Raw genomic sequence first — 70,357 nt, forward strand, 5'->3', positions numbered from 1 at the left:
TCAACCCTGAACATTGTAGCTGGTGGAGCTGGACTTCCAATAAAAAAAAAATTAAGCTGCAAAGAGTAAAGATATCCAGAAAGTTATGAGGCAGAAAGCAATCCTGAGCCTCGCCTTTATGGGCGCTCATTCTAGACATGTTCATTACATGCCAAAGCCTGGGGGTGGCAAATATGGAATTAGAAAGACACCATCTGTCGTGTGATGTTCCAAATTATCAACTTAACCCTTCGCTCCCCCCCACCTGCCGCTGCGCCTTCTCCAGCCAGGTGAGGAGGGGAAGGGTTAGCACACAACTGCACAGGCTTGGCAGGGTCGGCCTGTGCTCGGGGGACACTGTGAGGAGCCCAGCACTCCAACCTGTATATTTTCTCCAGGAAAAATCTCCTGTTCTGTTTACTCTGAAAACAAACACACACACAGTGGCTGCCATGAGAGGCAGCAAGCCACAGTCGCCTGTGATTTTTGCATCGTTTAAAGTCCCTGGGTGCTTTGAAAGCCAAATCAGAGGTTTTTAGGAACCTTTCAAATCTGTGAAATGAAAAGCAGAGTAATTCCTCAAATAAAGAAGGGTTTCTTTTAAAAATATATTAAAAAGTCTTTACGACAGAAGGACACGGGAGTGTGCAGCCCAAATCAAACACATCTGCTTAAATGCTGAAAGGCAGCAGGTGACAGGTCCTTGAAAATGCCACGTTTCCTCACTTGTGGGTCTGAAATATTTTCGTTCTTAAAACACATTTAACAAAGGCAACACGGCTCGTTCAGGGTTGATTTGAGTTCACAAAATAATTTTATTATATGTAAGAAAGCATACAGGCAGCAGAGTCGAGGAAACATTCACAATGCGTACCTTACACAGACCCCGCAGGAGATCACGCCAGCAGCTCCCCTCCCGGGCACCCGCTCCCTCTGCCCACAAGGAAGCCCTGCCACCGCCGCAGGGAAACCCTCTCGAAACGCCCCGCAGGGACTAGTATCTCGCATGAATGATGGGGATGCTCGGGGACCGGGAAGGCGACTGAGAGCACAGAGGGAGGGCTCGCGTTGGTCAGAAGAGATGCTGATGGCTCGGGGATGCTCAGCACACCCAGAGGCAGGGTCGCCTGCTTTCCCCAGCAGGAGGGGCTGGCTGGGGGATGGGCATGAGGCACTATTTGTTCGAATACCGTTAACATTTAGACTGTTAGAAAAGCAATTCTAACTTCAGGTTAAAGCGCTACAGAAAGCAGGCCTTGACCTGGTGAGATGGGGGTGCAGGACTCGACCTCTGTCCCTCGGTGAGCCTGTCGTGACAGCTGAGCTAACACATGGACCCGGGACACAGCCACTGTTTGGTTCAGAAAAGCTATCCGACAGGTGGGATGAGAAAAGAGGGAGAGGGCCGGTTATTTTACATAGATACAAAGTGGCATGGACTTTTCGTTACCACCTAAGATGATACATTTCAAGTTGGCTTCTTAAGCTGGGTTTGTTTTTTTTTAAGATATTTACAGAACTGCAAATCGTTCTCTCAGGAAAGTCTTGGTCACTTAAAAAATTCTGAGGAGTACAACAGCAGCTATGCTTTTTTTCAAAATGTTTTTTTGGGGGGATTGTTCACAGCATTTGTGAACGTTCACCTTGTCTTTATTTATGCTGATGAATTTTAAGGAGTCCCCACAAGCTCACTTCCTATCAGTCTTCTCTGTGTTTCTGGGAGTTAGATTTAGGATCTCAGGGAGTCCGTGGGTTTGTTTCATTGGCTTATATAAAGTGCAAGTTAAATGGACAAAAATGTTACTGGAAGATCTCAGATAACTCATCAGTGTATCCTATTAAATATGATAAATATAGATTTATTATAATAAATTAAAAATACCCATATAATACAATAAATAAATAAAACCAATATCCACAAAGCATCTCTCGGTTCTGAAAAGAACAATCCCACTCGCACTGTAAGGCTCGATTGTTTTTGAGAAGTAATTCAGGAAGGCGAGCACCTACCTTTACAACCTGACAGCTTTGCTCGGACCAGTGTTAGCACCTGTTTGTACACAGCAAACGCAACCCTTCTCACCTCCTTCCCAGAAAGGTTTCATTTTTAAGTGAAGCTGTTCACTGTTGAGTCTGTGCCCTATTTTTTAAGTCCTAAGATAAGAACCGGGTTCTAAAAATAATTTTGGAGCCAAAGACACGTCCCTTGTGAGCACTCTCCTCACATGTGTGGCTCTTTGATTCACCATGAAGAACACAGAAAACACACTGGGGTGTATTTTTAAATCGAGTTAGTGGTTGAAGGAGCAGCAGCAGAGGAGAGCCCGCCTGACACCTCCGAGTCTCACCGCACCTTAGTTTCTTAACAGCAAGCCCCGGGGAGACCTCCCCCCCTGTGGGGATGAGCGCGGCTGGCAGGATTCACCGCGGAGTTCAGGTGGGGTGCTGTCCATTCTGTGTGATGGGCTGGATCTTTCCTAGAGAGACATCGGTGTCGTAGTCCAAAATGACAGAGAGGGCCGGGGACAGCTTCTCCGAGGGTCTGGCTACTCCCCCTGCCTCCTGCCTCTTCGGGTCCTCGGAGGAGCCCACGGCATGAGGGATCAGGTACACCAGGTTGCAGTCCTTGGAGATGGAGCCTCGTGGCTCGTGGTGGCTGGAGAAGACCACGGCCCCGTTGTTGTTGATGCTGACCGTCTCTATGGCGTTACCGGTCGTCGGGCAGAGCCTGTAGCATCCCAAGAGGGTTGAAAATGCCTTCCGGAAATCAGCATTGAAGGCATAAATGATGGGGTTCAAGGAGGAATTAGCCCACCCAAACCACACAAACACGTCGAAGGTGATGGAATCAATGCAGAAGGGCTGGGTCTCCCCCGACCCGCAGAAGGGCACCATGCAGTTCAGGATGAAGAAGGGAAGCCAGCAGCACACAAACACGCCCATGATCACCGACAGCGTCTTCAGGACCTTGGTCTCCCTTTTGAAGGACATCTTAAAGGAGCTCTCCGGCTGTGCGCACTCCGCGGGGTTTCCGTTCCCCGTCGTGGTCTGGCAGTTCTTGGCGTGGACGGCCGCCCTCTCCAGGGCCGAGATGCGCCGTATCTGTTTCTGAGCGATCCTGTAGATCCTGGTGTAGGTGACGATCATGATGGCCACGGGGATGTAAAAGCTGATGAGAGAGGATGAGATGGCATACGTCCTGCTCAGGCTGGAGTCACAGTTGTCCGCGGGCTCGCCCAGGGAAGTGGCGTTCCCGTCGGAGGGGCTCGCGGGTTTCGCCTTGTGCCAGCTGAGCTGCACGGGAATGAAGGAAATGAGCACGGACAAGGTCCACGCCACGCTGATCAGAACGAAGGCTGCCTTGGGTGTCATCTTCCTCTCGTACCGGAAGGGGCTGGAGATGGCCCAGTACCTGTCCACGCTGATCACGCAGAGGTTGAGGATGGACGCCGTGGAGCACATGATGTCAAAGGCCACCCAGATGTTACAGAAGGACCCAAAGGGCCAGAAGCCGGCGATCTCGGCCACCGCCTTCCAGGGCATGACCAAGACAGCCACCAGGAGGTCAGACACGGCCAAGGAGATGACGAAGAAGTTGGTCACCTTGGACCGCAGGTGCCGGAACCTGATGACGGCGGCGCAGACCAGAGTGTTCCCCAGGAGCGTGGACAGGATGAGCAGGCACAGGAAACAGGCTGTGAGGATGCGGACGGAGAAGTCCCTCTCCACCGCCAGCCCGGGCCTGTCCATGGCGGAGGTGTTCAGGGTCCTCATGGTGCTGGGGGACAGCGCCTGCCCGGGGCTCCGAGAGCCCTCAAGTTCCTAAGCAGGGGCGAGGGGTCAGGCAGAGCCGCAGGAGTCCCCGCTCACAGGGCAGCCCCTTGCACAGTGCCACTTGCTCCCGGGGGTGTGGACCTCACGGGCACCCCATCAGAGGGCTGCAGCGACGGCGAGCGGGAGCCTGCCCCCGGCAGTCCTGGTCATCCCCTTGGAAGGTCCCTCTTGCTTCCTACAACTGTCTTCTGGCTCCCTTGCTCCAGGTCACTGTCACTGCAACCAGCCGGCCCTTCAATTCCCCATGGAAAGCACCGGCCTTTTAGCATATTCTAAGCTATCGATCCAGAGACTGGAGGCCTCTGCCGAGCTAGTCAACTGTAGTCACATTTTGGGGCTGAGGCGCAGCTGAAAATACAAGCCTCGCTCCTCCAAACCCCTGGCTCTCGCAGCGGCTCCCCAAACGCCCTAAAAAGCAAAGAGAAAGCAAAGACGGCCAAGACTTGAGCAGATCGCACCTTTACTCGGGTCAAGCCCAGTCCAGCTGCATCCTGAGCCACCTACCTTGCCTTGGGGTTGTCTCTCCCAAAGCCCCAGGAGCTCAGAGAGCACAGCCGCGCGCGCCCAGGAGATGCGCCCGAGTCTTTCCTGCCGGGCGCGCGCACTCGGGGTTCGGCTCCCGGTGCAAAAACCATCGGGAGGGTTTAGAGAAAGGATCCCGGGCCAGGCCCCCAGAGAGCTGGCGCTGCCCCGCGGCCCCGAACGGCTAGAGATGGTTCAAGGCGGCGGCGATCTGGGAAGAGGGCTCCGGGGAGCTCGGCAGCGCCTTGGGAAAGGGCATCTCCAGGATTAGTCACTTGGGCAGCCTCTTTCCTTTGCTTCTTTCCCCCCCGGGAGCAGAACGCGGGGTGCCCCTTGGGCGACCCCTGGCCCCGCGGGGCAGGGCCCTGCACCTCCCGCGGCGCTGGCCACTGCCTCCCAGGCGCCCGTGGGAATGCGCGGCTGAGAGCGCAGAGCTGGCACCCAGCCCTGGCGGGCGCCCGGACCCGCTGGTTCCCGCGGGGCGCAGCGCCCCGCCCCCGCGCCCCCGCCCCTGCCCTGGGGGCGGGCTCCGCTTGACAGGCAGAGTTGCGGGCAACAGCTGCACGTGGTTCCCCTGGATGGAGCTGCGGGTGGAAGGAGTGAGGGAAGCTCCGGTGAGCGGTCGCCCGCCCTGGGCCACCCCACCCCCAACCCCAGGACCCCCAGACCCTCCGACAACACCAACACCTGACAGGCCCTTCGAGACAAATCCCGACGTTAGAAATTCAAGTCAATCCGAGTGGCTTGAAAAGCAAAGCTTGGCGGACACCCAGAGCCTCTTGGGGTTGACCCCAAAGCCTTCCCAAAGACCAACGCGAGCAGGGACCCCGCCCTCCTTTCCACGCACAGCAACCCCCAGACCAGCCCGCGCCCACCCGACTGCGCTGCCTCCAGGTGCCCCGACCAGGGTGAGAAGCCGCCGCGGCTCCGGTACTCACGGCCTGCCCGCAGGGCGCAGCGCGCCGGCACCCCTGGCCCGTGCGCGCCGCGGCGCCCCGAGTGTGCTCACTTCGCGGGGCGCCCGGCCGCCAGCGCATCTAGGGCGGCGGTCAGCGCCGGACTGCAGCCTGAGCCCCGCGCCCCGCGCGCGCCCCTATCCCAGCTGGGGAGCTGAGCGGGCCCGCGGCGCCCTCTGTCGGCGGCTGCGGATGGCGACCCCCGCTGCGCCCGGGCAGGTAGAGACCCCCCCGCCCCCCCCAGGCACGGACCTCACCCCGCAGGCACCCCGCTCTTCCCCGCCCATGACTGCCCGAGCCTGGGACAGGGGACTCCTCTGCTTAAAATACCCTTAAAAACGCACAGGGGTGAAAAACTCGTGTTCCAAGAGCAGGGGCGCCGGGGTGAGCAAGAGGCTGCCTTACCCTCAGAGGCCAGAGAGAACCGGCGCGTGCTGAGCGGCCTCTGTGCCAGGCACGCCTTCTGTCATTTACCCCTTGGAACAGCCCCTGTCGCAGGCCTGCTCGTCTCCACTTGGCCAAGCAGAACGGTGCTCAGAGTAACAGGGCCCAGGAGGGAGCTGGCTGCGGGACCCCCGGTGTTCTTTCACTTACAGGGGACAGGCGACTGGAGCTCCAGGGCTGGCGGGGAACTAAACAGTTACCCACAGGGCTGAAACAGGGGAAGGGCAAGATGGGTGCCAGCGGGCCCTGAGCCCTCCCCAGCTGCCCGCAGTGCCTCCCAGGTCAGACCTGGCACTAAGTGTGCCTCCCTGTGCCGTCCTGAGGCGCGGAGGGAGAAGCAAGGGGTTTCCGTGTGAGTCTGCCTGGCTCCTGTTCCCGGCCCACTGCCCTGCCCTCTCTCCTCTAAGCTGGGTTCCTGCTCTGTGAAATGGTGACAATGTAACAAGGTTGTTGTAAGTGTTAAATGAGATGGTGTTTGCAGAGGGCTCGGCACAGAGAGAAGGGCCCGGCCAGCCCTCCAGGGGTGGGAGCCTGAGGGCTCATGAAACCCCCACAAATTTATCTCCATGAGAACCTTGCACCACGCTGCAAGCTCCTGGTTTCTCTGCAAAACCCTGCACCTAAATAATACTTCTAGCCGATCACCCGCTACCAGCTGCACCCAGGGCTGCGTGACCGACACCGACCCTCCTGTGCCTGCCCCCAGCTCTGGCCTCCCCCCTCGGCCTCGGCATCACACGCGGTGACACCGTGAGTCCTGGTCACAGACGCAATTTTTGCCACACACACACCTAAAGAACCAGTGTCGTAGAGCCGTAAGCCGTGCTCAACATACCCTTCCGGTCCCCGGGCCTCTTCATTGTCTCTCTCCCTCTTCCGAACCAGCATAAACGGAAACACGTGCTTCTGGTGCGGGACGGCCCGGGGGCCTGAACGCCCAACTCCCCGCCTTCTACCCACCGCACCCTGAGATGTTTCCACTGCAATCACCCGCAAGCACACAGGGAGCGGGAAATCAGCATCAGCGGGGGGCAGGAGGGGGCGAGGTCCTTTTCCCCATGTTAAAGGGGGGATGGGTTTAGACTGGAGGAGAGAGGACTCCCCTGGGATTTTCTATATGGGAAGAAACCCCCAAAGGAGCACGCTGCCAAGAGTGAGGTCACAGGGGCTGGCGGTCAGGAGGAAGCCACTCTGAGGGGTAAAGTTTCTGTCCGGTGACTGCCGTGGCAAGTGCCCCCCACAGTCCTCCCAGAGCCCGTAACCCTGGCAGTGCCCACTGCCCCTTAAATTAAAACAAGGACCCCAACCCCGGCCAGAACCCCAGCCTCAGGGGTCCCGTCTGTATAAAGCCCAGTGGCAACTGGTCTGGTCTCAGGTGCCATGCATTCAATAAACCAGTTCAACAGCCAAAAAAATATTTGATATGAATTTTAAATATTAACCAAAACCTTGCTGGAAACAAATGGCATTCGCAGCATATGTCTTCACATCTTTCTCTCAAGCTCCGCAGCCGCTCCAAGGGAGCCTCTCTTCTGTTGCTTGAAAATTTTCCTCCCGAAATTCTTCCCAGACTAACCCTCACTGACCTGAGTCTCCTCTCAACTCGCTCCCCTGACGGGTGCAGGCGACCAATTCACCGCGTGTCACTTTCCGAGGGGCTGGGAGGTAGTTCGCGCTTGCCAGTGAGTTTCGGCCCTTGTCACTGTCACAGCATCAGTCTTGTCCTCTCTGGAAACTCACAAAGGCTGGGGGCCCAGGAGGGGAGCACCTGTGAGCACCTAAAGCGGGACTTTGTTTCCTGTCGCCAGGAAACCAGGAGAGCGGACCAATCCTCCTGATTCTCAGACAGACCCCTGAGAGCCGTTTCCAGCGGACGGAGGTCGCTGATTCCTGAGCATCGTTGCTGGGGGGACGGGGGAGGAGTAAAATGTCGCCTCCATCTCGGGGTGTTTTCACTTTGCACGGAGTGAGTTTCAGGGGGCCCAGCAGGTTGGCCAGAGGGCTGGGTTCCTTCCCGGTCTTTCTCTCTTGAGGCCGAGGTGAAAGGAAGGCTTCGGTTTTCTGTTCTATAAAAATGCCGCCCGCCCCACATATGATCGCGACTGTAAACGCAGGCAGGTATCGGAATTAGAGCCGCTGGGAACGGAAACCCAAGCACAAAGCACCTTTGTCTCCCAGAGCCGCACGTCTTTTAAGCTGTGACATACGCGCTGCAGGGAGGGGAGTTAAAATGATGCTTTCAACGTATTTTTGTTTGGCGCTTGGAAAGGTAAATGAGTACCGAGGGCTCGCTGCAGGGCGGGGTGGGGTGGGGGTGCGGCTTCACCTCGGAATAAGTTCAACAACTGAACAGTCACGTGTACCAGATGCCGTACGTTTGGGAGGCTTTGGCGTGGTTAAAGCCCATCTGATACCAAAACAACTGCTGCTGATGTCGCTGAAAAGAGAGAAAGCCTGGCTAACCCTAAGTAGCCAGGATGCTTGTCTCAGGCCGTAGGCATGGCCTCTCTGAAATTCCCGGTCCCACCCGCCTGTCCTTCCCGTCGTTGCTGTGCCGCTCAAAGTCGGAGCCGCGCCTCCTGGCGCACGGGACGGCAGCCCGGCCACCGAGCCCCTGGCCGGGCCGGAACGCGCCTCCCACTGTCACGTCTGTTCCCGGTTCCCTTTCCCTCGCCGGTCCTCTTGGTCTGTCTCCTGCGGGCTTACCCGAGCCGTTCTCTATAACTTTATGTTCTGTTATTTCCATGGTTGCGTTGGGGTTCACCTCACATGTTTGGTAAGATGTAGAATACAGATATAGATCTTGTATTTGTACCTTATACACAGATATGTGAGATATTACATATAGTCAGATACAGATGCCTCTTATATCTACCTCTTTCACATTTTTCACGGCCCACCTCAAGGGCTATGGCACCGTTTAGGGACCTTGCAAAGCTGTTCTCCTGTGTCTTCCCTCCCAATCTTTATGCTCTTGTCACACATTTTACTTCTACATGTGACATAAGTCCTGCAACACGTCGCTATGATGTTTCTTTAATCAGTCAATTATCCTGTAAAAAAGATTGAAACAGTAAGTGCCATCGTGACTTTGATAAATACATATTGAGGGCCCGTGGCTGGCCAGGTGCTTTTCTAGGCGGCGGGAACTCATCACTGAACACAGCCAGCACCCCGTCCTCGCGGGGTTTCTATTCCAGTGCGGAGCGGCACACGTCCCTCACACAGCACCAGGCAGAACTGACACGAGCGGCAGCTCTGCTGGGAAAATACGGGAGAACGCTCGTACTGGCAAGCTCGTGACCGAGCTGAGACGAAAGACCGGCTGACTCACGGAAAGCGTGTCTGCTGCGTAACTGCGGAATCTAAGCCACCCCGGAGAGCCGTCTCCGGGCCTCTGGCAGAAACCACGACGCCCCGGGGAGAGGTTTGCTGAGAGAACGCTCACGGAGGCCCTTGAGGCTGCGAGCCAAATTCTGCGGAGAAACAAAGCTGCTCACCTGTCTGTCGGGCCCGTGAGACCATCCATGATGGGAGGAGGCCAGAGCGTGGCCTGAGATTCGCAGAAACATCCCTGAGCCGCCCGCTCCCCAGCCCGCCTCTGCCGCTGGCTGAGTTATGTGCGTCCCCACAGCATGGTCACCGGTCACTCTCACCCCTGCTGGAGGAGGCGTGGGGAGGGGGCGACCACTGGCTGACCCGTGAGCTGGCCCTGGGCGATTGGAAGCTTCTGGGCCCCGTCCCTGGAATGCACGTTCTGCTAGTTTCAAGGACACCGCCTTGCGAGGGCAGTGAGCCCATCAGGACTGAGGCTGGGGCTGAACCCACTCAGCAACTCTGTGTAAACTTCTAGGATCCCAGCAGGTGGGGGTGAAGATCTGTTCATCTTGAGGCCCCCAAGATAGGCCTCCCGTGTAAGCTCCCCAGCTTATTCAGTCTGCCACCTGCCCGCGGGAGCAGCCGGCCTTTCCCTCGCTTCGGCCCCACCCCTCCAGGCTCAAAGCCGCACCCTCCCGCTGTTCGGAGACTCTGGCGGCATCTGTCCTTTCCCTTTAGTCTCACAACTCCTGTTCCAACCGGGGTCTCAACGCCTGCCGCCGGCCTCCCTCCCACCGTCATCCCAGCACGAGCGGGTGGCCACATGGCTGTCAGGGCCACGCGTCTCTGACCTGCAGAAACACCTTGTAAAGGGGGATTCCAGAGGCGGGCAGCACTTTTAATTGCTCCCCCTCGGTTCCTACCTGAGGCTACTGGGTACTGTAGCAAATATTATATGCCGCTGGCCCTTTCTTTAAAACCTGTTACTGCCATATGTGTGTGTGTGTGTGTGTGTGTGTGTATTTTATTAAGTCTTAGATGTTTTTAGATATCACTCTTTTGGATTCAATTCTAGCAAAAGGAGTCCTAGCTGCATCCAGGCAAAGGAACAAAAACAGCTGGTGCGGCTGTAATTGGAGATGAAATCCGAAACAGCAGAGTCTTTTGGGGAGAAAGTTTAGATAAAGTTGGAGGCAGGAAACAGTACCAAGAATAAACTCAGTTCTCTGTTTAGAAACCATGCCAGAGACCTTGGCGTCCATAAACGTCTCTTTAAAGACAGATGCCCTGCTCAGGGTCTTCCCGGTGGGATGTGCCCCTAACCTCTTACAACCCCCCGTAGTGGTTGGCCGGCACCGCAATGGTGTTCAGATGGCACCTCTCGCTCCTGGAAGATCGCAAACGCGGCCAGTCTTCCCTGCCTTCCTGAAGGAGGAGACTCGGCATCCGCGCTTTCACAAACGAGTGCATCTGCTAGATTCCTCATCTTCGGATAGTGACTGCTCCTAACCATGGCCTGTCGCTGGCTGCGCCGGGTGCCTCTGGGTTGTTCACCTGCCTGTCACGGCTCTCGACGCCCCTGACCACACGGGACGAACCTGAGGCCCGCGCTGCCCCGGGCGGACTGTGCCTCGGGCGTCTGAAGCGAGTGGAGACACAGAGGGGCAGACAGGGGATCGGAGTTTCTTTTCAGCAAGTGTTGTTGGGAAATCTGGATATTTACATGCAAAAGGATAAAGTTGGACGCTTACTTAATGCCATACATAAAAATTAATTCAAAAATGGCTCAAGACCTAAAACTGTAAAACTCTTAGAAGGAATTACAGCGGGCAAGACTCATGCCACCGGATGGGCAATGGTTTCTTGGGTAGGACACCGAGAGCACAGGCAACGGAAGAAATAGATAAATTCGCCATCGAAGTTAAAAATTTTGCGTAGCGGCAACCCACAGAATGGGAGCGAGTATGCGCAAGTCACATATCCGACGAGGGGTCCATATCTGGAATCCATGAAGAGCTCCTACGACTCACACACAAGGATTAAGTAATGGACAAAGGCCCCGCCGGTGCGGCTCAGCGGCTGAGCGTCGCCCGAGGACCCAGGAATCACGGTTCGGTCCCCGGTCAGGGCACGTGCCCGGCTTGTGGGCTCCATCCCCGGGGGCGCGCAGGAGGCAGCCGGTCAGTGACTCTCTCGTCATTGATGTTTCTCTCTCTCTCTCCCTCTCCCTTCCCCTCTCTGAAATCAATAAAGACTTTTTTTTTTAAATGGACAAAGGACTAGACTAGACATTTCTCCAAAGAAGATTTACAGATGGCTGATGCACGCAGGAAAAGAAGCCCATCACGAATCTTTAGGGGAGCGTAAATGAACCCCACATGACCCTGACGGCCAAGTCCTCTTTTGGCCTAAGTCAGCCGGGGGAGGTTTCTTCTGGAGAACATTAACTGGAACGCCAGCGCCCTCCAGAAAGCAGGGGCCGCTCTCCGCGGGCGGCATCCCCGGCTTCCTCTGCGCGACAGGACCTGCATTCGGGAGCAGCTGCCACGTGCCGTTTCCCTGTGCCCCAGGGTCGCCCGGACACCAGGCTCCTCGGGCTGACGTTTTCTCTGACAGCGCACTCGTGGTTTTGTCTTCGTTTCTCTCCGATATTCTTTCCCGCCCTTCACCTCCCTAGGCGACTTGCCCCACAGCCCATGTACCAGAAAAAGCGACTCACCTGAACTGCTTATTCCTGGACGTGACGCTGGGGACCGGGGCGGGGAGTGGGGGGTGCAGAGTTTACCATCCCGACACAGGCCTCTTTGGGATACTGACTATTTTAAGCTGGTTATTTTTAAAAAAACCTTTGACTCCTAACTGCCTAAAAGCATTTAGACGGGGGACCGGCTCCGGGAAGGGCGCTGTCACCATAGATGCCTGCGGTTGAACATGAACCGGGCGTGAGGGACAGGGAGGAGCCCAGCGAGGCCCCTTTGATCAAAGTCCCCTGTGTCCCCCGTTGGTACAGATGGCCGGCAAGCATTTATTTACCAAACATTTGCTTTTCCACGGCCATGCGAATGGCCCTTTGCAGCCCCAAACCTCACCCCCCACCCTTCTCCTCAGCTCAAGGTGGCCCATAGGCCCCGACTTCCCATCCGCCCTCGGGTCTCACATTCGTACGGACCCCCCACATGTACATACGCATTGAATTTGGTAATTTTCTCCTGTTAATCTGTCTTATGTGGTTTTGAGTATTACTCAAGCAGGAAAAATGTCTAAGGGGGGGAGGAAAATTATTTTTTTTCTTCCCCACAACCTAACAGTCATCACCCGTCCTGCCTGGAAGAAGAGATTGTTCAGATATTATCTCCGTTTTCCTCGAGAGAAATGGAGGCTGGGGGAGGGGCGGTGCTTTGCCCAAAGCCCCACAATGGGTAGGATGGGAGACGCGAGGCCCGCGGGCCCCCGACCCCAAGGCTCATCCCTGCACGCGGGGTGAGGGCGGCCGTCCGTGTCGGAGAGCGCGTCGCACCGAGCGCACAGGGCGGGTGGCTCTCCACGTCACACCCGTCGCCGTCGATTTCTTTAAAACGACTTAAAGGCATGGAAAACAAATTCATACACCGAGACAAAGCAGCCTGCACGTCCATCGGCGTCATCTTTTAAAAGCCAGAGTTAGCAGGTTCGTTAGAGAAAGAGACACAGCGGCAGAGCTGGGGGCCCCCAAGTCCACCTGAGTTAAATTATCCTAAGACACAGCCAGTGCCAACGAGCGGGGTTTCTGAGTCGGAGCCGGTAGAAAAATGGTGAGGCTGCTGCCGGTCAGCACCGGTGGGCACGCTCAGGCTCCCGTGTGCGAAGGCGAAACTCACCTCGAAAGTGGCGGCTATGAAGCGAAGGGTGGGAACGAGACTGACGTCCTTTTACGCCACCTATGGGCCAACTCTGGGGACAGCTTTATGAGCCCGTTTTAACCATGAAGACACTGAAGCCCCGTGATGCCTGTGAATCTGCCCAAGATCACACACTAATAAGGGCCCGACAGGATTAAGCCAACCGCCTTGATGCCGAAATCTGGCCCAGCCCCACCGAAACCAAGCGGCTGCTATGAAGTGTGGGGAGTAGCTGCTCCAGGTCGGGGTGTCCTCAGCAGGAGGAGGAATGGGTCTTGAAAGGCCACCAGGAAATGTCCACGGCGCACACTCCATGCGACGGCGCCTCCAGCAGGAAAACAGGGCTATTGAACGGGGGGGTTTGACCTAAGGGACTGTGTAAGCAGGTGTTAGAACACTGGGTTCACAAAAGCTCCTTCCCTGCCTTTGCTCAGGTCTCCGCTCCAGCGTCACCACCTCCTCAGGGAAGCCTTCCTTGAACGCTCCTTCTAAAACCCGGCCCGGCCCAAACGCTCACGGTCCTCTGTCCTCTTACCCAGCTTTCCCCATTCCACTTTTCACTCCCCCAAACCCTGTATTCAGTGGTTTACGGTCGTCCCCCCCTGTGGGAATGTGAGCTCCACGGAGGGAGGTGTCACTCGCTGTGTCTGTCTGAGCCGCACAACGGATGCTCAGGAGATGGATGTTGGTAGAATGAATGGATGGGCCCCAAACACTAAGCAGGTATCGAGTTCTTCTCAGAAGAGTTAAAGAAAAGGAACTGCAAGGGCCTCACTGGAGCCAAAAGAAACGTGGATATTCCTCCCTTGCTTCTGCTCTCTTGTGTTAAGGTCAATTTGACTAATGAACCGGTTCCCACACCCACACGCCGTGGCTCAGCTTGCTCAGAGGGAGCGACAGGACCTGCGTTTGGTGGCCGGGACCTGTTTAAGGCAGAACGGGCCCCTCGTGACATGGAGTGCTGGTTTACTTTTAAACAGAGTTGGTTCATGGGGTTTACATGTGCTCTGGGTGTGAGACACCCCGAGTTTTCATTCCCGAACAGGAACGCTTTAAGGACCGTCGTCTGCATATTTTTTGCATGAAAGCTGAAGGCCTGTGTCCCTGCTGACCGCAGTCCAGCCCCACTAACGGGCATGTGGCAGGTCAACGCTGCCGTCGAGACGGGGCCCCAACCCTGAAACCAGACCCTAATAGTGTTCCTAGTCTTAAGTGTCTTTCAGGAGATGACAGCAGGTCCCCTCACAGAGCTCAGGAGGCCACCGGGCCCAGCTGGGTCAGCCTGGTCCCGAGGCCTGAGCAGGCACAGGACGCAGCTCAACAGCCCCAAGCTGATGTCGAGAGCGCCACAGAACCCAGATCCACGAGCTCAGGGAGCGGAGGGGCTGCTTCTACCGGCCGGAGCCCCTTGAGAAGCTGGGGTCCGGCTGTGAGGAAGGCCCAGCGCAGGGGCCTCGTGCGGGCTCACAGAGCACCGATGGGTTCTGCATCCGCCCTCCGCGCTGCGGACCTCAGCTGGCCCAGTTCCGAGCCCACCCATCAGGCCCCGGCACTGGAATCAGCACGGTAACCGCTGCCCACCCTCACCTCTTGCTGGTTTGTTTTTAACCCTCACTTGAGGATATTTTTTTCCATAGGATTTAGAGAGAGTGAAGGGGGGAGACAGAGAAACATCGATGTGAGAGAGACGCCTCAACTGGTTGCCTTCCACACTCACCCCAACTGGGGCCTGGGATCGAGCCCCAAACCCGAAACCCAGGTACATGCCCTTGGTCGGGAATCGGAGGGCAGCTCTCTGGCCAGTGCGCCAAACCGGCCAGGGCCACCCTCACCTCTTAAGACTGACCCTAAGCCTCTGTTTGGGGAGACTCCTTTGAGCAGTCTCTGGGGCCCTCGTGGGGCTGGCCTGGTAAATAAATACCCTTTTTCTCGTCAAATCCTGCTGCCTCAGACTTTCGGCTTCCCTGTAAGTGGCGGGCATTGAGCTCATCGCCTTTGCTCGGTAACCCCTGCAAGAGACCCACCTGCTGGCTGCACCTCAGGCATTGCCGTAGGCTGTGAGGGGGGCAGCGTTCACCACCCAAAATACGCCTTTTGACTGCCTCTTGCGTACGCCCTGACCAGAGCTGGGTATTGAACCTACAACCCAGGTAGGTGCCCTCAGCCAGGAATCGAACCCTCGACCCTTCGGTGTGCAGGCCAACGCTCTAACCACTGAGCAAACTGGCCAGGGCTAAGCTGGTTATTTTTAAGAAACCAAAGACTTGGGGGCAAGGGGACAAACCTTTAAATGCCCCCGAACCGCTTTAAAAAATCTGGACAGAGGGCTTGCTCCCAGGAGGGGCTGTGATCATAGACGACTATATACATTTTTAAAATATGTCTTTATTGATTTCAGAGAGGGGAAGGGAGGGCGGGGAGAGAGAGAGAAACATCAATGATGAGAGAGTCACCGATCGGCTGCCTCCTGCGCGCCCCCTACTGGGGATCGAGCCTGGAACCCCCGGGACGTGCCCTGATGGGGAATCGAACTGTGACCTCCTGGCTCATGGATCAACGCTCAACCACTGAGCCACGCCGGCCGGGCTGGAGGGCTGCACTTTAACATGAACTCGGTGGATGGACAGCAAGGCCCCTGTGACTCTGTCCCGTTGTTTCCTGACAGCCCGATACAGGTTTGGCTCTTTTCGCCTCTGTACGAATGGCTTTACTTCCCCCTCTGTAGCCCAAAGCGACACACGCGCCTCCTTTCGCCCTAACTGCGCTTGGCGTTTCCGTGCTTGTGTGAATTCCCTGTGCGCACATATTAAAGCTCCATCTTCTCCTGTTCATCCAAGCAGCCAGGAGAACTTAAATGACTGTCCCTCCCCTACAGTGGCCCATCTGTCGCTGCGCTTTGCTGGCCTCTGGATTTTCCCCTCCTGGCCCCAGGGAGAAAATGTACCAGGAATTTAGGAGGGAGAAAGCTGGGGAAAACGTGGAGTGTGCACCTGAACTTTTCTGTACTTTTCAAATGTGTGTGGCTATGTGTTTCTTTTATTATCATAAATAACTTCGCTAATATAATCTAGAACTTAAGTTTTCATTTCAATGTTAACTTTGAAGACAAACACTGATTTCTCACTGAATCCCCTGCTCTACCGGGAGCAAACTTCCCGTGACATGTTCCGCAAGCTCTTTCCTCGCCTCGCTGACTTTTACGATGCCCAGAAATGCCCCCACTTTGCTGACTTACGTGTTGTTTTATTTTTGCCATGCCCTGAGCGGTTAAAGTCCACATCAAAACGCAAGGGTTATGCGACCTTTGTCCCCGAAAGCCTAGCGAGAATCCCGGGCACTCGGTTCCTCATTAACAAAGCTGGGAAACACCATCTCGGCATCCACATGGGAGCTGTTCCTGAAAGTTGTTTAGCTAAAAACAAAGGTGGAAACACTTGCAAACACTGGTTTTTTATCCTGAAAACCTCAACTCATTAGTCCTTCCTTTGCCTGCATTCAGCACGAATGTCCCCGCCTCTGTCACCCCTGCCCACCCCCCCAGTCAGTCAGGGATATAAATCCAACACCAAAGAGCTTATGATTTTAAGTGTATGTGGGTGGGTCTACTGGCTCCCATCACTAGAAGCCCAGGAGGCAAATCTAGCTTCAGGATTGGCTGAGCCTGGGGCCTGAAATGATGTCACCTGAATTCTATGTCCCTTGCGTCTTTCACGTCTTAGTTTCGCTTCTACAGACTCACAAAAGGAGCGGCCCAGGCAGCCTCTGGCCCACTTTCTCCCAGTTTAGCAGCCCCACTGGGGGTAGGGGGGTGGCTGGTGACTGCTCTTTCCCAGAGCCCACATACCCATTCAGGGCAGGATTCTGTAAGGCCCAGCTTGGGTCACCAACTGCAATTGACAATCTGACCAGGATCAAATGAAGTGGGCGAGGGGAGCTCCCAGAAGAAACTGGGATGCTGGGAAAGCAAGCGGACGCACGCGCACATACACACACACAAACATGACAGAATTTTTGAAAAACGATGCCCCCAATTTTCCACCTGCCTGTATATTTACAGCTATTTACAATGCCAGTTGGCAGCTCCTCCCATCAAAGGGATAAAGTCTATTTCTCCCTGAACCGGGGCTGGCTTTGTGACTCAGTTGGAACAGGATGAAGCGGAGGTGAAGGTGTGCCAGGTCCAAGCTTTGACCTCAAGATGCCTGAGTCTCTCCCTCTCCCTCTCTTCTTCCCTCCCTTCCCTGCCTTTGCCAGCGAGCGTGCCCAGGGTATGCCGGAGGCATGAGATATGGGGGTAGAGCCAAATCAGCCGTCTTAGCTGCGGCCCCTGACAAGTGAGAGAGGCCTGCCAAGCCACCGAGAGCCCGCGGCTGACCACGGGCACATGAGTAACCCCAAGAGCCCAGCTCAGATGGCCAGAACCAGCCAGCCAACCCCTAGACTCTGGAGCTGTGCTGTAGCATTACCGTGATAACTGATACATGTGTCTGCCCTGCCTCTGGTGATAACTGATACATGTGTCTGCCCTGCCTCTGGTGATAACTGATACATGTGTCTGCCCTGCCTCTGGTGATAACTGATATATGTGTCTGCCCTGCCTCTGGTGATAACTGATACATGTGTCTGTCCTCCCTCTGGTGATAACTGATACATGTGTCTGCCCTCCCTCTCTTGCATCCCCATTCTGCAGGGAGAGCTAGTCAAACCCCCCCCCCCCCAAGCTTTAGAGCCCACATACTGTTGCAGTTTCCATGTTGAATTGTAACCATTTACTGTAACTGCTTGTCTACATGTCTATCTCCTTTGCCAATAAATTCTTTGAGGGTAGAACTTTTTAAAAAAAAACTTTTTGAGCACAACGCTTGGCATAAGGTATGGTAAAGAACAGAAACTGGCCGAACATTCATGGGAACTCTGAGGATGGGGAGGGCCACGAAAAGAACATCTGTGAAACCACGCTCGGTGCCCGAATTACCAGCAGGCTGAGTATCTTTTCTAATGTAACGGGGCCATTTGGTTTTCTTTCTCTGTGAACTGCAACTGTTCATGTTTTTGTACGTTTTGCTATTGGGTTGTTCCTCTCCTTACTATTTGGGAATGTTTTTCTATTTCCTGGAGATGTATTCTTTACCAGATTCAGGTACTGAAAATATTCCTTCCCAATCTGTGAACTCTTTAATTTCTGTTATGGTGTCATTGATGAGTATGCATTTTTGAGTTTTAATGAAGCTTTTCAATATTTCCTTTATATTTTTTACTTTTTGTGTTTAAGAATGCCTCTTTATCTTGGGGCCATAAACATACCTTCCTTATTGTCTGCTAAAACTTTGTAAGCTTTGTTTTTCATATTTGGGTCTTTAATCAGACTGGAGTTAAGTGCCTAAGCGGGGACACATTCCCATAGGTGATATATTCAATTGCTTCAGTATCATTTAATGACTATGTAACCTTCCCCTGCCCGGGATGCCAGCACATAGCAGGTTTCTATGCCTACAGGCCCTCACCTGGTCGCTGTGGTGCGCTAAGCTATCTGTCGGCCCTGCACAAACACACTATCTCTGTAATTCTAGGGTGAGTCACTCCACCTTGCTCTTTTCCTTCAAAACTGTTTGGGCTATTTCTGGCTCTTTATTTTTCCATATACATTTTCCCAGCCACTTTGTCAAGTTATACACACTGGAGATGCCAGAATTTTTCTTGGAATTACACTGTCTTTATAGGTTAATTTGGAGAATATTTGCAACTTTAAAAATGAAATTTGCCTATCCATGAAAATGATGTAATTCACCATTAGATTTCATCTGCCTCCGAAATATACCCAGAACCCAGTAATTCTTGCCACCTCCCGTTACCAACCTGGTCCAACCTGGTCCAAGCCACCACCGTTTCTCCCCTGGTCACCACGTCCCTCCCCACTGGCCTCTGCCTCCAGGTCACCTCCCCTGCCGCCTGTTTGCACACAGCAGCCAGAGTGAGTCTTTTTAAGACAGAAATCAGGTCGGGGCACATGTACCACCTAAAATCGCCTTTGTAGCACCCGTGATGCCAAACTCCACATTTCGGGAAACACTGGCTTAAATGAATAAAAGAGCGGGTGAGGGAGTGAACGGATGCTGACTCTGTGCAAGACCCTGGGAATAAAGAAATTGAAGTAAGGGGTAGCCCCTCGGGAAACCAACATAGAAAACGGCATTAGCCTGGGCAGAGCCCCACAGCTCCGGGAGTATGGACCTCGGAGAGCACGGTGGAGACGGGAGCCTGCGAGGAACCAGAAGCGAAAGCGGGGACGCAGGTGTGGAGCCCAGACCAGAGGGAGGGCGGGGCGACAGCGGGGTGACTCAGAGGGAGGGCGGGGCGACAGCAGGGTGACTCAGAGGCGGGGCGGGGCTGCAGCGCGCAGGCGCACACGGCCGCGCCGGCCTGGGGTCTCTGCGCTGCGCGGGAGCCGGGCGCGCTGTGCGCTCTGCCTTGGTGGCCGGAGAAGCGCTTCCGGGGGCGACTGAGGCGGCGCCTATCGCGTCCTGCAAGTGACACCGGCGACGGCCCGCGGGGAGCGGTGAGTCTCGGGTGGCGGCGCGGCCGCGATGGGTGGGAAGAGCGCGGGGCGCCTGGCGGACAGGCGCGGGCTCGGCAGCGGTGCGCGCCCGCGTGCCAGCTGCAGGAACACCCCGGGGCTCAGAGATCACGTGCCCCCAGCCATGCCCCCGCGTGCCTGGGCCAGGGGTCCTTGCACCTTGGGGATCCTGCCGTCCCCTGCCTGACAGCTCCCCACTCCGGCGGCCCGAGCTCCCCGGGTGGGAGGGGGCTCACCCGTGCGCGCCGCACGCCCCCTGCCACGCTGTCCCTGGAGGCTGTGTGACGAAACTCGGGGGGGGGGGGGTACCCAAGATGGCTGCCGCGGGGACCGGCCACCGCGCACAGTTTCTAGGTAACCAGGTGGCCCCGACCCCGGCGCCCCTCATGCTCCTTCCTCTTGGCTTCTCCTGGAGGGGAGCGGGCTCTGGGCGCAGAGGAGACCAGGGGCCCTGCCCTAGAACTCGCCGGCCAGCAGGGAAGAGAGGGACAACAGTCTGGTCCTGGGGGACCCTGCATTTCCATGCTCTCCTCTGTCCCTCCTTCACGGGTCTCTAACGCTGTCAGAATGACGGTAACCTCATTACCTGCTAAGGGTGTGCGGGTGATTTGGGTGCCTTTCCTTCTCCATTCTGCCAGCGCTGTGAGGTACCCGAGTTGCCTTCCTAATCCAGATGAGAAAGCTGTGGCTCAGAGAGGTTGAGTAATCTGCCCAAGGTCACACAGCTGGCGGTCAGTAGGTAGAGCAAGGCCACCTGAGTGCCAGCTGACATGCTGCTTCCTCCAAGGCGCTTGCCCTGGGCTGAGCTGTCTAAAATTGCCCCCTCACGCACACCCTTCGTTAGGCGTGCCCCTGCGTTTCCCTTGCCCTGAAATGCACTGTTCACCTGCGCCCTGCTCTCGCCCCGTGATCAGGGCCCGTGTCTGTCTTTGCTCGCCTGTGTATCCCCTGCCCCCGTTCACCACGTGCACCCTGGGTGAATGTCCGTCGAGTGCCTGAGCGAGATGCCCAGCTCAGCAGTGCTCCCAGTGACTTCAGTCTATGGCCACCACCGCATGAATCCACAGGCAGGGCATTTTTGGGGAATTTTCTCAAAAGTCCCAACCTCTCTCCTGCCTCGCCTTCTAGGTTTTGACCCGGGTGCCTCTAGATTTCCTCTTCCTCGGACCATCCCCCGTTTGCTGAGCTGCCGCCGTGTCCCAGGCACTGGACCAGGTGAAAGAGGGTCTGCAGGTGAATCGGGGGCATTGCGGCTATTCCAGTGCTGACTCAGACCTGACCGGTGAGACTTACAGGATGGGAGGGAACCCTGGACCCTTGCAGGAGTGGAGGCTCGCCCAGAAGTGCCAGCACCTCGGGCAGGCAGGTCCTTCCCCCCTCGGGACTGCAGGCGCCTAGCTGGCAGACATGATGGTGGGTGAGGAGGGCCCGTCGGCTCTTGCCCAGCTCCAGTGTGTCACGGCTCTAAGCACGCCCTTGGGTTACAGGGAGTGTGCGGACTGTTAGGCCCATGGCCTGCAGAACCTGTGGCTGCAGGTGTCAGAGAGGAGCCTGTGTAGCAGGGCTGGCTGTGATTCAGCAGCGGTAAAATATTTGTAATGCTCTTAAAAGTTTTCTGAAGTCCCATGTGGATGGGTACAGGAAGGTGCCAACAGGGAGGGGACATCCCTCCCACATCCCCACTTCCAGCAAAGATAGCTGAGAGGACAGCCGGGGCGGCGGAGGCTGGAGAGCAGACCACCTTCTCTGCTCCCTGCCGCCCAGAGAGGCGCTCAGCTGGGTATAATCACGGGGGGAAGCTTGCACTTGAGGTCCAAGGTGAAAAAGTCAGCAGCCATAAATAAGTCTTTAAAAAAAATATATTGACTGTGCAAGCTAGCCTAGAAAGTGAAAAATTAAGTTTGGATATGTAACAAGTCTACGCTTAATTATAAGAAGTTCAAAGTTATTCGGTTTTTAGTTAACTACTGTTAATTTGTAGAATCTTTTCCTAGACAGATTATATAATCTGTGAGTTTATTCTTTGAAGTGGGTAAAGGCTCAGTCGAGTATGTCGGAAATGTTACAGATTGGTAACATTTTATCATTTTTACAGGCCACTGCCGCCACCTCAAGTAGAAATCAATAGAACTTATTATGGTGATTATTTTTTTAATCTTCACCCGAGGATAGTTTTTCCCAATGATTTTTAGAGAGAGGACGGTAGGGGGGAGGAGAGAGAGGGAGAGAAACACTGATGTGAGAGAGACACATGGGTTGGTTGGCTCCCGTGCACCCCCCGACGGGGGCTGGGAATCTAACCTGCAACCCAGGTACGTGCCCTTGCCTGGTAATTGAACCTGAGACCCTCCAGTAAGAGGGTGGACGCTCTGACCACGGAGCCACACCGGCCAGGGCTAGGAGTTTTTATTTTTATATTTTATGAATAAGAACTTCACCCATCCTGAGATATTAAGAAACCCACACCAGACTTGATCTTGAGGACTGAAAGATGGACAAGGGTCGTGTTTTGACCCGGGTGTTTTAAAGTTAACAAAAGGGTGGGGTTTGCGTGGTGGGGTGGGGTGGGGTAGGAAGTGGGGGGAGGCAGGCGGAAGGCAGTAATTCTCCCTGCCTTCCCGATTCGAGACAGGACCCCCTCTCCATGCAGACCTCTCCCAGGAACGGGTGGGTGTGCAAGCCAGTGCTGAGTGCGATCGCCCCGAGAGAGTGTGAGACTTTGCACGCGGCCCAGCTCCCTGGCCTAGAGTCGGCCTCGCTGAGGCCACGCCCACAAGGAAGGAATGCAGCCTGCGGGTCAGCTGCCCAAAGCCAACAAGTCAGGAGATTTGCTGTCCAGGCTCCTTGGCAGACACATCACCCGGGAGACACACCCCGGGGGTCAGGAGTGCGGTACAGAGTCGGGCAGAGCGGCCACCTCCAGGCTGTGTCATGTGGGGCGTGGAACTTGGCTTCTCTGAGTAACTACAAAACGGGGAAGTTTCAAAAAGGGCTGGAGCAAGGACTTAGCAATCTAACAACGCAGGGCAAGCCCAGGGCCTGCATGTAAGGGGCACTCAGTCACGTCCCTGCTACAGTGACCTAGACAGTGCTCCCCACCTGCCTGCCCTAACTAGGTAAACCAGGGCACCCAGGCTTTTTCTTAGCTCTTTCAGGCCGTGGCTGTTTTAACCGAGTTTCCAGTTTAATGCCTTAATGGTCATTGTTAATCTTTAGCCAGGGTTAAAGGTCTTTGTTACTAAGTCCCTGATAAAGCACATTCCCTGCTAACTTATTTTCTGTGAAATTTTGGAAAATTCTTTTTTTTTTTTTCCAGCAGTGAAGCAGTTTCCTTGCATGTAGCTAAAAGTTTGGAATGAAGTTCATCTTAGGGAAAAGTTCTTTTTCTTAGACATTTCTGATCACCTTTCGACTTGCTCAGGCAGGGAAGCTCCATTCCATTCCTCCCTCACCCCACCCCCACCCCAGCCACTGCACTGATGGACTGGACTTCAGCCACTGAGGACGAAAGCTCCCGCTCCTGGAGACCTGGCCTGTTAGTGATGATCCTGCCTCTGCAGTTCACAGCTGGCCAAGGTTCATAAACAGCCCTCGTGTACATCGCAGCTGGCGAACCCTACCAGCTGCGTGAGCCAACTCTGACCTCCATCTCACAGATGGGAAAATTGAGGCTCAGAGAGGGGAAGTGACTCGCCCAGGGACATGCCTAGACAGGAAGGGACAGAATCAGGACAGCAATCCAGACTCCCAAGGTTGGGGTCCAGTTCTGACCCTTTGGGTTGTCAGGGTAGGAGGCACTCGGGGCTCCGGGCCACAGGGCAGGAACCAGCCAGGAAGAACAGGCCCGGCCGCCAGCGTGAATGGCCGTGGCGTCACCTAAATAGGTATATCGTCCCTAAGGTAAGAATCTTCCCTTAACTGCTAGGGAATTTGGTTATGACTTATTTATAATTTTTATATTCTTTCAAACATAGTGTTTGCCAAACTTAACCAATCATTGGGTACCCCTGATATACTTCTTAAAGATCAGATTCCCAGGCCCCACACAGCTGTTGACTCAGGATTTCCCGGGAGATACTTTTTTGGTCACAGCCACCTCTCCAGGGAGCAGGGATTCTGGAGCCCGGCAGCTGAGGTCTGAGGTTCACATTTTGGCACCGACACTTACTTGAGCAACTTAGCTAATGGCCCTTGTAAGTGAACTGTTAGGAGGGTTAGATGAGATAACATGAGGCCAGCTCTTAGAGTAAGTCGTTATTAGATGTTAGTGAATATTATTGGGCAATGTCCTAGCTTTGCTGATAAAAGTACAGAGACCTGGAGCTGCAGGGTAGTGTCTGCCCGGTCACGAGTCATCAGTGGGGCCAGGATTTGAACTCAGACCTGTTGCCTCCATGGCACAGCCCTCCCCTGGTCACCTCCATCCAAGGACTTCAAATCCCAGGGCAGGTAGGGAGGCGCCGCTGGAGCCAGAAACTCACATTCACCTAACCAGTCGGTTCTGTAAACTTATTTAGAAACTAAGCAGATTGCTGTTGACTGGAGCTGACTGCTCTCCAGCCCTGAAGGCTGCTGTGGGTGGAGGTGGCCCACGGGCAGAAAGCCTGGCGGTCCTCGCCCTTGCATGGCTGTGTGGGGACTGTGTGATATCTAACCCTGAAGGAAGCCACTAACGCCCCCAGGGTGGTTCATGAAGATAGGGGTGTAGTTTAAAAGTGACCTGGAGAAAGCCCCAGCTCCAGCCACTGCTCAAAGTGAGAGGTTTAAAGTGAGAGACGGCTGACTCTTCCTTGGGCTTGAACACTTAGAGGCCGTTGTAGGTGATCAGTCACCCTAATTACACTATTGTTGTGTCTGGGGAGCAGGGAGGCCCCAGCAAAGGGAGAGAGACAGCGACGGAGGGAACGGCCAGTGGGTGGGGCAGTCAGAGCACACGCAGCATTTATCCATTAGGTTCGCCACCCTTTACGGGTGCGGTTCACGGTGCCCCGAAACAATTACAGTAACGGCAGCAGAGATCACTGATCAGAGATCACATAACAAATATAATAGTAATGAGAAAGCTTGAACTGTTGTGAGAATTACCAAACTGTGGCACCGAGACTGAAAGGGAGCAAACGCTATTGGAATAATGGGGCTCGTCGGCTTACTCCACCCGGGGCTGCCAGCAACCTTCAATTTGTAAACCAGCCGAGGCTCAGTGAAACGAGGTACGCCCATGTTTCAGTATCAGAGAGACCTCCTTTCACAGTCACTCCCCTCTAACACCTCTGCTCTGGAATCTACAGCCTCCTTCACTCCTCTGCACCCCCAGCCTGTCATTACCTTCAGACCATGAAAACTGGACCTGTTGCCCGACCAGTGTGGCTCAGTGGTTGAGCGTGGTCTGACCCGTGCACCAGGAGGTCACAGTTCGATTCCCGGGCAGGGCACATGCCCAGGTTTCAGGCTCGATCCCCGGAGAGGGCCCTGCAGGAGGCAGCCAGTCGATGTGTCTCTCTCTTCGATGTTTCTGTTTCTCTCTCTCGGTCTCCCTCTCTCTTTCAAATCAATAAAAATATACTAAAAAAAATAAACCCCAAAACTGAACCTGTTGAGTGTCAAAAATCTGCCGATATGATGTGTAAAGCAAAACGTTTTGCTGTTGACCTCCTGCAGTTTCTAACCCAGCTGGTAGCCGGTCAGTAAGCTCGTCCCGGGGAGGCTGTCCCTGCCGCCCGCTGCGGCTCTGCGGCCACCACGCTCCCTCTCTCACGGCCTCTGAATCCCTGACGTGGTTCTGCGTCCCTGTCGGAGCCTCAGCTAAACGTGGCAAAGAGAATGGCCTCCCCACAGATGTCTTCCTGTCCCCTGGTGGTCTCTCTCACCTGCGACAGGTGTCATCAAGCTACGAACTCACCTGCACGTTCCTGGACACACTCTTGGTGTCCTGTGCAGCCCATCCCTGGGGGGGTGGCACTGTCCCTGAGCCTTGCACGTCTGCCTCGGAGGACAGACGCCTTGTCCTCTGAATTCTTTGGGCCCGCTGTGGCTCCGTGATCACTCGTGCTGTCCCGAGTAGCATCACGAAGCCCGGCCTCCCCGAAGTTCCTCGCTGAGAAGTGCCTGTTGTAGGACTGTGTTGGAAAGGAGCCACAGCTCAAGATGGAGTCACTCGGGCTAAGCCCACGGCCCCAAACCAAAACTTAATACCTGGCCTAACTGCCCGTTGGACCTTCCCCGGGAACGCCCTCCTACCTGCTCCGTCTGGAATTTTCTGGCCGGCCCCTGTGAGGTCATCGCCCCACTGGCCCCTTTCCAGCCCCGGGGGGGATGAGCTCCTCCTGCCTTTCCTGGGCCCCTCTCCCGTGGCCTACTCTTCCTCCTGCTGGGCACGGCCCCTGGGGGCCCTTCTCTGCTTGCTGGGGGGGGGGCTGCCTGGTTTGTGAACCCATCAAAAAAGCCAGTAGGGCCTTCACGTTGACTCAGCTGTCACCGTTCACTGTGGTGAGGTACTGTGAGGACTGCAGGGTGCTCAAGGACACCTCTCCGCAAAGGGGTCTGATCTTCCACCAATTTCAACCTGTGCTGGCGGAGGGGAGGCGGCAGGTCCGGCAGGTCCGGGGCCACCAGGCCTGGGATGCTGCGCTCCTTCCCGTGAACCAGACTTCAGGGAAGCTACCCCACTGCCCCAGGGACTTCACTGCCCTCCCACGAGGTGGTTTAGTCCCTTCCAGTGGTAGAAATAAGGGACAGTTCAACCAGAGTGCAGTAGTAGGTTGATGATTGTTTCTCCCAGAAGAAGGGTTTCAAACATGAGACCCTGCTGCTGTGGATGTTATTTTTAACTTTTCCTATTTCTAGTTTCTCTTGAGTATCTCTGGGTTCCCAAAAGCAAGGAATGATGAACTGCCACAGAGTTATAAAAAGACACACGGGGAATTACTGAAATTTGGTTGAGATTTATGGACACAGTTAGCTCTGGGTTTAGATGATCTCTCTGCTGCTAATAGCAGAATTATTTTTGGAAGTGGGAGCGCACAGGCATCTTTACTTGGAGCTCAGCGAGACGGTAGAGTTTCTGAATGTGTATCGACGCTGTAAGTCTGAACGGCACTTGGCTTTTGTCCCTCCCTAGCCCAGGACCATGTCTGGAGAACTCCCGCCGAACATTAACATCTGGGAGCCTCGATGGGATCAAAGCACGTTTGTGGGACGGGCCAATCATTTCTTCACTGTGACGGACCCCAGGAACATCCTGCTAACCAACGAACAACTAGAGAATGCCAGGAAGACCGTGCACGACTACAGGTAACATCCATGGTTATGCGAGTAGATCATGTTGGCCTATTGTCTTTAAACCTTCACTAACGACTTTACGTCTTTTTTTTTGCAATGGAATCCTTTGCACACACACAAAAGAATAGAAATAGGAAGACATGTTTTAACCCCAGTGCTCCCTTAACACGGGTGTCCAGGGGTCACAGTACCCCAAACATAAGACAGCCCTCCCTCCAACTCCTAGGTACCAACCTGTGAGTCCCCTTTTCGCAGCACCCACCCCGTCTCTCCAGCTCGCCCACCGCCTGCCTCTACAGCCTTCCCAGGCCCCTTTCCACCTCCAGATGGAGGCGGCATCATACAAAAGACAATTTCCCAGAAGGAGGGAGGCTGGTTGCTTGAGATGAACTATAGTGAACACCGTGTGACCTCAGAGTGGGTCAGGCCTTTCTGGGCAGAAGCTGCATTTGTTCCCACCTGACTGCGTAAAAATGAAAGTTTCAGGACGGCAGATGACACGGGTAACGGAATCGCCCGCAGTGTGTAGAGTATGCACACGCGCCACCTAAATAATACTGCTGCTGCTGACAGACACAGGGGGAAGGACAGAGGACATTTCACGCTCTAATAGCTTACGTGGCGTCTGTCTCAGCAGATGCGCCTGTTTCTGCATAATCTTGGAAGTGGGGGTAGACTTGTTTATGAGGGTTTTACTTTCTCACCCTTTACAAATGGGAAAGGTTACAAACAGTTAAAATCCCCAGCAGTAGGGGGCTGGTAAAATACACTATTTTACGGTCATATTTAAAAGTATGATGCACCAGTTTCCTGTGGCTGATGTAACAAAGAGCCGCAAACCGAGGGGCCTAAAACAACAGAAATGTGTTGTCCCACCGCTCCAGAGGCTCCCCGGCTGAAATCAAGGTGTGGGCAGGGCGGTGCCCCCCTGAGGCTCTGGGGCAGACTCCTCCCTTCCTCTGGCTTGTGGTGGCTCTAGGTGTCCCTGGCGTGTGGCTGCGTCACTAGCTCTCTGCCGTCCACGGCCGTGTTTGTGCAGCTGCGTCACTAGCTCTCTGCCGTCCACGGCCGTGTTTGTGCAGCTGCGCATGGCTGTCCTGTAAGGGCTCTGTCCTTACATTCAGGGCCCCCCTAATCTAGCCTGACCTCATCTTAACTGGTGACATCTGCAAAGACTCTGTTTCCAAATGAAGTCGCATTCTGAGATTCCAGGTGGACGTGATTTGGGGGGAAAGGGGCACTATTCAACCCAGGATAGTTGAGACAGAAGAATATTTGAAGATGCAGACAGCCCTGGCTGGCTTGGCTCAGTGGTTAGAGCATCGGCCTGCGGACTGAAGGGTCCCGGGTCCGATTCTAGTCAGGGGCATGTACCTGGGTTGCAGGCTCAATCCCCAGCACGTCAGGGTGCGTGCAGGAGGCAGTCAGTCAATGCGTCTCTCTCACATCCATGTTTCTTCCCCCCCCCCCCCCCCCCGCTTTCACTCTCTCTGAAAAATTAATGGAAAAAAATATCCTCCAGTGAGGATTAAAAATAATAATAATAAAGATGTAGATAAATGTTTACAAAATGCTATTGAATAAAATGGGGGTTATAGACAGCAGGTCTGGTGCGACGCCTTTGAACAAACATGTCCTTAGACGGGATGGAAAGTGCCCTCACCAAACACCGCCAGCTGTGCCGAGTAGGCGGAGGCTCCGATGGTTTCAGCCGCTGGAGCCAATGTCCGTATCTTCTAAATTTCTAGCAATGAATATGTGTTTCTTTGATAAGGAGATAAAAATAAGGTTTTCAAACTACACGTATAAAAATGCATTCCTATCCTCGATTGCCCCGGCTTTTGTCTAATTGGTTAAAAATATTTTAGAGTTTGCAAAGTTCAAAGTACATTTTTAAATATGTCATTTAAAACAATGAGCATGTCGAAGTTCACTGCTTCCTTGCTGTACAAGGGGTGTTTTGATTTTTCCAAATTACAGACCATTTGAGGCACGGGTTGGGAATGTTCACGTTAAGTGTTTACTGTCCTCTGCGTCACTCAGTTTTCACTGACTGTAATGGACTCATCGCGGCGGTGGGGTTTTTTGTTTTTTAAATATATCTTTATAGATTTCAGACAGAGGAAAGGAGAGGGGGGAGAGAGAGAGAAACATCAGTGATAAGAGAGTCATTGATCAAGCCCACAACCCGGGCATGTGCCCTGACTGGGAATCGAACCCCGATCGCCTGGATCCTAGGTCGAAGCTCAACCGCTGAGCCACACCCGGCCGGGCAGGGCGGTGGTTTTAAGTGTAAACCTGAAAGCTCTCTCCCTGCCGATCTCGACCGCCGGTGAGGCGTCTGAAACGAGCCACGGCTGTGGTGTTTGCTGTCCTTTCCGTAGGCAAGGCGTTGTCCCTGCAGGTCTCACGGAGAATGAATTGTGGCGAGCGAAGTACATCTATGATTCAGCTTTCCACCCCGACACCGGAGAGAAGATGGTTTTGATCGGACGGATGTCGGCCCAGGTGCCCATGAACATGACCATCACAGGCTGTATGATGACATTTTACAGGTGAGCGGTGGCAAGGGGACAGCGGTTCGCTTGTGTTACAGAAGCTCAGGGTAGACTGTTGTATGCGGACGACGTTACTGAAATAAATGATTTCATGCTGAGCTCCATTCTGTACGGAGGCAGCGCCAGGGCTTAGCAGCACCTTTCCCCTCGCTCTCTCTTGTTCAAAAGGAGGTTGAACTTTTTTCCCTAAAGCTTAGACCCAGAAGAAAATGATATAGAGGGAGAAAACCAGAGTCTCCGCGAGCTCCCCTCTCCACGCACTCACGTGACATGGGTGCAGGCGTGCGCGGGCGGCCGTGGGGGTGCAGGCGGGAGGGGCCCCGACTGCTCAGCCTGCTTTCCTGCCACCAAGAGAAGGGCCTGACATCTACCGGGAGCCTGCTCTGTGCCAGGCTCTCTGCAGGTTTAAGGTCAAGTGGAAGTAAGTTAGCTCCGTCCTCGCCGTGACCCTCTGGGCTCGGTGTCGCCTGCACCTACCGAGTGCAGAGACTGAGGGGCGGGAATGATAACCGTCGCCCGGCGTGCTCCCGTCTCCGGGCCACCTCCCCTCTGGTCCCTGGGCCCGCGGCTCCGCCCTGCACAGCGCCAGGCCGCAGGCGGTGCGGCGCTGACCGCGCGCTCTGTTTCAGGAGCACGCCGGCCGTGCTGTTCTGGCAGTGGGTCAACCAGTCCTTCAACGCCGTGGTCAACTACACCAACCGGAGCGGAGACGCGCCCCTCACTGTGAAGTAAGCAAGGCTCCGCGCGGCCACCGGCGCCTCTCCCGCAGTCGGCCTGGCGGGGTGCTCTCCTGACTGAAACAGTCTCCTGTGGAGCGTGTCTTCCAGCTGCGGCCCTTCCCCTGCAGCCTGACGCTCAGACACCGCGATGCTGTCAGAGGCGCTGCGGGAAGACAGGTCCTCCCCCCTCGGCTCTCTCCCCGCAGAACACAGTGGCGGGCTCGAGCCCGGCCTGCCGCGACCAGGTGGACGGACTGCCGATGCCATAAGCAGAGGCATCCACAGTGCGACCTCTGCGGAGGCCACGGGGCTTTTATAGCTGCTGGGTCTTAAGCATGGGTCATGGATGGAGCCAGAAAGAAAGTGAATGGGTTTAAAATTGTGCCTCCCTGAGAGAAAGCTTTAGACGGGCCGGAGTGCCCGGTTAGCCGGAACTTCAGCATAACCTGTCCAACACTTCCGTTGGACACACACAGCAAAGGGTGTGGGCTCTGCAACCCGCAGTGTCTGCCACACCTGCCGTGAGTCCAGCCCTGAACTGAAACGCATTTCTAAACAGGACAGAATTGCTTGGGCTTAATTCTGATTCGAACGGGAGACTTTTCAAATGTTTATAAACTAAGATACCGCTTTCAGAAGAACAGCATTGCATTTTTACTTTCAGCGTGTATATTAATATTTTGAAAGTTTTTCTTATTTAAGCGAATGTGGCACAGACATGTAGGCCAATATGCGTTTTCCCAAATTTGTCGCGTCCTCCCTGCCCCCCCCTCCCCCGCCCGGCTCGTGCCTGCCCCACGCGTCTCCACGTTCGGCTGCGTTAGGCCCACATTAGGCCCGCGTGCCGACTCCCCCGTGTACGGGCCTGCCTGCCTTTTCTCTGCGTTTCTCCACCTGCGCAGTGATCGTGAAGTGGTTTTGTGGGCTCTCCATTCTTAATCATGCCCTTTCCCACGTTCTTGTTATTTCTTAAAATAAAAAAGGACCAGGGTTTCCTGACACTCCCCCGTTACATGTGTGCTGCTCTTTTCCTTTTCAGTGAACTGGGAACAGCTTACGTGTCTGCGACAACCGGCGCTGTGGCGACCGCTCTGGGACTCAACGCCCTGACCAAGGTGCTCGGATTTTTATCCCCACGGGAAAGCTTTGTACCTGCTTCTCATATGCCTGGCTCTGAGTCCCCCCTTACTTCTCAGAACAGTGAAGCCCTGTGACTTTCTTATCACGGTCCTTCTCTTCGCATGTTTTAATTACAGCTTCCTGGGGAAGGGGGTCACCCATAGCCGAGACCCTGGTCTGTGCCTGACGCTGTGCTTAGTGCTAAGTTAAGTGCTAAAGGCTCACCTGCCAGAGGCTGTGCAGGCAGCAGGCCTCAGGCCACACCTCTGAGGAGGGGACGAGCCAGCACCTGACCCCAAGACCCTCGAAGCCCCTCTCCGTCAACCGCACTAAGCTGCCACAGTGTCTTAAGAGTCTCATACACCCAGCCAGAAATCTAAAAATACCACTGGGAAGTAGGTTGTGCAAGTCCTCCCGGCCTGAGTTTCCCTATAAACAGGACTCTGCATTTTCAGCAGTTTTCGAGAAGCAATGAGCACTGCCATTCAGGACTCCAGGGAGAGTTAGGTCATGCTTTCGTAATTCTCTTCTGCAGCACATGTCGCCACTCATAGGACGCTTCGTGCCCTTTGCCGCGGTGGCCGCTGCTAATTGCATCAATATTCCACTAATGAGGCAAAGGTAAGACACAGACACATCCAGAAACGGCATGTGCTTGACAGGAGTAGTAAGATTCTCGTAAGAATTAGTTTCATTGAAACCTCTAAAAATTATTTTAACTTGTACAGATAAAATCGTATGGGATTGGGGATTTGCATTAGAATAACCTGGAGTTGGGGGTGGGAGGGGTCCACTGAGCTGATGACTGGGGCAGGCTGGGGGCAGAAGGTCAGAATACCTTTTCTACTTCTGTATAATAAAATGTTGGAGCCCAGCCGGGCGTGGCTCCGCAGTTGAGCATCGACCTAGGATCCAGCGATCGGGGTTCAATTCCCGGTCAGGGCACATGCCTGGGTTGTGGGCTCGATCCCCAGTCGGGGGCGTGCAGGAGGCAGCCAGTCAGTGACTGTCTCATCATTGATGTTTCTATCTCTCCCTCTCCTTTCCTCTCTCTGAAATCAATAAAGATATATTTTTAAAAGTTGGAAAGCATGTACCTCACACTTAGGTCTAGTTGTCCCAGGGCTAGGCAAGTTTGTTCTTTAAATAAGTCTTTTTCCCCCAGAATTTTCTTTTGGCGTTTAAGATAGTATTAGTCTATATCTCTGGACGTATCTTTTTAGGACTGGCAAAAATTCAAGGAGGGAAAAGAATTAGAAAGGCATTTGCCCGCTGGCGACTCCTCCGGGGCCCTTGGAGGTCACTCAGCACAGCCACCTGCTAGATCCGCCCCTCATTTGGACAGTCGCTCAAATTTGCACATGAGCATAAAAATCACCCTTACTCTTAAGTTAGCATAGTCACCCTTTGAGTCACATTTTCATTAAAATTGCTACCCCTTTTTTAAGTACAAAGTTGCTGGGTTATTTTACCTATCTGTGCCTCTTGCGCGAGGATTAAACTTGCTCATGGTTTGCAAAAGGAGACTTGCTCGTGCCCAAAAGGACTCCCGAGTGGGCAATCGGATTAGGTGGGGACTTGATCTTTCCAGCCGTTTCCCGCGGGCGTCTGTGAACAGCTTGGCATGTGTCTTGCTCCGTAGGGAACTCAAAGTCGGCATTCCCGTGACGGATGAAAACGGGACCCGCTTGGGTGAGTCGGCGCACGCTGCGAAACAAGCCATCGCCCAAGTGGTCGTCTCCAGGATTCTCATGGCCGTGCCCGGCATGGGTTAGTATGACCGTGATTCGTCCACCCATCCATTCCTTCATTCCACAGACACAGACTGAGCAAGCGTTTATGCGTCAGGGAACCAAAGAAATCAGGCTCCTTTATAGGTGAGAAAAGCAGAACTGAGGCTCAGAGAAGTGAGGTGACCCTCCCAGGGTCATCCAGCTAGCAAGAGGCCTGCCTGCCTCAGGCGGAGTCTTAATCTCTACCCCACACGCCTGCCCCCCTCCCCGGGGGCTGCATGTGTTTTATTGGCACAGGAGGCAGAGTTCCTGATGTTGGCGCTGCTCATATTTAAAGTTAAATGTAAAGTTCTCTTCAAGATCATAGAACTTTCTGGCTGGAAAAGAGCAATTACATTATTTTTCAAAAATCTAGAGAATGGGAACAATGGGTTTTGTTTTGTTTGTTTTTTCAATCCTAAAGTATTTTAAAAAATTATTGCAAATAGTTTTACTCTGCCCATGTGAAAATAGCCTAAAAGTGACCTAAGCCTTTTGTCAAACTGTTGGGGGGGGGGGGATGTGAGCTGAAGTAAAGACTTAAGTGGGCCTGCCTTTCTTCCAGCCATCCCTCCGTTCATCATGAACACCTTGGAAAAGAAAGCATTTCTGAAGGTAAGACGCTCTGTCTGTCACTGTCTCGGTCCTTCAGGTTCCTCTCCACACCTCAGCCCATTCAGGATTTTCCCACAGAAATCGAGAGGAGAGAATCTGAAGGCCAGGGCCACTTGGGCACTTACGTAAATAAAAAGATCTTTCCAGGAACATTTTATCTCTAGTCTCAGATAGTTGAGAAAGCTCCCGTAAGTGAAAACGGCTGCCCACGTCTCTCGAGAGATTATAGTTAAGTGATACTTCACTTTAGTTAGGTAATAACAATGAGGGGGTGTGAATCTGGAAATCACAAGTCCCTGTCCACACTATCGGAAACAAAAAAAAATATCCCGGCTGGCGTGGCTCAGTGGTTGAGCGTCAACCCATGAACCAGGAGATCACAGTTTGATTCCTGGCCAGGGCACGTGCCCGGGTTTCGGGCTCGATCCCCAGCGGGGGGCGTGCAGGAGGCAGCTGACCAATGACTCTCATCATTGATGTTTCCATCTCCCCCTCTCCTTTCCTCTCTCTGAAATCAATAAACTTTTTTTTTTTTTTTTTAATGAAAACAGTAATTTTGAGGTAGCTTCGTGAAACAGTGAATTTAGTGCCCCAGTTTCTTTTTCTTTGGAGCGCATATCTAGTAATTGGCTAGTCTCTCAACTGCCTCCCCTCGAGGCCTGGAAACGTTGCAGGACGAAGCTGTAACCAGGAAATCGCAGCGCAGTCTTGGTGCAGCTTCCAGGATGTAATGCGGTCGTTTGCACGTTCGCCTCACTGCTCCGGTCCTTGCGACAAGCAGGAGACGGTGGGACAGGGGACTCGTTCGGCTCAGGCTGCTTGGAAAGTGGCCCCGTTAGCTCTGCCCGGAGGACAGGGTCAGGCTGCTCACGGGAGGGGCAGGTGGGCTGGGCTGGGTTATCGTGGGTCTTAGAGACAGAACTGTGACATCACGGGGACACGCAAACAGCTTTGGAAGAAGGACACGGTCACAGACCAAACGCTTCCCAAACCCTAAATGTCCTAACAGGCGTGTGCATTGGTCTGTACACTCTCGACGGGCCCCCAATGGAAAACCAAGCAGACACCTGTGAAAACTTCATTCACGCTTTCGACGCAATACCTTCTTAGAAAAGTTAGCCACGCGTGTAGGCTGTGAGGGAAGGGTATTGGGGGCACCGCGTCTGACCGCTGGGCCCAGAGGTTACCTGGGGACGCACCAACCCATGTGAGGGAAAGGGGACCCCCGCTCCTGGTCGGTCTTGGAAGCCCTGGGACATGGGAGAATTGCAGTCCCCGAGCCGCTTCCTCCAGCAGTCTTACATGTTGACACGAAGCGTGCGAAAGAGTGTCACGGTGGCTCTCGAGCATCCCTTCGTTCCTTGGAGTGTCCCCAGGAGAAGTCCACAGACCCCAGGTCCCCGCCACAGGATGCTGCGCCCTCAAACGCCCTCTGGAGTCCCATTTGAGAATAGGGGTGAACGTGCAGGGTGGGTGCTGGAGCGGGAGTCAGGAGGAGGGGCGACAGCCAGGTTGGGTGTCACGGGCCAAGTCTGAATTCTGCGGGACCCTTGTCATTACCAAGAGCCTTTCCATCGAAACCAACGCCTTTGCTCTGTGCATATCCTTGGAGGTTACAGGCAGCTGTTCCCTGAGCCTGCAGGTTAGCCCAGGGTGCCTTCCCGTCACCAAGTCTGTGACCAGCACAGAGGTCACTTGTCTGGGACGTGCGAGGACAGGGATTTGGCATCTCCTTATGAAAATCCTCTATCAGATGGAGCCCGGCGTCCAAGATGCAGTGTTTCCTTCCCTTGCTGTCCTTTGAGGGTGGGGCTCTGTGGGTGTCTCCCCTTGACCACATCTCTCTTCCTCTCTAGTCTGCGCCCCTCTCCCCTCACGTTAACCTGGGCGACGTCCTCCATCACCCGAGGAGCCTTCGGGGACCAGGGTACGCGCGCTCTGCGATCGTGATCTTCTAACCGCTTGTGCTGACTCCTAACTAAGTTGGCTGATGTCACAACAGTCGGTTCACAGCTTGGTCGCGGCTGTTGTCATGGCCTCGGTTGACCTCATCGCTCCCTTTAGTGTGTGCTTCGGTGCCGCTCCTTCCTTTTGAAAACTAAAAACCTAACTCCCTCTCCAAAAGGCTAACTCAGTCATTTCCATTAAAAAAAAGAAGTGTCAGGCAAAATGTTTGATTCTGGCCGTAGCTTTAACCTTACTGGCAGCCGCTAGAACCGAGACGGGAGGGACGCAGGGGACAAGCGAGGGTGTTTGTGGGGCTTCCGCTCCGTCCCAGGCTCTGTCCTGGGTGCTTCATGAATGTCACCTGGTGCACCCTCACCCACACGCTTTTATAAAGCGGACAAGGACTACGAAGCTGGGAGGGCTGGGCTCGGCCTGCTCTTGCCCCGCAGATGGGAACGGACCGTGCGGGCGGGCAGGCGGGCGAGGCTGCACTGCCTCCCAGCCGGGAGGGACGTTATGACCGAGCCATAGCGACGTCTGCGCCCGGGCCCTGCCAAGCACCGTTCGGGCTCTATGCGAGGGGAAAAGTGGGGAGCCCCTTGGTCTCTGCACGTGTGTTCACTCACAGATATGGGGGCGGGGGCTGCTCCAGGAAGGCGGGACTGGCACGTGTGTTGCAGTTCCCCCCGGGTGTCACTAACCACGTTCCACCCGGACCGTCGACGCGGTTTCCTTCCAGCCAGTCGGCAGAAGGGGCCCCTGAGAGCCAGACAGAGAGTATTCAGAACGATGTGTTTCTCCACACAGAGGTTCCCGTGGATGAGCGCTCCCATTCAGGTCGGGCTGGTCGGCTTCTGGTGAGTAGAATCCCTGCGAGCCCAGTGCCGTCCTTTTTAAAGATAAACATGCAGCATGCGAAGGGGGAGGCGCGGGGTCGGTAACCTGGGACCCCGTGTAGAAATGAGACCATCCCAGAACGCCCGGGGCGTGTGGGCCCGATAATTAGTGAGGATGAAGCTGTGCGGGGAAGCCTGCACCACTGGGGGCTGTCGGCGTGATTCTTGTTTAAACTCCTGTTACTTCCTTGATTTCTTAAAAAATTATTTTGGCAGCCCTTGGTATAAGAAAATAATACAAACAGGACATTTTGTGTGTGTGTGTGTGAGGCTCCAAAGAGAGAAAGGGATTGCTAGAAAAGTAAACTGGGAAAGGGACCCGAGAGGCCGGCCATGTCCACGTGCTCTGATTTTTCTTTCTTTTTTTAAGTTTGGTGTTTGCCACGCCTCTGTGCTGCGCCCTCTTTCCTCAGAAAAGGTACGTATGTGCTATTCCGTGGACCGATCGTGACTTTTAATCGGAAGAGCCAGCTGAAGACGCAGGGGCTGTTGCTCCATTTCATTGGCAGGGAGGTTGAGGCCGAGGCAGATGAAGGAAGCCGAGGTCTCTAAAGGAACCGCTGGAGGCAGAAACTGAGCGCACGTCCATTTAACTGCCAGACTCTACCCAGCTCTTTTCTACCTGCTCCCGCTCCATTTGAAAGTGTTTTTTCTTTCCTAAGAGTGAGGTTAACTCTGGTGCAGATTTGCTTTTATGAAAACTTCGATGTGGTTCGGACACGTTAGGACTCAGGCCCCGCCCCCGGGACAGCGCCCGTCCCACGCAGCACGGCGGCTGCTCTCGGCTGCCCTCCCTCCTACCTGCTTGTTAGCCTAAGAGCCTTAGGTGCACTTTTGTCCCAGGCCACCCGCGCATCCCGCTTCCCGTGTGAGCCCGGGACTCACGGGCAATGAATCAGCTTCGTATAAGTAAATCCAGGTCTCCCGCCGCCTCCTGATCTCACTTTAGGGCCCGAGCAGCGGCGTTCTGTCGATTTTCTATAAATGTCGCCTGGCTTCTGCCTCTGATGCTCCTGGGTCATCAGGTCGCAGGGACGAGGTCTGTCGTGCTCTAGGCTTTGGATGAGGCCCCCTCTTCTAGAAGGACCTTTGTCAGGTCCCTCCACCTGACAGCACGCCGCCTGTCACCCTCCCGACCCCTTCTGTCTGTGACCCCACCGTTCTTAGATAGGGAATTAAACCTGTTTATCACCTTGGTGTGGGCAGCCAAGACCCCCCTGGAGACAGCAGAACCTGCCAGTTCCCACCTCTGCCCCTGTAATAACTGTCCTTCCTCCCTCACCCCAGTTCCATGTCCGTGACAAGCCTGGAGGCCGAGCTGCAAGCCAAGATCCAAGAGACCCACCCTGAGCTACACCACGTGTACTTCAACAAGGGGCTATGATGTAGGGAAGGACCCCCTGCCACCCCCCGCCCACCACAGACCCGGTGTGGCCTCGGTTAGGAAGCCCTGGTCCACCTGGGCTCTCTCAGTCATGGAAACTTCCTGAAGACCCACAGAAACCTCCTGAAGACCCACGGAAACCTCCTGAAGACCCACAGAAACCTCCTGAAGACCCACGGAGACCTCCTGAAGACCTGCGTCAGCCCCTCAGAGCCGGGCTGCTCCGGACAGCACAGCGCCTGGGTGGGCTGGCACCCACGCCTGTTGGCTCTCTCACCTTCGAATCATGGGGCAGTCAACAGAAATGGCCTTCCTGTAGCTTCCACAGTAATTGTTTCTCAAAGACAACATTCCAGCCCTCGCCTTGAGTTTCAAAAGCACTGCGAGGCATAGAGTAGATAGATGTTCGGTACGTGCTCAAGAAGTTGTCAGTCAGTGAAAAGGCAACCTGGGTAAAATACTGAATTTTTATCCCACTCATGTTTCAAAGCAAGGCCATCTAGGTAGTGATTTGGGAAAATGCAAAAGCTCTGATGCTAAACGAGAAAAAATGATGCGTAAATATTAAGGGCATTTGGCCTCCGGTTTGGGCGGTGGGCAACCCAAAGCAGATGAGTTTAGGGGATTCGCAGGGTGAAGCCTCCCCCACAGACCTCCCGAGAGTCCCACAACAGACACGCGTGGCCAGCTGCCCTTGCTCTCCAGAGCTGCGCGCTCCTCGCTTGTGGATGTCTGTGGTTGACTTTCAAATTTATTCTGTTTTACATTCTTATGACTTGATATTTGATTATTTATGTCAGGTAATCAGGTAGCTGAAAGGTACAGATGTCACGTGTAGGAGGGGTAACCGGTGCTGTGTGACTGGGCTGATTCTGGTTTGCCTGACAGTGTTTAGAAGTGAGAGCACAGTTCCAGCCCCCACGTGTCTTTTCCGACCACCCTTATAGATCCCATTGGAAAGATGCGGACATAATATGGATGTAAACCAGTGACTAAACGAATTTTACCTGAAGGGTGTGTGTCCCATTTTGCCCTGTTTGGAGATAAGGACCCCGTGGACCACTGTTTACATCACCTGTGGTAGTTTCACATTTAATAGTTCGTGTAACAGAGATTGTGTTTCCAGTCTGTCAACATTCAAAGGTGTAGGCAAAGGGGGTGTACGCTGCCTGTAGCCCGCTCGATCCCACTGTAACGCAGAGACGTGTAAGTGGAAAAAACGTAGAAACTAGTGTTGGCAGATCTTTTCCTGACAATGTGACCAAACTGAATTTCCCCATAAAGAAAAACGGTGTGCCTCGTGTCTGTATTTCTCTCTTCTCCCAAAGGATGGGTGGACATGGAGTTTAGGGCCACCCTGAGCCTGCCTTCATGCCATCAAAATGTCCCCATTTCCATTTTCTGTCTTAACCCCTTTGAGGCAAAGTAAGTCCCCCCACGACACAATCCGGCCTTGCGTGGGTTTTGTTGCCATAGATGCTTCTTTTTAAAAAGTGGAAAAAGCCTGAAATCCAAGGTAGATCTCTGTGAGGTGCTTCAGGGGTGCTGTTAACCATTGCCCAGAGCAGGGGAGGCCCCAGCTAATTGAATTCTCACCCGGTTCATGGGAGCTGCGTCTCAGAATCCTCACCTATGTTGAAAAATTAATGGCTGGGCAGAGGGTTGATGAACTCACATTTTTGGACACCAGGGAAGGCGTGTCCTAAGCCCTGTGATAAAGGGATACGAACATGGAGCTGTGTCTGTAAACGTTACTTGTGGACGCTTACTGCTCTTGACGCCTTCTAGAGAGACTTACTGTCTAGTTCAATCATGGTTTATAAAAAGGAACAAATGAGCCAGGATTGGTGACCTCTGCCGGCCTCTTAGAAACGGGTTTTCTGGAGAAAAGCTCACGGGACGTGCAATAAGCTTGTGGAGGCGCGTGGGACTCGGTGCCGGTGGCCGAGGTGAGGGGCCCGCGGGCGGTGCTTATTTCAGTGTTAGCGAGCGTCTTGCCAGTGTCGGGATCAAGGTACTGTTTCAATTCAACTGGAAGAAATGTCAAATAAACGCAGAATGAAAGGAAACCCTCTCTTTTATTTGTACGTAAAGGGTAATGCAGTTTTTAAGTTACTGTCGGTGGTTCCTTCCATTCAGACTTACTGTCGGGGTGCCACCAGCATCTCGCAATGGAGACAGACTTTGTATCATGAATCATGCCTTTAGCAGGAAATGCATTTCTAGTTGTGGCCACCGGCCTTCTACCTCCTGAACACCAAACGCGCAGAGGCCCCCAGCCCGGCCCACAGCTAATTCTGGGCACGGGCAGGGGCCGGGGGGTCTGCTCACTCATCACTAACACCGTGGCACGTGGCGGTCAGAAAATCTGCTTCTGCATTGTCTGTCAGAGTCTAATGTGCAACTAGCATTTGCCGCAGTTCACAGAGAAAATCCAAGTCACCCAAGACTGGGGAGTGCCTATCAACAGGCCTAATAAAACATGATGATAGCGCCTCTTGACCTTCTTGGTCCCGTGTCTGCAAGTCTTGCTAACTCTGTTTGTCACTTAAGTTACTTAAAATATTCAAGAGCCTGGGTCTAGGGGTCAGGGCTTGTACAGTCTTGGTTTTTTCACTCACTATATGCACTTGGGCTGCCGACCTTCTTTGTGACCTTCGGTTTTGTTTGTTTTGGTTGTTTGGAGAAAATCATTGAATCTGTCTCATAGTTGTTGTAAAGCTGAAACAAGATAATCCCTGAACAGCAGTGTGCAAATTGCCCAGCACATAGCAAACATCTAACAAATGGTTGCCCATCAAATATTTATTCATTCTAGAGGCACGGGACCCGGTTCAGAATGCTGGTGTTATCAATGTCGGGGGTAAGACCTCAGAACCCTGGCCGCTTCCCCAGAGGTAACCCACATCCTCACTGAAAATATCAGGTTGAAAAGGCTCAATGGAGATGCTTGACTCCATCTTTCTCAATTGCCTAACAATCAAAGTTTTGCTTAAATGAGACAGAGTTCAGGAAAGTCTGCTCGCGACGAGAAAGCTGGGGCTGCCAGTGGCTTCTCCAGGCTGCTCCTGGTCCCTGGAAACCCAGAGCGGGAGCCAAGACCTGACGCTCAAACCAAAAATGTCGACAGCCCTGTCCAAAAACATCCACGACCAGAATCTCTAGTGAGAGTAGTTTGGCCTGCGTATTTTCAGAATTTCACTGAAAGCTGAAGAGAAATAAGCTTCCGCTTGGTGGTGCTGATTGACATAAGGCAGAGATTTTGAACTTTTCTTCTCATGGCACAAAAACTACTAAAATTGCGAGACACCAAAAAATGTTTTATATTTTTGCTGATCTGACAAAAAACAGGTGCAATTTTGATTCAAACCAGATGGCTATTGTTATGTTGGCTGTTTTCATTTATTTTTTGTTTCACAATTTAAGGGAAAAGAGATCAGTGCCCCTGACTAAATAGGTATTGCTGCATGTTTTAAAAAATTCTGGTGGCAGGCACACCAGTTGAAAATCACTGGTATAAAATATCACTCAAACCCTTGATATTCAAAGTATGGTCCTTGACCTGCCACAGCCACTCTTGTTAAACATGCACCTCAGACCTGAGCTAGAGGCTGCAGGATGACGGCCCTGGACACATCACAGCTGGAGAAGTCCTGGCCACACAGCCACATCTCTGGTGTCCCCAGAGGTCTGAGCTTCACTGGGTCAATTTCAGATCAACTTCTAATTTTCTATGAATTTACATAGTTACCCTTCACCAAATTCCAAGAAAGCACCCAAGTTCAACACTGACATATTAGGGACACAGTAACAACGCGCCTACAAGGACAGAGACTTCTGTTTTGTCCTTGGCCATATCTCCAGCACCTACAACAACTGGCTCCAGCCGAGGGTCCCCGCGGCCATCGGGTTCAGCCTGGGCTCTTTCCAGGAATCTGAACAAGCGTTCTCACGTTTCCAATGCCCAATTGCAGAAAACAATCCATTTCATGTTGCAGAAAGGTCATTACCAGGATGTGAAAGGAACACGGAATATGGGATTTTCCTAGGAACAAAGCTGGAAATGAGGGGGAATCTCGGGAAACTCCTGTGAGCAAGCAAGTCTTAACCATTGTCCCAGAGCCAGACCTTTTGTCACTGAGGATCCCCCTGCCCGTGGGCTTCTGGGGCAGAAAAAGCACCTTGGGCAATACATATCAGGCTTGAGTAACCCTTGAGATGGGGAGTCCATAATACCCCATCTGTAAAGAGAAGGAGCTGAGGCTCAGAGAAGTGGGCTGACTTGTCTCGAGTTCACACCTGTCCAGCTCCAGGTGCTTCCCACTGGGCTTCCCAGCCTCTCCAGCACCAGGAATAACTACAACCAGCTTTGGTAGAACATCATGATCTTCAAAGTGGTGTGTGATTTTTTTCTCACATACATTACTGCTTGTAACACCCCCAAGGGTTCCTCTGTGCATCGTCTCCACTAAAAAGGCGGAGGAAAGTCATGAAGTAAAATCACCTGCCATAGACCTACCTTGGTGCAGGCAAAGGACTATGAGAGATCAACTCACACTCACACACACACACACACACACACACACACACACAAAAGGTTTGCAGGACACACAGAGCTCAAATGAGCACCCGGCCAAGGTTAAAGCTAGGTTAGTGAAGCCCTGTCTGGATAGGGTCCCTGTTAGAGCAACAGTTAGGAGCAATGGTCTTCAAAGTGTGGTCCCCAGGCCAGCAGCCACAGCATCCTCAGGAACAGGAAATGCAGGTTCTCAGGCCCTTCCCACACCTACTGAGCCAGAAACTCTGAAGGTGGGGCCCAGCCAACTTTTCAAGTTCTCCGAGTGGTCGTGATACATTCGAGATTGAGAACCACCGGGTGGGTGTTGGGTTGGGATGAATGCTGGAGTTGGGCTCAGTTCAGTCCCGTGAACTGAGTCAGGCTAAGGAAGCTCTCTGAACCTCAGCTTCCTCATCTGTAAAATGAAGATAATGCAACTTCCCTCCGGGTAATTGTGAGAGTCCAGTGAGTATTGATAGAGAGACAGCACTCATCCTGGTGCTTAGCACAGTGCACACTCAGCCATGTGTCATCTCGGGGCCAAAGCTGGACAACTCTCTCGCTGAGCCTGCTGGGAAACGGGCCCTCTGCAAACTGCTACGACTCCTCTATGAGGCAGTTTGGCAGTACCTATCTAACCTCACAAAAGCACACGCCCCTTCAGCATTTCCACGTCTAAGAATTAATCCCACAGAGGAACACACCCAGGTTCACGGAAGGCCTGGCTGCTCCCATGGGAGCCACCTGGGGAAGGCGAAAGGATGGGGGGGTTAGAGGATATTTCCAGAGAAACCGCCAGGCACCCAGCTGTGAGGTCATTCTTTCAAGACAGAAAGATAGGTGGATAAATAACAGCTGATTTTCACAAATACAAACTAAATTGAGAAGAAAGACAATCTCTGGGTGGTGGGATTATACATAATTTTTAAATTTTCTTCTTATGCTTTTCTAATTTCCCAGATTTCCTTCCGCTTCTAAAGTCAGGACATAGTAAATGCTATCTTTTAAAACCTATGCAGGTGATAATCTCATTTTTCCAATAATAAATGCGCTGATATATATAAAAAGCATATTAGCAGGATATAGACTAAAAAGGTTAACAGTTGGTGCCTCTGGGTTTACAAGTAATCTTTATTTACAGTTTTCTGGGTCTGGGATTTTCTGGAATGCACCTATATTCATTGTAAAATTAGAAAAATCATTAAGTTCAGGCCTTGAGCAACACCATAGCTTTGTGGGCCTCATAGGATCAGTCAGGCGGCCCCCGCCCCTCCCTGTTTGGGGGCCGCAGGCCGAGAGAGACACAGTGTGGAGAGGTGCCACCAGGGGGCAACATTGCCTGCAAGGTCGCACTGCTGGACGCGACGCTTCCCCCAGCTGACAGCAGGTGGCTCAAGGCCAACACGGTATCTGGATTTTCCAGGGCGAGTCAGGATAAGGGTGGAGGAAGCCAGGGGGACAGGATCTTTCCAGCAGGTGCAAGGAAAGACATCCTGGTTTGGCATCTGACAGGCAGAAATGGATTCATCTGCTGCGGCTCACTGTACTGGCCCCTGAAACATGCTGGGAGGGGGCAGGGTTGGAACAAAGAACCACAGAAGACCGCACCCAGTCCTACCCTCAGGGCCATCAGGGCTGTGACAGGGCCAGGGACACCAGGAAGATGAGTAGGAATTACTGCGGGGCCTTACGAGAAGATGCCACCAGGTTCTGGGCCCAGTGGTGAGGGCCCGTCAGTGCCTGGGAAGGAGCATCATCTCCGCCTGGACGCTGGGCTCATTCTGAGGGGTTTTGTGCAGGGGAGAAAGAGCAGTCTAATCCTAGGTCTGCCACTCACTATTTTCCTGACAGGCGTCAAGCCAGTTGCCCTCTCTGGGCCTCAGTTTTCTCATCTGTAAAATGGAGACAGTAAACCCCACTTTGAGGTCTTGTCATGAAGATTCAAAAGGGTAAGTGGGGAGCCCTGAGTCATGACTTCCATTCCCTTGCCCTTTTATTTCTCCACAATGACACTCAAAGGGAAAACAGACAATCGGGCTGCTTCCAGCGTGGCCATACTGTGGGCTGGGCGCCCAGCAGCTGCCCCGGAGAGTCGCCCCAGCTGGTTTCCAGGGCACAGGACATGGCTCATCCCGCGTAATTGTAATCAAGACCAGGTTCAGCCCTCTTATTCCCGTTGAGAAGGGAAATTCATTTTAATCATGTGCAATCTCCAGGAAAAAGTGAGCAAACACTTTTTAAAGTAAAGCTGAAAATAGAGGCGAAACCGTCAACTCCATTGAGATAGAAAAGTATGCAGCCTTGTGATACAAACTCTGAATGATAATTTCCACGCAGAATGCAGGAGGAGGTGCCAGGACTGTTTCCCCAGCCAAGGGGAGTAGGTGACGTGGGACACAGGGACCCTGCGCTGGCAGCTGTCCCTCTGGGCCACGGTGCAGGTGCTGGCAGTGCAGGAAGCACAGGAAGGGACCAGAACCTTCTCCAACCAGGGGGTGAGTCACACCACAAAGTCCAGTGATAACAATCCCATGAAGGGAAGATGTCACCCAGAGAGAAGCTGGGGAATTCCGACTTCCCAGCACCCCTTGGCAGCAAAATCTTGACAATGAGGAAAATGACAAAAGGATCCCAAGCTGCTAAGTAGACCCTAAAATGTGGAGGGAGGGAGAAGAGAAAAGTCACCTAGATGGTATGGAGAGGGGAGCTGGGGGGGATGCAGAAGGAGGCAGTAGCGGGGAGGGACCATCCTCAAAAGTGGCCTGAACATTAGGGCTCCCCGCTGTGGCCCAGAGCAGGGTTTCTCACACCTGGCCGCACTCGTCACCCGAGGAGCGTGCCACAATTCCTACTGCTCAGGCCCCATCCAAACCAACTGCACTCCAATACCTGGGGTGGCCTGGAAACCGGCATTTTAAGCTCCCCGGGTGGTCCTGAGGTGCAGCCAGGTTTGAGGTGCTGCTCTATAGATGGAGGAGGACTTTGGAGTAATCTGATGACTTTGGAGGTGCAGGGCAGGGTTTCAACACGCTGCAGTGAGGACTGTCGGCACTGAGCTGAGAGAGTGGATGCATATTCTCTCACTTAAATCTACTCCTCCGCTGGTAGCCCCACGGAGAGCGGAGAGCCTGCTGCTAACATTCACTGAGACGTTACTTTGCCCTGTCGCCTCCTTTAACCCCACAGCACCCCGGGAGACCAGTACTCTGTGATCCCACTTCACAGATGAAACACATTTTAGGAACTTGCCCAAGATCAGCCAGTTCATACATGGCAGAGGCGGAACCGATCCTTGGCATTGCATCTGGCTGGGGTGTCCCCTGGCCTATACACCAGCTGCCTGCTTGTCCTGGGGGGGGGGGGGGGAGGTCCAGCCTGCCTGTCATCTGAGGGACGAGACGGAGCCAGCCTCTACCCCGAGGGAACCACCCCATTCAGATGGACCTGGGAAGGAACCTGGACCGGCACTGAATGCAAACAGCAGGCGTTCCCAAGACCACGGCTCATGCATTCTGGAGAACATGGCCCTGAAAGGATTCCCGTGTGAGTGGGGTTCAAGGTTTGAAAGAAGCGGCCTCTGGAGCCCTCGGGGGGCTGTGCTCTGGCAGGAGCTGCCTCCTCCACCGTTCCTGGCGTGGGCACACGCTCTCCCCACTCCTGCTTCCTGCCTCCACCTCTCTGACCTGAAAAGCTCCTCATCTGGACTACAAACGTGAGGCCTGCTCCTGAAGCCATCGCCGCCCTCTCCCCCTTTCCTGACCCAACCCCACACCACGCGCCACCCCGGCAACTGCCGTGGACGTGATCTGTGCTCATCCCGCTCCTGTGAATGCTTATTTACGACAACATATATGCTCCTGGTAAGTCCATTTAGTTTGGCTTTGTCTATAAAAATGAAATCCCATCACACATATTACACTACAATCTTCATTTTCCCCGTAAGAAATAAGCCGTGGGTATTTTCAAGGCTCTATATATCTTCGTAGTTCTTGTTAAGAGTTTCATAGAATTCTGAAATATTAATTCTCCTAATTTATTTATCATTCCTCTATGGATGGACATTTCAATTATTTCCACATTTTCACGACTACAAAAAAAAAATGCTGTCTTGGATATCCTTGAGCATAGTTTTCTACTCGTGCTATTGTATTTTTTTTTTTTAAATATATCTTTATTGATTTCAGAGAGAGGAAAGGAGAGGGTAAGAGAGAGATAGAAACATCAATGATGAGAGAGTCATTGATCGAGCCCGCAACCCGGGCATGTGCTCTGACCGGGAATCGAATCCTGATCGCCTGGATCCTAGGTCGACTCTCAACCGCTAAGGCACGCCCAGCCGGGTGTGCTATTGTATTTTAAGAGTGGTTTCTAGAAGCAAGATTAGCTAGGTCATAGGATGTGGGCGTGTAAAATTTTAGTGATGATGATGATGATGGATACATGAAAGCTAACTCCTAGGTTTGCTTCTCACCTGGGCCTGTGCTGAGGGAGCTGGGGTCCCCAGGTCCCCCTGGCTCTCTGAGGCTCCTCTCTAGGCTCCAGGGCTCCAGGAGATGCAGTGCTGGGGGAATGGAGGCAGACAGGTCCTGGGGAGAAGCCAGTCCCCGTGGAGACGCAGGGTTTCCCAAAGCTGGATGGAGGCCAGGACGACCACTCTCAGGAGGCTGCAGACTCAGCCAGGTTAGCAACTGGGTGAGCCGAGGAGGAGATTCCCAGGGGCCTGTGCCCGGCCCCCTCTGAAGGCTCGCCTTCCAGGTACCAGGAGTGCGGCTGGCTGCTGGCCTCCTGCTGCTGTCACCCGGCCCTCGGGTCCCAGCCCAGGACCCAGCCCTCCGCACCGGTCCCCTGAAGGGCTTCTCTTCTGTGCTTAGGGAAGCCCAGGTAACAATTCTCAGTCTCCCTGGTTTGGACAACAGATTGTGTCTCCCTCTACAAAATGTTGTTAACAAAGAGCTTCCCTGTGGATTATTTTTTCCTTCCCACAAATGCCACCCAGGTCTGAACTGGATGACGGAGGCACCTCTGGGAAATCAGAGGATGGGGATTTGGAGTTTGTTTTTAGGTCTTAGTCTGGAGCAATAATTCAAGTTTATTTCCCCCGGGGAGCACGGAGCACACGGTAAAGAAAGCAACTGGGCTCCAGAGGAGGTTGCTCGGCGGCTGGGAACGGGGCCAACAGGGACCTTTCCCTCGGCACCTGCGCGCTGGCTCGCAGGCAGCGGCTCTTCAGTCCCTCAGTCCCAGGGAGGCAGAATCCCGGCGGGACATTTGCATAACAAAAGGGGTGATTGCACCTTTCAGAGCCTCCAGTCCTTTTGTTCTCCTTTCTCACCGTTTCTGGCAGTTTTTTAAAAGGCTAAAAAATGTGGCTCAGGAGATATCAAAGCCGAAGGAAAAAGCGGGGTCCTAAAAGGGGTTAATTTGAATCATGGGCTGAAAGCCTCTCTTTTGCTTTTCCTGGGGGGGCCCTGACCCGGAGGGGGAGCCCTGACTGACAGGGGCAGGGGAGGAGCAGCCGAGTTCCTGGGCTCCTTTGTCTTTCTTCTGGGTTTTTTTTCCCCAACAGGAAGTACTGCTTCAAAGAGGAATTTAAAACATTCTGAATACACATCTTTAAAAAAAACAGAAACAACTGTAAAACTATCCCGAAGGCTAGAAGAGAACACCTGACAATGAACCTGAGAGGTACTTCCCGCCCAGCTGGCGAGGTGGAAAGGCGGGGACTGAGCCCCTACCCTGCACTCAGTCTTCTCAGTGTCTGTGTGGATATTGTTTCCATTCCACAGATGCAGAAACTGAGGCTTAGAGAGTTCAAAAGCGTCCCTGGAAAGTGCCTGAGGGGGGATTAAATTGAACCTCACTTTTTTTAAATACAAAGCAAAGAAAACAATATACAAAAAGACAAGAAGAGATACTAAAAAAAAAAAAAAGAAACAAAGGGAGGGGGGAAGGACTTCTTAGACATTATAGAGAAACACTATGAAATATGAGGGCAAGGAGAAGCAGACAGGTTCTGATGTACACGCTGGGCCAGAAGCTGAGCAGCAGAAGTGGACCCGGGGGACATGGACCTCCGGCGCCTGGAGGCAAAATGTCAGGCGCCAGGAGGTGAAGCCGCCTGGGGGGACAGCACGTGTCCATCTCAAAGGACAAGGCCAAAGAGGACAGAGACAGTGCCCTGCTCTCCCGACTCCTCTTACAAGCCTGTGCAGGAGAAGTAGGATCCAGAAGAAAAGAAGTTGCAGAATATTTAGCAAAACCGGGTGAGCGAGTGTCCCAGAGCCCAGGCTGCAGCAAGGTCCCCTGGGCCACGGCCTTGTGGGGGCAGTGGGGCGGGGTGGGGGGGGGCTTCCAGGGGCCCCGGGAACTAGGAACTACAGAGGCCAATGAGGAAGCACCTTGAGAAGGTAGACGCACAGACCTGGGAGGGCCTGCACCAGCTCCAATTTGCAGGTGAGTGCGAGGGGCAGAGGGGCAGCTGGGTGCCGGGGCACCTGGGCGCTGGGGGTCTGGGCACTGGGGCACCTGAGTGCTGGGGAGACTGGATGCGGGGGGGGGGTCTGGGCACTGGGGCTCCTGGGCATTGGGACACCTGGGCACTGGTGGGCCTGGGCACCGGGGGCCCTGGGCACTGAGGTGCCTGGGTGCTGGGGCACATGGGCACTGGGTGCCTGGGCGCTGGAGGGCCTGGGGGCAAGGGGCCTGGGCGCTGGGGGCTCTCGGGAATGCTGAGGGAACAGACGGCATCCTGGATGCTGAGAACTGGACGCTGCACCGGCAGGAGGGGAAGTGGGTGGGCCCAGGCGGGAATGGTTTCGGGACCTGTGGGGAGGCGGCCAGAGCTCTCAAAGTCCTGGCTGCCCTGAAAGATTATACTTTTTAATATTTTGTGGAAGCAACAGAAGAGAGAACCCTAGAACTGTGAAGTGACAAAGAGAAGCAGCAGCCGCTAAGGCGGGAAGACAGATTTTATTTAGGCTACGGTAGCAGGGCAGAGAGACTCTGAGCAGCAGCTCCGTCCCAGCTGAGGCAGGGGTGACTGGGGTTTTCAAAGGGACAGCAGAGAGGGGCCAGGAGGAGATGGAAAGTTACAGAAGGGAGATAAGTGGAGATTTACTGCAAGTGGTTTGGCAACATGGGTTGGGGCAATATACATGGTGTGGTTTGGCCTTACTGTGTTCTCTTGAGCAAAGACTCCACACAGGGCTGGCGTCACCTTTAGAGACGTGGCTTCATATAGGTGGAACCAGGCTAATGTTTGGCCACGTCCCTGGGCACAGTGTGGGCAAGTCCTTTGTGCTGTGGGGAGTCCACAGTCACAGTAGCTCGGAGGGCTGGCTCCCCCCGCCTCCTGCACAGGGTAGGAAAAAATCTTGTACTTGAGCAGAAAACCGAGCTGCATGGAGAGCTCACCCTGTGCCTTCACAGGTTCTGATTCTAGGGGAGCACTTTTACAGCTCTGTAAGTGGTCTGAAAGGCCTGGACATGCAGAGTCTGACTACATACACACACACACACACACACACACACACACACACACACACACACACTTCCCTTCATTCGCATTTCAGCACTTCTCTACTCCACAGGAATTTGCCCTTTCCTGACAGTTCCCTTTATAACATCTGTCTGGCTCCCTTGCTGATTAACGAATAGAATACAATTTTTAACATGTGTTCATAGTTATATCTGTGTGAGTCATAATTTTCCCTGTTTTTGAAAATTATCCTTAACAAGAGAAACTTCCTCTGAAAAGTACCAGGAAACCCATCTCACATAATCAGAAAAGACTGTGGTAAAGAAATTTAAAAAACAAACAAGATAGTTACCATCAGAGTGATATATCTATGAAAAATAATAGCACGTTAGAAATATATACCTCTAAGCAGAAGAAAACGATCATCTAATATTTCAAAATTAGCTAGAAAGCTACCAAGAAAAAGGATAGCAATTAAGAAAGAACATAAAAGAGAATTGGAAAAGCTCAGGAATGAATTAGAGATAACCATTAGAATGAAAATACAAAACTTTCTAAATACCAAAGGAAATAGGAATGGAAGCCAGGCCTACTGTATTTTATAGCTTTTATTTTGTGACCACATGGATGTTTTATATAATTGTTTTTAAAAAATCAAAGCAAAATGAAAAAAGTCTCTAAAAGAAAAGCAAGCAGAAAAAAACAACAACCCTAGCTGTGTAGAAAGTTAGCGGCATAACTAGACACAGAAGGATGGTGTGAAGATACTTTTTTAAAGTAACGAAACAGAAAGATATTTTAAACTGTGTTCAGTAATCAAATATTTAGTAAAAAGATTAGCATTGTTATGTTAAACCTGTACAGGTGTGTGTATAATTATCTTATATATGTATATAGTAGGATAAAGCAAATAAATAATTAATTTCATTAGAAACCAAGGCAATTGGCATAACAGAAAAAATAAAAATATATAGAAACTGTTAAATATAAACGTTGTAATTTTTCATTTGAATTGGAAATAAATGTACGAACTCGTATTTTTTTCGCTTTCTAAAAATATTTTTTCCCACTTCTGTCCACTGAAAATAACTAGGAACAGTGACAACCAAGTAGCAATGAGCACCCTTTGCACTCAGACTGTGGTCTCTAAATACCATTTCCCTCTAAAAGGAACCAGTGCTTCTTGAGAAACAGGTGTTTGAAGGTCTAGGACACGAACTATCAGAGATAAACCTGGGACATCCTGTCATGACTGAAAGCAAGGCTCTATCAGACTATCGGGAGCACATCAACAGACACAGGAGCCTATTTGGAGGGGCTCTCATTGGCCACAGCAAGACTAATTTCAGTACCAAGAAGAATATCCACTGAAATAGGCTGAAAAATCACACAAAGTATGTGGAACCTGTAAGTTCAAAATAACAAAAGAGGGAAAAATTCTCACCGGTTCCTTTGGAAGTTGCTAGGCACGAACTCATGGTGTGAAAGCTGTTATAGGATTAAGAGTCGAGCATTTATCTCGCCTTCCTTGTATGGACTGGATTTCAGGAAAACCAAAGAGCTGATAAGGAAAACTTCTTTGTAGAATAATCATAGCCAAGAACTGATAGCCGGAGAAAGTTACCAATTTGCAATCCCGAATGAACTAACACACCCACGGTGGGGTTTCTCAGCCTGCTCCTCATTAACCGCACCCCCCAAGGAGGCATTTTAGACCTTTTATCTCCCTAATCACACGCCCCATCCCATGAAAATTTAATACCACAGGTTACTATATATATGTTTATGTACTACGTGTATATCTATGCTTTAGAGGAATGAGATGTTTATATCTTAGAAGATGACTTTTTCGATCCCCCACCAAGAAACAACTTTTGCCTCCTTGGAGACAAGGGTCATCAGTGGTTTGATGGGGAGCTTCATCATGGCGAGATGTGACACCACCCGAGCTTGCTCCCTGCTCTCCCAAGTGCGGACCATCGGACTTGGCGGGCCCCTTGATATCAGGCGATGGGAAGGAAACAGCGCTCCCGATGAGGAACACTTGCAGAAAAAGTAACGGCTGGATTTCAATCCAACCGAATCTGTAGTCCAAACGGGTTCAGAAGCAGGAGGAAATCATCAACTTCACCCATTATATGCAAGTTCCACTGGGAAAAAAACACCCAGTGTCCTCAACAAATGAAAAAACAAAAAGGGGAGGGAGAAGGGACTCGGACAGATGGAAAGGCATTCGGGACACATCAACCGAACACAGTGTGTGGGTGTTTTGAACGTAGTTTGGGTATTAGATGCTGTTAAGGAGTTCTCATTAATTTGTTGAGTGTGGCAATGACATGTGGTTATGATTTTTTCGTTTTCTAAGAAAGTTGTGCTGTTGTATTTATGGGTAGAATCATAGGATGTCTTGACTTCGACTTAAAATATTTCAGCTCACCCCTCCCTAAAAAGTCTGGGGGTAGAGATTAAAGAAACAAGAAAGGCAGAATGTTAATTGTGGAAGCTGGGTGAAGATACAAGGGGTGTCCTTCTATTAATCTCATCTCTACTTCGTAGCATGTTTGAAAATTTTCATAATAAAAGGGTTTTAAAAAATTATTTGCTTAACCAAACATTCAAAACCAATTATAAAACAAAGAGGGCAGCTAATTGATGATGCCTCGTGGGAGTTAGGGGCCAGTGTTTCCAAAGATTTGGGTTTTACAAAGAAACTCAAAACTGCATTTTTATGGGAACTCTCCCAATGTTTAAGCTCTAGCAAAAAAAAAAAAAAAAAGAAAGAAATCTGCATTTTTCAAGAACCCTGCACACTGGCCCCTCCCGTGGACCAAGTAGCTTGTGAGCCCCCAGCCTGGGACCGTGTGGGAGAAATGCCAGAGTCCATCGCTCTGACTAAAAGCAGCCCTTTCTGCACTGGGAATAACTGTCTGCTTTTAGCTTGCAGCCTCCCGGTTATTCTTGAAATGCTAGTTTCCTTTCCCAAGGACGACTGAAACAACAAATGACTTTAAAAATGTACCTTCCAGGTCTCTTTTTCTCGCTGTTCCTGAACACTACTGTTGTTCAGGCCTCTTCCTTGGTGTCCCTGTGACACCTGCCACTGGCCGCGGGGCCTCCGTGGCTCTCCCCCTCCCCTCCCCTCCCCCTCAGGGCCCTGTCTGGAGTTCTTGCCTCACCCCTGTTTGCCCTGAGGCAGGAGCACCTTGGCAGATTCCAAGAACAGCAAGTGGGCAGAAGGGCTAGAACTGAGCGACTTAGAGCGGGTGGTAGGAGACAGACAGGACCAGGGAACCAGTGAGGAACTGGGTGGCGTGTGTAGAGTCTTAGCAGTCACGGGGACAGCTCTGGGTTTAGCTCCAGTACAATGGGAAGCCGTCGGAGGTCCTTGAGCGAAGGGGTGATTATTTCACTGACATTTTTGTAGCATCTCTCTTGTTTCTGGTTGGAGAAAAAATCATAGGAGGACATGAGTAGAAGCGAGGTGACTAGTGAACTTGTGTTTCCATAAGACCTATTCTCAGAGGCTCCTTGCTCTCACCGGGACTGCTTATTGCACTTGAAAAGTGTTTGTGGTTATAAATGAAGTTAATGCCAGTGGACCCCCAGATGACAAGCTAGAACCGGGTTCCTTGCACCAGGCTTCAGGGCATTTGGTTGTCTGTTGTCCATGATGGTCCCTATGGCACCGCTTTAGTTATCACCAGGACCAGGGCCCTGGCATATGCTGTTTTAAGTGTCTGGACCTCTCTCCCTTCAGCCATTCCCACGTCTGGCTCTCCTCTTACCTCGGGTCTTAGCCTAAATGTGAGCCCTCAGAGACCTCTCCTCTCTCACATCCCATGTGAGCAGAGCTCTCCTGTTCTTCTCTGTCATTGTGCTCTGCCCCTTTTCATGGCACTTGTTCCATGTCATGCCCATGCACATACCTGCTTTCTAGACTGTGGCCTGTCTTCCCTACCAGACTGGAGAACCGTGCCTGCCACCTCCCAGCCAGGAGGAGAAAGATTCCCAGAGCCGCCGCCTAGAAGTCCTGACTAGCAGAGCTGGCGAGACTTCTTGTCAAGTAAGGAAGTAATAAACCCATGTGTGGGACACTTTTTGTTGGGTGTTTGTTAGTTGCAGCCAAAAGCATCTCAATGAACACACCCATTTTACAGAAGAGGAAACTGAGTCTCGGGCTAGTGACATCACTGGAAGAAGCACTTCTGCCTCCCCCATGCTGTTCTCTCCACCAACAGGCTTTCCTCTCTCTGCCCCTACAACCTCTTGACAAGGACAGCATGGTCCTTTAAGCCTCCCTCCGAAATCCTCACTTCTAGGAGACTTCTGACCCCACCAACCATTGGGCTCTCCCTTCCCCAGCGAAATGCTGATGAGGGCCCAGCATCACCCGCCATGGGGAGGAGTGAGAGTGGGACGAGGGGATGCTGGGAGCCCTGGGAATAAGAGCTGCTTCCAGCTCTTTCTAGAGAAAGAGAGGGCTTCGACATTTGCATTTTTAAAGGCCGTAATTATTTTTCATGCTGTAATTAGTTTTAATCACTCTATTTCCTACTGAGCATATGTCAAAGAAGCAGCTCATTCTTCCAGAATCCTCAGCAGTAGCCGTGTCCTGGGGACACCCTGGGTCTGCAGGGGAGGCTGGCCATTTCTGTGCCTTCTTAGGTGGCTCTGGGCCCCAGTACAGCTAACTGGCTGTGACCTTGGGCAAGTAACCTCCCTCTGAGCCTCCCTGTGCTTCCCCAGTAAAGTGAGGCTGGTGGACTCAGCAGATCTGCCTGCCCAAGTTTTTGGGGACATCATTCTGGGATCCTGAGGCATCACAGAACCCCCCATGGAATTCTGAGTCCATTTCTGTAGCCAACTGTGCTCTCACCAGGAACTGAGAGCAACATGGAGGACCCAGGATGAGGTGGAGCCCATGAGGTGGGTTATGGTGGGAACCTCCTTCTGTGGGCCATTTTCCCCCTTCTTCTTCATCAGGTCTCTCAAAGACCCTGGGATACAAGGAAAATATAGTCTTTTCAACAAATTGTGTTGGGACAGCTAGATATCCTACAGAAAGGAATAAAGTTGGACCCCTACCTCACGCCATATACAAAAATTAACTCACAGAGGGTGAAAGACCCAAATATAAATGCTAAAACAATAAAATCCTTAGAAGAAAACAGAGGGGTAGATCTTGGTGATCTTGGATTAGGCTATGGTTTCTTAGATATGACACCAAAGGCACATGCAACAACACCAAAAACAGACAAACCGAATTTCATCAAAATTATAAACATTTGTGCTTCAAAGCGTACTATCAAGAAAGTAAAAAGCCAATACACAGACTGGGAGAAAATACTTGCAAGTCTTATCAAAGGGACTTGTATCATACTTTGTCTAGTATGCTAACAACTCAATAATAAACATATAAACAACCCTATTAAAAAATCGGCAAGGGATTTGAATAGACATTTCTGCAAAGAAACACCTGGGAGGATGCTCAACATCATTAATCATAGAAAAGTAAACCAAAGCCACAATGAAACGCCACGTCACACCCACCAGTGATGTGCCAGCCGTGAGGGAGTGGGAGCTGGGAACCCTCACAGTGCTGGCGGGAATGTAAAATGGTGCAGCTGTCGTGGAAAACACGCTGCTGCTTCTCCAAAAGTTAAAGACAAGAGTCGCCATGTGACCCAGCAACCCCACTCCTATGGGTATCCTCAGGGGATGACTGAAACGTGTCCACACGAACATGTGAACATCAATGTTCATAGCGACATTATCCACAATTGTCAAGAAGGGGAAACAATCCAAATGTCCCTCCACCAGTGAAGAACTAAACAAAATGTGGTCTGTCCACCTGTTGGGATATTATTGGGCAATAAAAGGAAATTACGCTCTGACTGACGCTACAATGTGGATGGAGCTGGAAACGTTGTGCTCAGTGACAGAAGCAAGGCACAGGAGGTCAGATATTATCTGACTTTATTCATATGAAATGCCCAGGATAGACCAACCCCCAGATATCAGTGGTTACCAGGGGGTAGGGGAAGGAGGAAATAGGGAGTGACTGCTAATGGGATGGACTTTCTTCTGGGAAGGACAGAAAGTTTCTGGAATTTGCGATAATAGTTGCACAATCTTAGGAATATACTAAAAATCAGCCTTGTGACTAAACTAAGAATCACTGCAGGATAAAGGAACCCTGTGAGATCAGGCACACTCCTGGCTCCACTTCCATTGCCCCGCTGTCACCCCGGCTATGCCCCTGAACTGAGCCCCCTAACTAGCGCACTACTTCCTGGGCCCCACAGAGCACCAAGAGTGCTCCTGTCAAAATGCTAATCACCTAAGAGAAGCACCCCAGGGGCTTCCCACTACACTTGGGTCAAATCCAACCTTCCTGTGGCCTATGGGGCCCTGTGTGACCTGTGCCCTGCCTGCCTAGACCTCACCCTCCTTCCACTTTCCGTCCTTACCGTGGTCCAGGCCTCTCTGTTCCTCCAGCTCCCAGGCTAGTTCCCACTTGGGGGCCCTTCGCTTGCTGTTCTCTCTGCCAAGATTACTGTTGCCACAGATATCCACGTGGCCGACCCTCCATTCAGGCCTCAGCTCCCAAGCCACCTCCTCAGGGAGCCCCCCGCCCCTCGCCCCGTCCACCTGCACAGCGCTTTCCCGGCCTGCACGCCCCATGCACTGCGTGTGTACTTGTTACGTACTTTCCACCTTGAGAACAGAGATCTGACACGGAGCTGGGCATGGAAGGAGGGGCTCAACAGTATGTGCCAATGAATAAAGAGTCACGGGGGGGTCTGCCACTCACCAGGTGCCCTTGTTTGCAAAACTGCCTCACTGTCCTGAGCCTGTTTCCTAATCTGTTGAATGGGAGGAACCTCACAGGACCAGTTGTGGGAGCTTGGTGAGATGACTCATGTGCAACCCACACAGTACTTTCTTTTCCTCTGGAGTAAAATGGCCGGGTAGGAGGGACATTTGTTGTGGTTTGAGGGGACTATTTGAATAATGGACCCCATAGGAAATTTTGAATTTAGCTCCCATAATCAAAGGCCCGGCTACTCATGGACTTGGTATTGCACCGTAAATCCCGACCCAAGGAGAGCAGTGTTCTGGGCAGTAAACACATCTGCTCACCTCTGTGTCCAGGCCGGACCACTGAGAGCCGGCCCAGGGTCACAGCCCTCAGGGCCCATGTCCCCAGCGGCCACTCAAAAATGGATCCTGCCAGGATGTCCTGAGAAGCAGCAAAGCTTCACGTCACACACCTTGCTGTGAGCTTTCTTGCCTGGGAGGCAGGGAGGTAGTTCAGGGTAGGGAGGGGTTCAGAGTAGGGAGGGGCCCCCACTCCTGGGAAAGAAAAGGACCTTTTGGAAGGCGGCACTTTGTACCTTGTGTGTGATCTGCAGCAGAGCCCAGGAAGCTCTGAGCCAGGCCGCATCTGGCTGGTGCCTAAGGACAGCCCTGCTTGGCAGGAAGCTGCCTGGGCTGGCCTCCAGGAGGCCTGCTGTTCTGAGGACCTCAGGAAGCTGGGTGGCTGCGGAGCTTCTGTTGGGAGGAGAAGGGTGGTTTTCACTGACCAGGTGACCCTGGGCAAGTCACCTGAACCCACTTCCCCTCCCAGAGAGTCACCTTCCTCCTGCCGGGGACTGGAATGTAGCCAACTGCCCTGTCTCTGGTCTCTCCAGGGGAAAGGAGTCATGGCCATGGGAAGCCTCCGAAAGCCTTGTCCTGAGATGCGGTGGGCGGGCCTGGTTTCGTCTCCACTTACGCACTGGGCCACCCTGGGCAGCTCACTAACCTCTCTGAACCCCTCCCTCCTCTGAACCGCAGATATAAAACTCCACTCCACGGAACTGCCAAACGACACTGCAATGACTCCCATGGGGAAATAGTTCAGAAGAAATTATAAGAAAATCTTCAATATCGGGATGGGAAAAACTTTTTTGGATAAGACAAAAAAAAAAAAAATGCAAACCACAAGGGAAAGGAGTTCATTCGCTTAGAATTTTAAACTTCTGAGTGAAAATGACCAACAACAAAGCGAGGTGATTAGTGAAAGGCAGGGAGAAGGTACTCGCAATGCACGTAACCAACAAAAAAGACTGATTAACAGAATTCTAGAAAGAACACCTATAAATCAAGGAGGGAAAAGCAAATAACCGAATAAAAATGGGCAAAATGAAGAAATCACTGAAGAGGAGACATCGATGACGAAACACCTGGCTTCATCGGCGCTCGGCAGGTGCGATTGAAGTGAGGCTCTCACACCATCGGCCGGGCGAAGATGAGGTCTGACCACTCGTGCTCAGGGCAGGGGAGGAACGGAGGGCTTCGGGAGAGTCTGGCATCCTCGAGGAACTGCGAAGATGCATATGTTATGGGAGCCAACAATTCTACCCTTAAGGACATTCCCCCAGCATCTTGGGTGCCTACATAACCAGGAAAAATACCTAATGTTCGGCAACGAGACAGCATATTTTTGAGCTGAAGAAGCCAGATGCAAGAGGATACATTCTTTTGATTCTATTACAGAAAACTCAAAACCAGGCAGAACGAAACTAGAGTGTTTAGGGAAGCGCCACCTAGGCATCTGTTCTGTGAAAAAAGAGGTGATTCGCTCGAGTCAGAACCACAGTTCCCGCCGGCAGGATGGACAGGGGAGCCACTGAAAGGAACATGCAGGGGGCTTCAGGGGGCACTGGCCACTTTTTATTTGTTGACATGCATGGTGGTTACACGGATGCTCGTCTTAGAACAATTCCTCAAGCTGTACAATTGTGTTGCGTGTACTTTTCTCGATGTGTATTTTTTCACCAAGGACAGTTTTTTAAAATATGAGAATGTCTAATGTTTATTCTCATATCCCAGTGGGTTTTCCTGCAGACTGAGGCGTGTTTCAAGAGCACTTTTCCCAGATAAAAGTATGTGCGGAGAACCCCGTGGAGAGTTCGCTGGATGAGAGGCACTGGAGGGATATGGTCACTTAAGGCCTATAGACATGGCTCAGGGACTTTGTACTGTGCAGAGCGGGAGGAAAGAAGGCTTGGGGCTTGGGGTTTGGGGGCTGCATCTGATTTAAGGGGGAAGTCTAAAGTTAAAGCCAAAATTTAGTATCCAAGCCAGAATCGGAAAGGTAAGTGGCACCTCGATTGCCAATATGCTCTATGTCATCCTCTTTGGATTCTTTGAACACTGAGCTGGTGCGACAGGGTTTTAAAGGGCCATGTCCCTGGTCACACAGACCTACTCTCCCTAGTCCTAGGGGACACTCATGGCAAATGCTGAATGTGTGCACACACGTGTGTTTGTGCACACGCATTTGTGTATATGCCAAGCATTTCAAACGCGCCTTTTAGATACCTACAGGACCATAGTGTTCAAATGACTTTGAAAAACATATTAGCAACCAAGAACCAAAAACATGTCCCAACTCTTATCCCAATATTTCTATATCCAAGATTGTTTCCTCATGATGTTACCAGAAATATGAGATAAGTTTATGCAGAAAATATTTCATTTCTATGTGATCCACCCTGGTGAAAACTCGGAAACTACTTAGTGTTCAGAAATAGAAAATAATTGAGTAAGCCAATTCCAGGCACACAGGGAAATATATCACGGTCATTAAAATCCTATTTTGCGAGAGCCGGTAATAACCTGGAGGAAAACAGGACACAGAAGTGAAATTACAAGATAATTGCAGCCGCAACAACAGAACCTTACACACAGAAGACTGCAGAGGGTGGGGAGCCAATACAACGGTAAAGAGTCATCTTCGGGGGGTGGGAATGAAATGCAGACGCTTTATTTTCTCCTTACAATTTTCAAGAAGGGATTTTCCCAAATGATCAAAGCAATTTGGTTATTTTTAAAACTGTAGAGAAGTGGATGGATATAAATGCATGTAAGGAAGGCAAAAATCATGACGTTGGCTTCATAGGACAGGGGAGTTGAAAGGAAACTGAGGCACAGAGGGCAAGGAGAGGAAGCTATGACTTGGCTGGGCAGCTGGTAGATGCCCAGACCTGGCCCCCAGTCATCATCATATCATATCATCATTAGCATATTCGTTAGCAATGTCCATTTGCTCAGTTCAAGGACACACCCCCTCCCCTCCCCCTCCCCCAATGCAGTCTATCATTTCTGAAATCAGGGTATTTCCTACAATTGATATGGTCATTGAATTTCCTTTCCAGAAGTAAATTAAATCAAAGACTCATCTACAATCAATGCTGTAACAGAATCAAGGAAATACTGTAATTGTTGCTTTTTAATGAGTAGTTATTACATGGTAGGGACTGTACATAAGTTCATCAGCTTCCTACACAACTCTCTAAAGAAGACACTTCTTGGACTACTTCAGGGATGCAGCCTGAGGCTCAGAGAAATGAGGGACCTGCCCAAGGCCACCCTTCCCGCATTAGACTGGGCACACAGCAAGGTCAGAAAGCGGAACCCATTCATCAGTGGAACCCTAGCCACTCATACAGGACCTGGCATGTCACCGGAACTCAGTAAACTATCGGCTGCATCGAATGTGGTGCCATCGGCGAAAGATAACCTGGATCGAGACTCCAAAATTTTTGTTTGTTTGTTTTTATTATATTTTATATGTCTTTATTGATTTCAGAGGGAGGGAGAGGGAGAGAGAGATAGAAGCATCAATGATGAGAGAGTCATTGATCGGCCGCCTCCTGCACAACCCCTGCTGGGGATCGAGCCCACAACCTGGGCATGTGCCCCGACCACCAGGAATCGAACCCCGATCTGGATCCTAGGTTGATGCTCAACAGCGGAGCCACACCAGCTGGGCCCCTGAAGCTTTTTTTAACACATCGGCTCTGCATTCACTTGAAGTCTCCGGGGGGGGGGGGGGGGGGGGGAGTTGAGTGACAAATTAGAGATCTCTCCCAAATGCCTTTCAACTCTCAGAGCCAAATCAGTTCAGCAAATTACATGTAATCAAAGAGGAAATCAATAAGTGCTGCGAGTGGCAGATTCATTATGTATTTAGCACATTCAGTCCAATTGGCAGGAAGTTCAGAGAAAAACACGCTTTCGTATGCAAATGGTGCCTATCTCCTCTAAGGGTCTCTTTCCTCCTCCTGGGCCCCAGAGCTCAGCCGGGCTCAGCTCCTCACTCAACACTCCACTGAGCTCTCAGTTGGACTCAGGCCTTCAAATGTCGTTTCTGTTTTCAGCTCCCAAGTTCACATTCTGAGCACGTTGCTGAACTCCAGCCTCCTGTTCTAAGCCCCCCTCAGCACGTCCACACGATCACCTAATAGACAAACTGATCTGTCTCCACCTAACTCAGATTGTCCCTTCAAACACTGTTCCACCGGCCTTCCCTGTCCCCAGTGCAGCTCCTCCCTCCTCCCACCAGCTCAGCAAGATCCCTGGAGTCATCCCTGACTTCCCGCTGCCTTTCACACCCCAAGTCCATCTGTCAGGCTTCTGAAGTGTACTAGTATCCCAGGACTTCTGGCCCCTGGTTCAAGCCACGGTCTCCTCTGACTTGGAGCTACAGCAAGGCTACCTGGCTTCCCAGGCTTTGGCCCTTGTACCACCCTGCTTAACAGCAGAGCACACAGCTGTGCCCCACAAGCTGCATCCTCTAACGTTTTGTGAGATGTGCTGAATTGACTTACTATGTCCTGTTGCTGTGCTCTGCATCTCCCAGGTGGCATATAGGCTCTGTGAGAACAGAGACCTTCACCTGTTTTGTTCATAGATTTACCCCAACATGTAAAACAGTGCCTGGCACAGAGTCTTTGCTCAAGAAATAGTCATTGTTAAGTTTTTCTGTGCCAGGCGCCAAGCTGGCCACCTCACTTAGCGTCCATTTCAAGTCTCCGCAATCCTGTGCATAACTACACAGGCAGAGGCCAGGCTGTAAGGAAAAGGGGCATGTCCAACGACAAAGGGTCAGCACCAGGGCAGCCGCTGCCCTTGAGTCTGGGTGAGGTCCAGGGGACACTGCAGGTAGGGCCAGGCCAAGATCCCCAGGGCCCTGGATGCCCCACGATGAGGCTGGGCCTCACCTGGGCCAGTGGTTCTCATGCTACAGATCACTGGGGGGCTGGTTAAGTACAGGGTACTGGGTCCTAGAGGGCTTCAGGTCATACGTCCCCAACATGTGCCACTTTGGCATGAGGATTACTTTGAGCTGAAGGCAGTCGAGACCCTGAGGGCTCACAAGAAATTTTCACCTCTCCCTGGAAGGATGTAACCGTGAGGCCTGGCCCGTAATGAGTTATCACCAGAAGAGGCTTTTTATGACCCATCTGCAGGGCGGGGCCAATTCTAATCACAGAACCTCTGCTATTCTCATGGCCCAGCAGTGACCTCCGCCCTCTGAGCCGAGGTGCCTGACCTCATTCTCAGCTCAGAATGCCGCGTGCACCCCGTTTCCCCGTTGGCCTCTGAGCCTCTCCCGTATGTGGGGTTCCCATACAGACATATGTAATTATATTTGGTTATTTTCTCTTGTTAATCTCATGTATATTTCATTATTAGGCAGCTGATTTAGAGGAAAGCCTCCTCCTCTCCCGAATTCCCACCTCCCAGTCTCTGAGTCAGCAGGTGCAGGGCTGGGCCAGGAACCTGCTTTTCTAGCCAGTTCCTGGGTGACGTTGCTGCAGCTGCTCTGGGGACCTCACTTTCGAATCCACTGCAGTGGATAGTGGGGAGCCACTAGGGCACTTTCACAGGAGAGGCAGAGTCTGACTTCGTGTGAAAAGGGGCGAGACCAGGCTGCAGCCTGAGGGGCAGAGCAGAGGCAGGCAGCTGAATAGCAGGTCGGGGGCCCCAGTGCCACCTCGGGCCTCGTCCCAGCCATGGCCACACAGCCACTGACCTTTCTTCCAGAACATCTCAGGGGATACAGGCCTCCTGGTTCCTCCCTCACTGGAAATTTTAATTAACTGCAAAAGCATGATTCCCCCCCTTCCACACACACACATCCACTAGGGCTGGTGTGAGACAAGACAGCTCCAAAATTCGTGATTTCGGCAAAAAGTGAATCACAGTCTTGCGGCAGCACCGGAGAGCGTGGTGATAAGTCCAGAGGTGTCCCACACCCCCAGGGCTGAAGGTAGGGAGGACAGGCTGTGGCCCTGGAGGGGGTTCCAGCAGGACCTTAGATAGATAAGCCCGGATTCCTTAACTGTCAAATCAGTTACCCGAGAACTGCCCAGGCCTGGAAGGGACCGATGTATCCACCCTCCCAAGGTGCCTTCATTTTAATAGTCATGCATTTATGCAAAAATGAATTTGAAAAATGTATAACTAGCATATCCAATCTGTGCTGTAATGAAGACTTACTTCTTAGAGTAGATCTCAACTCGTTTTTTAAAACGTTTTAAAAAGTGAGTTGATCTCAAGAAAATACTAATTAAACAATATGCATCCAGCCATTGTATAATGCTGACTCCCTGTTCAAGGCTCAGCTCATCAAAGCCTTATTAAAATCCTGTAAGGCAGGCGCCATCATTATACCCATTCTACAGATGGAGACAGAGAGGTACAGAGTAGTTGAGTATTGTGCCCATGGTCACACGGCAGGTGGTAGAGGGAGGATTCTAACCTAGGCAGCCTAGATTTAGAGTCTGTGCCCTTAGCAACCTCCTCATGGCATCGGCAGGACGTGGCCAATATCACTCAATGGTCCTCCGAACACTGATGCTTGAGATGCACCCAGTAAGCCACCCTCCTCTGCCTCAGCCACTGTAAAACCCCCCAATGCACCAAAGTAATGAGGCAGGAAACATGTTTAAAGAAGTATGTGGGTCCTTCCAGGCACTGAGCACCCCTAGAGGACAGGGTCGGTGGCTGGTGCCCAGGCCTGTGTTCCTTGAACGTGAGGTGTCTGTGTGACCCCTCTTGTCCTCCCGTCTTTGACTGTTGGCAGCAGGGAGGGACATGGGGGGCCTGCCACTCCGAGGGTGGACGAAGTGGAGCAGGAGAGACCAGGGCGTGCAGAGTGGAGAGGAGACGTGTGCGGGGCCACGCCATGGCCACGACATGAGTATTCAGTCCCAGAGACAGGTGCAATTAGGACTCATCCAGACCAATCGTAGCTATTACAAGGGTCCTCGGCCCTCCGAAGCCCCGGACCATAAAGAGATCGACAATGTATCTGTGGTGGGGGGGATGGAGGTATAATTGGGGGAAATGTCTTAAACAGCTCCTCAGGGAGGCGTAACGAAAAGGTTTGAAAGCACGGACTTAGAGCGCGTGAACCGTACAACATGTATGTGTGAGGCAACGGGGAACGCTGATTATTCACTGGGATCTGATGCAATACTGCTGATGGTATAATAATAGATATGATAACAGTATTGTGCTTTTTCAAGATTCCTTATTTTTCAGAGATAATTTCTGACACTTGCAGATGAACTAGAGCACAGGGGAGAGACGAAGACAGAGCCAGAGAGATTCCCCGATGTTCCACCGAGCAACAGGCTTCCTTCCTGCTGCTTCAGGACCCACCTTTTCTTAGACCGTGACTTCTAACTAGTGGCCCGGGGGTCAAATTCAGCCCATAGTTCTGTTCTGTCTGACCCTGTGGTGTTTGAAATCTATCTGAGTCAACATTTTAAAATGAGAGATTTCACTTATAATTCTTCATTTCTAGCTTCTCTTGAGAAATCAGACCTGCTGGAACTTGGACCCTGAGCCCCTAAAAGTGCCTCTGCTCTTCCGGTCCCCCGGGCCACCCCAGGTCGCACTGGAAATGCCCACGCTTGTGCTCTTCTGCTTCCTGCCTTTTCCTTCCCTGCCAGCCCTCAGCGTCCAGAAATTAAATCATTAACAGTGGCCGCCAGCCCTTGCGTACCAGCGGTGAGCCGGGCAGTGTGGCCACATTGTCATCCAGCCCTCCAACCAAACCAGGAGGGAGGCACTACGACCATCTCTATTTTACAGACGATGACACCGAGGCTCAGAGAGATGAGGTCACTTACTCAGCGCCACACAGCGACTGGGAATTTAAACCTGCTCTTTCTGATCCCAAAGCCATCCTAGCTGCCATCCCCTTCATGTGACCACACCACACAGGCTCAGTGCCCCAGACCCGTGGACGGTCCTGATCTGAGTGAGGAAAGGTGGACACCGCTCCAGCTCCCCAGGGACCTGGCCTCAGTCTTACTGGTTCCCCAGCAAGGGTGCACCTGCCGTATTTGACGCCCAGATGGATTGTTTCTCTAGCATCCTCTCTGCTATACGATGTGGGTATTAATTGACAATGATCTAAAATAAAATAATGCTCTAAAGTGAAACTGCTATTTTTCATGTATAAACAAGAATTTGTACTATCAAACAAAAAAAATACAAACACACTTTGCACTGGGTTTCACTGTTTTAAACACAAATAAAACTCCAAGTAGTCACGTTCAATGACAGAGAGGAAACTCAAGTTTAGTTTCTCTGTCTTTGCAATTACTGTGCTTTCACTTACTTCAAATCTATTGTTCAGACCCGGGGGTACACAGCATCCTAAACTCTCCCAGGGTGAACCTGAACCGTCCCAGGCCGTTATGAACTTACTCTTAAAACAAGAGCTCATAGCTGCGTCTGAGTGTAGCACAGCTGGCTGTGTAACAGGGAGTTCTCAGACCTCATTCAGCGTAGAGTAATATTGTTTAAATAGTAAGTAATAAAAACGTGCTGATTTGAAGCTGACATGTATTATTAAAACTCTGTAATAACCATAGTAATTGTTCAGAACTTAGACCAACAAAATATCTTTTTCAGGGAGGAATATTTTAGAATTTCAGGCCCATGGCAATATTAAAAAAGCAAAATGAGTTTTAGTTCATTTCATTATTGTTGTTACATTTTCAGACAATGTACCTCTCATTGCCTCCCCCACCCCCACCCCTGCATGCTCAGAACACCTTTCCCTGGGCCCAGAAGAGGCATCGGGCCCGGGCCCTCCTGGGTGCCCACTGGAGCAAGAGTGGGGGCAAGCCCCAAATTTGGTATCAGCAGAGTGGGCCGGAGCCCCGGGTCTGCCGCTGCACCTCTTTAAGCCTCGGTCTCCTCACCTGCTAAACCAGGTCAAGCAAACGGGCACTGGGAGAAGGCAATGGATTGCACCACAAGGGGAAGTTCTTTATAAGCCGCGAGGCACATGTACAACGCAGTCAGTATTCCTGACTGACAAGCCTTCCAGAAGAAAACAGTTTGAAGGGGCAGTTTACTGAGCGCTCGCTCTGTATCAGTGAACTTTTCTTTCCCGCACCAACAGCTGTTCTAATTCCAGCTCTCTGGGCACCCTCTGGGGCCTACAATTCAGCTCCACCCGACACTGACTACCCGCAGGCGGTGCAGACTCCTTGGGTTCAAAGGCTGTCCCAAAGACTGTCCCCACTTTAGACACCAGTCGCAAGCCCCAGGTTGCCACCTATACCACTGACCAACCAATCAGCGATAAATTCAGAGTTTTCCACAACCTCCTCCTCAGATTCGATAATTTGCTGCAACGACTCACAGAATTCAGGGCAGTGTTTTACTTACTTACTACTCCCAGTTTCTATGAAGGCTACAGGTCTCCAACAGCCAGAGGGAGGAGATGCCGGGCAGGGTGTGGGGTAGGGCGGGCATGGAGCTCCAGGCCCTCCCCAGATGCACAGCCCTCCCAGCACCTCCACGTGTCCACCAACCCAGAGGGGCTCTGAACCCTGTCGTTAGGGTTTTTTCTTTTAAATCCTCACCCGAGAATATTTTTTTCCATTGCTTTTCAGAGAGAGTGGAAGGGAGAGAGAGAGAGAGAAACACCGATGTGTCATGTGAGAGACACATCATTGATGTGTCATGTGAGACACACATCGACCGGCTGCCTGCTGCACTCGCCCCAGCGGGAATCAAGCCTGCAACACAGGTACGTGCCCTTGGCTGGAATCGAACCCAAGACACTTCAGTCCTCAGGCCGACGCTCTAACCACTGAACAAACCGGGCTAGGGCTAAGGGTTTCTATGGAGATTTTGTTCCATAGGCATAAATCATTGACCATTAGTGATTAACTCCATCTCTAGCCCCTGAACTCTACCCAGAGGTTGGGGGCGGGACTGAAAGTTCCAATTCTCTAATGAGGTTTGGTCTTTCCAGCAACCAGGCCCCATCCTGAAGCAACAGGGACCCCCAGCTACCAGTCATCTCATTAGCATACAAAAGACACTCTTATCACTCCCAGAGAGCCCAAGGGTTTTAGGAGCTCTGTGCCAGGAACCACCAGGGACAAGACCAAATCTATAGTTGTCATAATCTGCCACTTTGCACATACAATCTTACTTAGTGTCTTCATCATAACTGTGAGGTTGATGCTGCCACCCCCATTCAAATGTTCAGGGGACTGAGGCTCAGAGAGGTTAGTGGACTTGTGTAAGGTGTCACAGCCGAGTCAGGATTCCAGCATTGGTTTTGGACAATTCAGAACTTGTCAGATCCAAAGAAGGGATGGCTGGCCCTGCTCATCATGGGTGAAAGGGAGACAGGTCTGTTCTGAGAATCACCCTGAAGCCAGGGTCGTGGGAGTCCAGCCCAGGTGATGAAGCGAGGGCTATTGACGGGGTGAGAAGCCAGCAGGAAGCTAACTTAAGCTCCCAGGAGGGAAGAGGGGTGTGCTTGCCTGCTCTTGCCTATTTAAAGGACTTTAGCGACTGAGTGAAAGATGGGTCTAAGTGATCTTGTGCTTTGGGCCAGGCAGCCAGGAAGCTTCTAGAACAAGGGGATGACTTGGGGGCCAAGTTGGCAAACTACCAGGGAGATAGTTCAAGTGCTCATCCCTATAGGAGACAAAGCAACAGGAAGACAGCCTGCAACCCTATTTTAGATTTTGGAAACTAAAGCTGAGAGACAAAAAATGGCTTGCCCAAGGTCACACATCCCCCACGTACCAGAGTCAGGCACTGAACCCCAGTCCGTGTGACAGCATGGCCTGTGATGTGCCCATGGGGTGTGGCCACCCCAGGAGCAGCATAAGGGACCAGGGCCTGGATCTGCTCCTTGGAAGTCACAGACTCATATCGTTCACAGCGAGAACCTCCCATGGGAGCGACTGTTCTGCTGCCTCTGCCTACGACTTTTTCTATTCTGGGTGCAGGGTATGCAATTAGCATAAATTTGAATATATTTCTCATTTTTAACAGGAAATGGAAATACATGAGACAAGAGATTAAAAAGCTCATGTTAACCACTAAAACTGTGTCATCCTCCTCTGAATTCTACCTCACATACTTCCTTCTGCCTAAGAAGCCCGTCCTCATCTTCACTGCCTACCGAACTCCTCTTCACCCTTCAAGGCCCAGCTAAAAGGTCATGGTTTCTGCAGAGCTTTTCAGGAGGCCTCAGGGCAGAGTTGAAGGCTTTTGCCCTTACACCTCCTTGGACAGGTGCAGCCTCCTTCACAGCCCACCACACTGTACTCTAACACACCCTGGGAGTGCGCCACCTGGATGTGTCGTGCCTCAGTCCATATGTCTTGGGATTTCTGGCTGAAAGGCTCTGAAAAATTCTCTCAGTGTTACAAGGACCTTGACATTCTGTCTGCAACATCCAGGCTCCAGCTGAGAGACCTCACATGCCAAATGCTTCGGGCTGACTTCGGACTTGTTTGCATAACTTCCTTCGTCTTTGGGGTGTGTTCTGAGGTCTGCCCGGCCCAAGGCTGTTCTCCCCAATGCGCTGAGGATGCCATTCTGTCTCACCATAGGCCAGTGGTCAGCCCATGGTGTAAGGGTCCTCCATATAGTCCAAAATCATCCTAAATAAACCTCCAAAGTCGGGAGGCAGCCCGTGGAGACCCTGGGCCTCCAGCCTGCGGGCTAGGCCTATTCTTGGATATTAAATAAAAATAGCTCACGCGCCCATTCCATATATCCACATTTCTCCCAGCCAGCCAGCTCTTATCTCCTACTTCCTCTGAGTTCTCACCCTCTAAGCTATCTTTGCCTCCCAGGTCTCCCCCGGGCACTGGCCTAATTACTTCTCCCCCAAATTACCTCGCACACAAGGTTCTGTGTGTAACAGACTTTCACTGAAAGCTTAGGGCTATGGAGGGTGCTTACTGTGCCTCAAACAGCACTGGACCCCTTCACCCCCACCCCCTTCCCTCTGGCAGCTTGACTTTGGGTGGTGGGCACACAGGGCAATATATTGATCCTGTAACCTAGAAACCCACTCCTGAAACCTGTATAATCATATTAACCAATGTCACCTCAATAAATTTAAATTAAATAAGTAGATAAACAAAACAAACAAACAAACAAACAAAACCAGCACTGGCAACAGCTTCAAATATTGCCCTAAAATCCCACCACAGGGAACCTCTCACTGGCCTCACTCACCCTCAGATGCTAGATTACTGACACATTTCACTGTCTCCTTCCAAGACAGTCTGTGCAGCCCCTCTAAGTTCCCCGTCTTCCCAATCTAAAGAAATCTCCTCGAAGAGAGAGACAGCAGCTCTCTGGTCTCTAGTCTGCTTGAATCTCCGGACAGACACACCACACCCACCCACCCACATAAAGACACACAGACACACAGACACACAGACACACACAGAGTTCTCAACATCCTTTCTCCTCCTGCCTCCATCCTTCAGCCTCTATCATAAAAATGAAAAGGCGAGTTCTTAGTGTCTGAGTGCCCTCATTCAGTCCCTCAGCAGGAGTAGCTGAGAAACTCCTACCTCCGGGCACTGCCCTGGCCCCGCGGATGCAGCAGTGACCAGAGAGACAAGGCCCCTAACCTCATGGATCTCACACACAACAAACACATAAACAAGGAGGGGACACCCAGAGTAAAAGTGCCCCGAAGGACATGGTCAGGGGTATCTGGGGAAGCTACCTGAAAGGGCAGCTGGGTAGGCCTCCCAGACAAGGTGACCTTCCAGCTGAGAACCAGAGACGAAGAGCCGGCCACTATGAGAACGGCGATGAACATTCCAGGCAGAAATAACAGCAAAGGTGGTGGGAATGAACCTGACCTTTCAGGAAAACAGACAGGAGGCCAGGGTGGCTGAGGGTGGTGAGCGAGGCACAGGCGGCAAGGAGGCGGGTGGGGGAGGCAGGCAAGAGGCTGGTGCTGAGGGACGGAAGCCAGAAGGGATGGTTCGGATTTTGTTCCAAGCGAGGAAGAGGGTCCTTGGAGGGTTTTGAGAAAGGAAGTGTCCTGATGTTATCATGCAGAAAATGCATTTTTAAATATGACCTTTCCTCATTTCTTTCCTTTCGATTCAAACTGGCCTCATCCCGCACCCTGCCTCCCTGCCTCCGTCTCCCCAGCACGGCCACTTCCTCAACGAGCAAGCCTTCAGGACATCAGATCCTGGTGGGCATCAAACAGTCTTAGGACAAAAGCCTCAGGTCTGTCGGCCACAGAAACAGAGTTCCCATCAACCTAAAGATAACACCTTGACTTGCATTGTATTTTAGTCCCAGGCCCATGGAAGCCGCAAGGCCCTACCTGTGGACCACACCTTCAGGGGACCAGACTGAACGCAGCCTGGCGGGCTC

The 70,357-nt window shown here is 52.2% G+C and overlaps 2 protein-coding genes across 5 annotated transcripts; one reads left to right on the forward strand and one right to left on the reverse strand.

Moving 5' to 3' along the window:
- Positions 1-2,412: 2,412 nt before the first annotated feature.
- On the reverse strand, positions 2,413-3,753 carry DRD1 (dopamine receptor D1; the record flags this gene model as incomplete). Its single annotated transcript, XM_081135781.1, has 1 exon — positions 2,413-3,753. One exon carries the CDS (start codon positions 3,751-3,753, stop codon positions 2,413-2,415), a length of 1,341 nt encoding a protein of 446 aa, XP_080991907.1.
- A 15,389-nt stretch (positions 3,754-19,142) lies between these two features.
- Positions 19,143-39,090, forward strand: SFXN1 (sideroflexin 1). 4 transcript variants are annotated; one of them, XR_013998675.1, is made up of 13 exons: positions 19,321-19,487; positions 20,634-20,738; positions 26,623-26,795; positions 29,168-29,338; positions 29,971-30,069; positions 31,100-31,175; positions 31,715-31,800; positions 32,822-32,949; positions 33,517-33,566; positions 35,423-35,493; positions 36,321-36,370; positions 36,780-36,827; positions 37,697-39,090. XR_013998675.1 is itself a non-coding variant. In XM_081135197.1 (12 exons), exons 3-12 carry the CDS (start codon positions 26,632-26,634, stop codon positions 37,791-37,793), a joined length of 969 nt encoding a protein of 322 aa, XP_080991323.1. In that variant the 5' UTR covers positions 19,143-19,487; positions 20,634-20,787; positions 26,623-26,631; the 3' UTR covers positions 37,794-39,090. The 4 variants fall into 4 exon arrangements, 3 of the variants coding, with proteins under 3 accessions (XP_080991323.1, XP_080991324.1, XP_080991325.1); XM_081135197.1 differs by lacking the exon at positions 35,423-35,493 and having other exon boundaries at positions 19,143-19,487; positions 20,634-20,787; XM_081135198.1 differs by lacking the exon at positions 35,423-35,493 and having other exon boundaries at positions 19,334-19,487.
- Positions 39,091-70,357: the final 31,267 nt, after the last annotated feature.

Source organism: Miniopterus schreibersii, assembly GCF_964146895.1.
Source record: "Miniopterus schreibersii genome assembly, chromosome: 4".
Taxonomy (NCBI): domain Eukaryota; kingdom Metazoa; phylum Chordata; class Mammalia; order Chiroptera; family Miniopteridae; genus Miniopterus; species Miniopterus schreibersii.

What these genes read in the sequence shown, in the direction of transcription:
- SFXN1 (XM_081135197.1), top strand. Translation starts at nt 26,632, where the DNA reads ATGTCTGGAGAACTCCCGCCGAACATTAACATCTGGGAGCCTCGATGG. An exon ending in AAGACCGTGCACGACTACAG is followed by an intron (nt 26,796 to 29,167) that starts GTAACATCCATG and finishes TCCTTTCCGTAG; the next exon opens with GCAAGGCGTTGTCCCTGCAG. An exon ending in ATTCCACTAATGAGGCAAAG is followed by an intron (nt 31,801 to 32,821) that starts GTAAGACACAGA and finishes CTTGCTCCGTAG; the next exon opens with GGAACTCAAAGTCGGCATTC.